At 44.5% G+C, this 72,089-nt stretch overlaps 2 protein-coding genes across 4 annotated transcripts; one reads left to right on the plus strand and one right to left on the minus strand.

Annotated features, from left to right (window-relative positions):
• The first annotated feature begins 19,518 nt into the window (after nucleotides 1-19,518).
• On the plus strand, nucleotides 19,519-20,581 carry LOC136472675 (tricin synthase 1-like). The gene is made up of 2 exons (XM_066470380.1): nucleotides 19,519-19,651; nucleotides 19,758-20,581. The coding sequence occupies exons 1-2, from the start codon at nucleotides 19,592-19,594 to the stop codon at nucleotides 20,406-20,408; spliced, it is 711 nt and encodes a 236-aa protein (XP_066326477.1). The 5' UTR covers nucleotides 19,519-19,591; the 3' UTR covers nucleotides 20,409-20,581.
• A 1,319-nt stretch (nucleotides 20,582-21,900) lies between these two features.
• Nucleotides 21,901-35,683, minus strand: LOC136476758 (protein THALLO-like). Of its 3 annotated transcripts, none has more exons than XM_066474702.1 (17): nucleotides 35,297-35,683; nucleotides 34,849-34,979; nucleotides 34,685-34,726; nucleotides 34,518-34,567; nucleotides 32,853-32,952; nucleotides 32,132-32,385; nucleotides 30,855-30,931; nucleotides 30,453-30,537; nucleotides 29,635-29,808; nucleotides 24,261-24,413; nucleotides 23,937-24,017; nucleotides 23,717-23,856; nucleotides 23,513-23,618; nucleotides 22,647-22,894; nucleotides 22,497-22,563; nucleotides 22,342-22,410; nucleotides 21,901-22,248 (listed from the first exon to the last, which is right to left on the minus strand). In XM_066474702.1, exons 2-17 carry the CDS (start codon nucleotides 34,964-34,966, stop codon nucleotides 22,117-22,119), a joined length of 1,896 nt encoding a protein of 631 aa, XP_066330799.1. In that variant the 5' UTR covers nucleotides 34,967-34,979; nucleotides 35,297-35,683; the 3' UTR covers nucleotides 21,901-22,116. The 3 variants fall into 3 exon arrangements, with proteins under 3 accessions (XP_066330799.1, XP_066330798.1, XP_066330797.1); XM_066474701.1 differs by having other exon boundaries at nucleotides 23,513-23,621; nucleotides 34,849-34,972; nucleotides 35,297-35,682; XM_066474700.1 differs by having other exon boundaries at nucleotides 23,513-23,621; nucleotides 35,297-35,678.
• Nucleotides 35,684-72,089: the final 36,406 nt, after the last annotated feature.

Consider the following 72,089-nt stretch of genomic DNA (forward strand, 5'->3'; position numbering starts at 1 on the left):
CATCATCTTGTACCCACCGGCGTGGGAAGCAAGACTTAGCAGCAAATGTACTCCTTCCCTCTCACTTATAAGGTCGTCCTCTTCATCTATAAAAGGGGATGCGCTCTTTTCTGACAGACAGATTCAAGTTGATTCAGATCGATCAAGTTCACTAGTTCACAACAGCAGAACCACCAGGTTCAAACCACGAGCACATGCTCAAACACTTAGCACATAGCGGAGCTCCCGTCGCTTTTGGTCCCTCTGATCAGAGTTCGACCGGACCTCTGGTACCCCATCTCTCTCCTTCTCGTTTGTAACCCCACTGCAAACTTCGAGCACCTGGGCTCAGGAATAAAGTCACTGACCGACTCAAACTGGACGTTGGGCACATTGCCTGAACTAGTATAAACCCTGTGTCATTGAGTGCTAGGCCACCTCCGATCACAACGTATGATAAAACTACAAATATTTACTTGTTGGTCACTTTCTGCACCGACACCCTGCATTTCACACAAATTAAAGTCAATCCATCCACTGTGCATGCACGCGTATACAGTACTCTCTTGACTACCACAGTCAAGATGTGATGCGATGAATTTTTTAGCAGGGCAAGGACTAATTCAAACGATCGGATGCGACGTACGGGATTGATGGTCGGCTTCCTGTAGACGCAAGGAAGCGAAATTTTTACATAAGATGTTTCCATCGGTTCCAAAATAAAGGAAAATGATGGCGTTCCTACGTGACTCCTGTCCGGACGCGGCTCTCTAGAAGAGGGCCCAAAAAAATCTCCCACTCCCTCATGTTTATCCATCTGTCCGCCCCAACTCCTTCATGCTTATCTGTCAGGCCCCAAAGCAGCATGACCGTTCATTATCTGCACCCCTTCTCCCACCGCGCGCTCGTTTTGCTGCCGCGCCGTGCCCCACCGCCCTGCACCCTATCGCTAGTCGCGACGTGTGCTCATCCATTGCCACGCCGTGCCCCACCGCCCTGCACCCTATCGTCGGCCGTGTCGCGCGCACGTCTCAAACACCTGTGCCGCTCGCTCCCTTGCCGTACGCCCGTCCATCTCCCATCACCATCGCACACACCGCTGACCCCACCATGGCCATTGGGGCACATGTATCGTGGCGTCTTAGGTCTTCCTCGGCTGAGGCAAGGTCACCCACGAGTGCGGGCGGTGCTCGCGCGCCGTGGCTTGCTGCTGGCTCCGACCTTGATGGCTGGAATTGACCAGCCCGGCCTTTCCCTCTCCTATGTTGCATATGTATGTTTCAAGTGTTTTAGGTGTATGTTGCAACTGCTTCATTTTGATGTTGCAAAAGTAGATCGAGAGACGTTGCACATGTTGCATATGTTGCAAGTGTTTTCAGAGGATTGTTACAAGCGTTTGTTCAAAATGTTTTATATATTTTCATACGTATATTGCAATCATTTTTTATCTGGATATTGCATATGTTGCAACAGTATGTTTCCAAATATTTTAGTCTTATGTTGCATTAAGTGATTTAATGTTGCAAGTTGTAAGTGTTTATTTTAGTGTTTCATGTGTTTCACACACATGTTGCAAAAGCATGTTTTCAAATGTTTTATCTGTTCTCAGTGTTATGTTGCAAGTGTTTTATATTTCCAAAAGAATGGAGACAGCAGTACAATGACGACACTGAAAGGATCAAGATGCCCAAGAGGGGGGTGAATTGGGCTAATTCTAAATTTTCTTTCAATAATCAAATCCTACGGATAGCCCAATTAACCCCTTGTGCCTAGAAAAGTGTTTCTATCAAATCAACGCACAAATGACTTGCACCCTATGTTCCAAACTTACTCTAGCATAGCAATTCTATGAATGTAAGACAAGTATTGAATTGTTCAAAGTAAATACTCAAAGTAAGTGCTCGAGGTAAATAGGGAGAGAAAGGAACGCGGTGATGTTTTGCCGAGGTATCGGAGAGTCACCACTCCCCACTACTCCTCGTTGGAGCACCCACGCAAGGGTGTAGCTCCCCCTTGATCCGTGCAAGGATCAAGTGCTCTCTATGGGTTGATTCTTCGACACTCCATCATGGCGAATCACCCAAAGCCGCTCACAACTTGAGTTGGGTCACCCACAAGCTCTGTCGGGTGATCACCAAGCTCCCAATCACCACCAAACCACCTAGGTGATGGCGATCACCAAGAGTAACAAGCACGAACTCTCACTTGACCACACGAAGCCTAATGAGAAGATGGATGCACACTTTGCTACTCATGATTTGCTAGTGAGGCTACTCTCTTGGATTCTCAAATCACAAACACCTCACTAGGACCTTGCCCTTCTTGGCACTCACAAACGTGTTTCTCAGCTGTTGGAATGAGCAAAAGTCACTCCACTCACGAGTGGAGCTTCTATTTATAAGGCAGCCTGAAAAACAAACCGTTATGAGCTTCTGCGGGGTGACCGGACGCTCCGATCGTTTTGACCGGACGCTCCGGTCAGTTCAACCCGCGCAACAGTTTTCACGTGATGACCGGACGCTGTCAGCATCCGGTTAGTACCGACCGGACGCATCCGGTCGCTCTTGGATGCTTACTGTAAACGACCGGACGCTGGATACTCAGGGTCTGGTCACCACTGACCGGACGTGTCCGGTTGCACTTTCTCAAGTCTGGACCCTTACTGGAGTCGATCGGATGCTGGCCCTTAGCGTCCGGTCACACGACCTTCCAGCGTCCGGTCACTCCAGACTTGTTCTCCTCAGTCAAATGAACTGACCGGACCCTACGACCAGCGTTCGGTCGCACCGGAGCCAGCGTCCGGTCAGTATTTGACCCTCCATTCACTCCCAACTTTCGATCATATGTGAATGAAGTTTGCTCCAAAGGATCTTAGGCATTCATAGGAGCTACCTAGAGCTAGTTTTAACAAGTGTGCACCACACCTAACTCACTATACTCAACTAGGTCAAGCTACCCGTTCATACCCCCCTTCATAGTACGGCCAAAGGAGAAACCAAAGTCCTAAACTACTCTAAGTGTCTCTCCAACTTCAATTGACACTTAGAACTAGTTATCCTTAACCTTGTCGTCCATCCTTTGAAAACCGAAACGATTTCCATCGTAGGGGCATGACAACCTCAATTGCCCAATCGATCTCCATTACCATGACCTAACTTAATTGCCTTTGCAAAACACACGTTAGTCATAGTAATCTTGTATTGACATTAATCACCGAAATCCACTTAGGGGCCTAGATGCTTTCAATCTCCCCCTTTTTGGTGATTGATGACAATACCACCTCGAGTATGTTATGGAGTGAGGTTTTTGACGGGCTTGGTTCATATAAGCTTTTGTTGTTAAGAACAAAAGAGTTAGGCAAGCTTATATGACCCAAGCCAACATAGTGTACTCAAAGGATATGAATTAAGCATGAGTACAAGTAACAAAGCTCATTTGCTTCGAAGTATAAACACGGAAGCAAAAGCAAATGAGCATAACACAAGTGATATGACATATAGATAATGCAAAATAGAAATCACACATGTCAAATATCACAATCACGTAGATAGCACTATCACATATATATAATAGTATGCATGAAAGTAAACACACGAATGCATAAGTAATAGTGTATCACACAAATTAAACTCCAAATGTATATAATAAGCTAATACTATATAACTAGCTCCCCCTAAGACTACATACTCGAACACCCTCTCCCCCTTTGGCGTCAAACACCAAAACCTAGGGCGGGGCTGTAGCGGACAAGCCAGGCGCTGAAGAATGTGGGGCAAGCTGGAACTAGGCACCATCATCATCTGACCCTGAGCTCTGAACTGACTGACCCTCTGTGGCAGGAAGTGTCGCTGAAGCGGTCTGGGTCTGAGCTGAGGCTGGTGCTGCCTATGAAGCTGCAAGTATGTCTGTCGTAGGATCGGACGAGGCGACAGATGAGGGGAGCCTCTGAGTAGTCACTGCGACTGGAGCTGCTGTAGATGGACTGGTGGTATGCATATGAGGCGGAGTAGGCATGCCGGTCAACTCGCTAAAGGATGCTCCAAGACTCCTGGAGACTGACGTCTCAGGCACGAATAGCGAGGAAGACTGCTCTGGTGTGAAGCCCGTTTGAAATGGAGTGAACTGCGGGGCTACCACGGGTAAGGCTAACCACTGGGACACCTGTATAGGAGGTGAAGCAAACTGAGCTGGAGGCTATCCCTGACTCTGGAGCCCACTGGGCTGTACTGCTAGAGTCGTCGAAGTGGTAGGAGGCTGTGCAAGCTGGGGCGAAGGCTGTGGCAGTGGGACCCCAATGGCTGTCACTACATGCTGCATGAATCCTATGAGCTGCTGCTGCATAAGTAATTGCTGGTGCTGAAGGAGCTGCTGCTGCCACTGGAACTTGTCCTGACGAGCCTAAAACTGTGCGAAGTTGGCAGCTGTCTCCTGTGCCTGGCGTGTCTGATCCTGCTGCATCCGCTCAAGAATAGCAATGAGAGCGGGGTCTGTCTGTGGAGCAGGTGGAGCAGAACTGGAGCTACCGGCCTCTGCATCGTGTCTGCGTGGAGGCATCTGAGGTATAGGCCGGTAGTCATCATTAGAGCTGTCACTGTACTCGCTCACCTCCTGCTGTGCCTCTAGCTCCTCCTCCTCAGTGGCTGCAATCTCTCTGATGATCTCATCCTACTGAGCTGCGGACTCTGGCACGTCGGGACGATGGCTAGGCTATCTAGGTGCCTGAGGAGTGGTGTGCCTGATCCTCTGTGATAGGTTGTAAGCTGGAAACTCTGTGGTGGCACCTGTATACTCATCCATCATGCCAGGGGGCTTATCAAGCACTACTCTGTGGATGAGGAACGTGATCCAGTGAGCATAGGGAAGCTGCCTATGACCCTTGAATCCCTTAGCTATCGTGTCCTCCATCTCTGAAAGCAGGAGATCCTAGATATCAAACACTGTCTGCTGCATGATGGCATTGAGAAGCCATAGCTGTAAGCGAGTCAGGCCCTCCCTATATCCCAACCTGGGAAGCAGTGTCCTCCTGATGATGGCCTCTAGTACCCTCGCTGTAGGAGTCAAGTCACTAGGGTTCTTGCTCGACCCCTCTCCAAACGGCTCCTTGAAGCAATGTCGCACTAAATCTGTAGGGGGCACCAACCCTCCATGAGGACGCCTGGGAGGCTCCTGCTGTCCATAACAGACCTCATGCATCTTGACAGGCTGCTCCTATAGCCTCAGTATCTCTCTGGCTCTGCCACTCGTCACTCTGTAGTCTTTGCCTTTGAAGGCAAAGTGAATGAATCTGTGATGTGGATCGATGTAGAGCGAAGCATAAAACTGACGGACCCAAGATGGTACATATATCCTCGTCCGTCCAATCAGATCTGACAGTCCTAGCAAATATGACAAGTATGGCCGAATGCTCTCTCCAGCTGCTGCCACAATAGACTCTATCTGACAGACTCTCTGAGATCTGAACACTGGCCCACTGTTGAGATAAGCATTGTAGAAATCCTCCTGTAGTGGCGTGTAGAAACCCTCAGCTGCTCTCTCATCCCTCCTCGGAGGAAACCAAACCTCAAACTCAACAAATCGCAGCTACTGAACCTATCTAGTGGTGGCGGCCCTCAAGTCGAGGTGAACCACTGGAGGCGGACCCTGAGGTCTGGGCGGAGGACGTGAACCTCTGCGCTGTGTAACTGGCCTCGGTGGAACTGTAGCACTAGTATGACTCGAGCGGCGTAGCTGAGGTGCTGGCTTAGTCTCCTGACCCTCCTGAGTCTCCTGGGCTGGCTGAGGCTCTGCTGGTGGTGGCTGCTGCTGAGCTGATGGACCCTCCTCAATGGCAACCCGTCGTCCTGCAAACATGGCAGTCCCAGCTGGACTCCCGTGACAATGCTCAACATCCTCAATTGCAGCTCTCAGTGCTAGTGAAACCGGCTGATCTGCAATGACAACTTCGCTGCGGGCACCACCTCTCTCGGCACGCTCTGCGGCCTCTGCAACAGCTGCTGCTCTCGCTGTCTCTGCATCGGGGTACTTTCGCTTCTTGGATGTCACCTGCTTAGTTGACTTGCCCTTAGATCCGGCTGGCTGGCGAGGTGGGGGCCTCCGATCATCATCACCTAGGCCACCACCAACGTTCTTGGTGCAAGCCATCTAAGCTGACAAGATGGTGAACTGCCGCTGATGAAGATCAACTGTCAAACTGCCGCTTTTGAGGCTTGGCCTCGATCCTTACTCGCGAGCTTGGCTCTGAGTTGACTGCCAACTGCCACAAGAACCACAACAGAACTGACTCGCTGCACGATAGAATAGATGGATATACAAATAAACATCATATTGCTAATAGATGTGAAACCCTAATAGAGAAAGCAATGTAGATGCGAAATTGAATCGAATGGCTTTCTACCTGACGATCAGCGATCCGAGAAGAGATAAGATGTCACGCGGGGGATCCTCGGAACCAAGCTAGGGTTAGGGTAAAAGTCCTGAATGTAATGGGGAATCAGAGACTGCAATTCGATCTAGGTCATTGAGAGGATCAAGATTGAAAAGTCTGGTCTTACCAACGATGGAGGAGGTAGGACTAGGGCAAGACGATTCTTGATGACCCTGGAAGACCAGAGGCACAGTGGCGCGCGGGGAGTCATGGCGGCGCTGCAAGTTGTGATGGCGCGATGACACTGGTGCGGGTGAGCAGTGGCGGCAATGGAGGCTTGGTGGCTGCGACGAGCAGGCACGGGGTTGTGCTGGAAAGCTCGGGCGAGGCTGGCTAGATGGTGGCGCGGCGAGCTTGGGCGCAAGGTGGCCGGCGCGGTGCTATAGAGGCGTGGTGAGGCAGTAGCTCAGCGGCGCGGCAGGCTTGGGCGCGAGGATGCGGCGGCGCTGGCTAGGGCTCGGTCACAGGGATTAGGCGGCGCAGGTTAGGTCAAGGAAAGGGAACACAGAGGCGCGGTTATATGAGGATCCAAAGCAAAACAAAGAAGGAAACGGAAAAGAGTCCTGAAAACGCGCGAGTTCCACTGACCGGACGCTCCGGTGGTAGCAACCGGACGCTACCACCCAGCGTCCGGTCAATTCCAGAGAGGTCCAAATCCTCTGGAATCGGGACCGGACGTGTCCGGTGGTCCATGACCGGACGTAGGCAGGGTCCGGTCAGTACAACTTGTGCACTCTTCGATCGACCGGACGCAGAACCCTTCCTGACCGGACGCACAGACGCAGCGTCCGGTCACTCCTTTGGCAGCAGTTCACCTCCTGTGAACTGACCGGACGCTGGACAGCAGCGTCTGGTGCACCTTTTCCAGCAAATCTTCAAACTTCCTTCGCGCTGCCTGTTCCCAATCAAGTCCCAACTTGAATAAGATCCAAATAAACACCAATTGGGACTGATGTGAGTGACCTCTCTCAAACCCTCATATTTTTCAAAATATTTTGCCTTAGGCTATAATTCTTTTTAAGAAAATAGGCAACAAGAGGGCAAATGGTACAAAACGATAAAGACAACATTCATGCATATGTGATGCTTGTAAGTAAATCTAGTTGCTTGTCAAGTTTGATCCAATGTTAAGCTTCTTCACACGCTTTTCAGCGGTTATCTTAACCATGTTAGACAAGCCCTATGTGTATTGCCACAAATTAAACATGTTGTATATTACAATGAATGCAAGGGACAACACAAGCTCGATTTTAAGTGAAGTTACCAAAATCAAGTACATTGAGCTCATTCCGCAATCTACAAAATGTAGCCTCATCTAGCGGTTTTGTGAAGATATCAGCTAATTGATCTTCGGATCTTACACCTTCTAGTGATATATCATTTTTAGCCACATGATCTCTTAGAAAGTGATGGCGGATATCTATATGCTTGGTGCGAGAGTGTTGAACCGGGTTATTTGCAAGTTTTACCGCACTCTCATTGTCGCACAAAAGAGGTACTTTCTCTAGAACTACTCCATAGTCTAGCAAAGTTTGTTTCATGTATAATATTTGTGCACAACAAGCACCCGCGGCAATGTATTCCGCTTCGGCGGTGGACAAAGCCACACTATTTTGTTTCTTGTAGGACCAAGACACAAGTGATCTACCAAGCAAATGGCACCCTCTGGATGTGCTCTTTCTATCAACTTTGCATCCGGCGTAATCCGAATCGGAATAGCCAATTAATTCAAATAAGGCTCCTTTGGGATACCAAAGACCAATGCTTGGTGTGTGCTTAAGATACCTAAGGATTCTTTTTACAGCAGTTAAATGTGTTTCCTTAGGACTAGCTTGAAATCTAGCACACATACACACACTAAACATGATGTCGGGCCTAGATGCGGTTAAATATAACAAGCTACCAATCATAGAACGGTAGAGAGTTTGACCAACTGGGTTACCTCCCTCATCTAGGTTGAGATGTCCATTTGTAGGCATTGGTGTCTTGATTGGCTTACATTCATCCATCTTGAATCTTTTGAGAAGATCTTTTGTGTATTTCTCTTGAGAGATGAAGATGCCTTCTTTCATTTGCTTGACTTGAAAACCAAGAAAGAATGTAAGCTCACCAATCATTGACATCTCGAACTCCTTCGACATCAATTCACCAAATTCTTTGCATGAGTCTTCATTTGATGATCCAAAGATGATATCATCAACATATACTTGACAAATGAAGATATGCTCATCAAGCTTCTTGGTGAATAGTGTGGTGTCGACCTTCCCAATGGTGAAGCCCTTCTCAATGAGGAAGTCCCGAAGGCACTCATACCAAGCTCTTGGGGCTTGCTTAAGCCCATATAGTGCCTTGGACAACCTATAAACATGATTAGGATATCTAGGGTCTTCAAACCCAGGAGGTTGATCAACATAGACTAGTTCATTTATAAAGCCATTTAAAAATGCATTTTTCACATCCATTTGATATAGTTTCATTTCATGATGTGATGCATATGCAAGAAGGATATGGATGTCTTCTAATCTTGCAACCGGTGCAAAGGTCTCTCCAAAATCCAAACCTTCAACTTGAGAGAACCCCTTTGCAACTAGTCTTGTCTTGTTCCTCACAACAACACCTTGATCATCTTGCTTGTTGCGGAACACCCACTTCGTTCCAATGACTCTTGCACCTTTTGGTCGCTCTTCAAGATTCCAAACTTCATTGCGAGTGAAGTTGTTCAACTCTTCATGCATGGCATTGATCCAATCCGGATCTTTAAGAGCTTCTTCTACCTTGGTAGGCTCATAGCAAGAGACAAAAGAGTGATGAGCAATAAACGAAGTAAGTTTTTGAGATCGAGTCATCACACCCTTTGATGGACTCCCTATGATGAGATCTTGCGGATGATCTTGTAGGAGAGGTGTGTTTCTTCTATTGACCACTTGAGGAGGAGGTTGTGGAGCATTAACATCTTGTGCTTGTACCACCATTTGCTCATGAGAGATATGAGTATCTACATTTTCTACTCTCCCATCTTTTTCACCATCTTGTGGTACATTTGATGAAGAAGGTTGGTTAATGACTTGTACATCATCTTCATCATCTTTTGGCTTGATGTCTCCCACCGGAATGTTCTTCATAGCCTCCCTCAATGGTTCATCACCTACATCATCAAGATTCTCATGTGCTCCTTGGGAGTCGTTAGATTCATCAAATTCCACATCATATGTTTCTTCAACCAAGCCGGTGGCATGATTAAATACTCTATATGCTTTAGACTTCAATGAGTAACCAACAAGAAAACCTATATCACAATGTCTTTGAAACTTCCCTAGGTGTTGCCGCTTCTTGTAGATGTAGCACTTGCAACCAAACACCCTAAAGAAGGAGACGTCCGGCTTCTTCCCATTGAGCAACTCATACGGTGTCTTGACAAGGAACTTTTGAAGAAATAGGCGGTAGGATGCATAACATGCGGTGTTGATTGCTTCTGCCCATAAAGCTTCAGGGGTGTTGTACTCATCTAGCATTGTCCTTGCAAGAGTGATCAAAGTCTGGTTCTTCCTCTCAACTACACCATTTTGTTGAGGAGTATAGGTTGCAGAGACTTCATGTTTGATTCCAACTTCATCATAATAAGCTTCTATGTTTGTGTTGTCAAATTCTTTGCCATTGTCACTTCTTATCTTCTTGAGCTTCACTTCAAATTCATTTTGAGCTCTCTTGGCAAACTTCTTGAAATAAGATGCAACTTCGGATTTGTCATGAAGGAAGAACACCCATGTATACCTTGAATAGTCATCTACAATCACAAGACAATAGAGATTTCCTCCCAAACTCTTGTATGTTGTTGGTCCAAATAAATCCATGTGTAGGAGTTCTAGCACTCTTGTGGTTGACATGAAAGCTTTGGTTGGATGAGTGTTTGCAACTTGCTTGCCGGCTTGACATGCACTACAAAGCTTGTCCTTCTCAAACTTCACATCCTTCAACCCTCTCACCAAATCATTCTTCATAAGCTTCTTGAGTGAGCTCATCCCAACATGAGCAAGTCTTCTATGCCATAGCCACCCAAGTGTTGTTTTGGTGAATAGGCAAGTCTTCAAGTTTGCATCTTCGGAGGTGAAGTCAACTAGATATAAATTGTTGTATCTAAATCCATTGAATATCACTTGTTTGTTATCTACTTTGAATACAACAACCTCCTTCTCGGTGAATAAGCATTGGAAGCCAAGATCACACAATTGCCCAATGGATAGCAAGTTGAAACTCAATGAGGCAACATAGAGCACATTGGAGATGGAATGATCATTTGATATTGCCACTTTGCCTAATCCTTTAACCTTGCCCTTTGAATTATCCCCAAATGTTATTTTCTCTTGTCCATCTACCTCTTCATCTAGTGAGGTGAACATACGAGGATCACCGGTCATATGTTGAGTGCAACCACTATCAATAACCCAATGACTTCCACCGGTCTTATAGTTCACCTACACACAAGAGATTCAAGCTTTAGGGATCCAAACTTGTTGAGGGCCCTTCACCTTCTCAACAAGTGACTTAGCCACCCAAATCTTCTTAGGCCTACTCTTGTTGGGGGGTCCTAAGAACATAACTTTCATCTTTCTACTAGAATCTTTTCTAAGCATATAGTGAGCATTGAAAGCAAAGGGTCTAGCATGCTTGGGCAAGGGTTGTGGTGGTGGAGTTTGACACTCATGAGCAAAGTGGCCTTCTTGTCCACACTCAAAACATCTCTTTGACTTTAGCTTTGGCTTTGATTGTTGGTGTTGAGCTTGAGCCTTCTTCTTCTCTACACTTGCCATATAACCAATGCCACTTCTATCCATCTTCATGATGGTATTCATGAGTAGCTCACTTTGGAGATGCTTGCCTCTAGCAAACTTGCTCAATCCCACCTTGAGATGCTCTTTCTCCATCTTGAGCTTCTTGTTCTCTTCCTTGAGAATATCATTGTTCTTCTCTTCCTTGAGTTTCTTGTTTTCTTCTTTGAGCTTCTCATTCTCAAGGATCAACTCTTTGTCATGATCAAGAGTTTCTAGCACAATGGTGTTGTGACTTTTCATCTCTTCAAGATCTTTCATGAGCTTTTCATGGTCACTCTTGAGCTTGACATACTCATCATAGTCATTGCACTCAACCACTTGCTTGCCTTTGCTACTAGATCCATGCTCAATGCTCTCATCAATTAAATCATCACATGAGGTAGCTATATCAATCTTAACAACATGGTTAGTAGCAACATGTGGCTCATTTGGTAAGAATTCTTGTGCAATAACAAGGGTATCATAATTGATCTTTAGAGTTGTATATTCATCTTTTAGCTTGTTGTGACTAATGATAAGCTCATTGTGCACCCACTCAAGTTTATCATGTTTATCTTTAAGCTCTTTCTTAGAAGATTTGAGCTCCTTGAGTTTGGATGATATAGAATCATTTGTTTCTTTGAGCTCATCATTAGCCTTTTCTAATGTATCACACTTAGCTAAGAGTGAATCATTTTTAGCATCAAGTTTTTCATTTGTAGCTCTACTCTTTCTAATGATCTTAGTGTATTTTCTTAATATTTTGACAAGATCATCATATGTGGGTGAATCATCATCGCTATCACTATCATCATCACTAGCTTGCTCATCATCACTACTATCATCACTCTTAGTTACCTTGCGTTCACCCTTGGCCATAAGGCATAGGTGTGTAGAGGATGATGGCGATGGTGACGGTGAGGATGCAAGATCAATAGTAATGGCGGCCACCTTCTCATTGTCACTCTCATCATCGGATGATCCACTTGATGAATCAATGTCCGTGAGCCAATCACCGACAATATAGGCCTTGCCACTCTTCTTCTTCTTGTAGAAGTCTCTCTTTTTGTCATCTCTCTTCTTATATGGCTTGTTCTTTTTCTTTTCATCTTCATCACTTGAATCATCTTTTTTGCCCTTGTTCTTGAACTTGTCTTTCTTGGGCTTTGTGCATTGATGAGCTAGGTGGCCAAGTTCGCCACAATTATAGCAATCCATCTCGGAGATTGGCTTTCTTCTTGAGCTAGTGAAGAACTTCTTCTTCTTGCCGTCAAACTTGATGCCACTCTTGTTTAGCTTCTTTAGCATCTTGGCGGTCTTTTTCACCATGAGAGCAAGACTTTCTTCATCATCTTCATCACTTGAGCTCTCATACTCAAGTCTTGCCTTGCCCTTATCTTGGCTAGCTTTGAATGCTAAGTCCTTCTCTTTCTTCTTTGTAGAGGATGAGCCATCTTATGGTGTGATGTGCATGTACATCTCATGAGCATTGATCTTTCCCAAGATTTGTGTCGGTGTAGCGGCGGAAAGATCACCTTGATGTAGCACGGTCACAATGTGTCCATATTTGTCAATGGGGAGGACACTCAAGATCTTTCTCATAACGTCGGATGGTGACATTTGAGTAAGTCCAAGCCCATTGACTTCCTCTACAAGAACATTCAAACGAGAATACATTTCATTAGCACTTTCTTTGGGAAGCAACTCAAAAGAATTTAGCTTTTTAATCACAAGATGATAGCGTTCCTCACGCTCACTCTTGGTTCCCTCATGGAGCGCACAAACGTCCGACCATAGTGCATGGGCATCTTTGTGGTTCCTTACACGATTGAACACATCTTTGCAAAGGCCTCTAAAGATGGTGTTGCGAGCCTTTGCATTCCATTTTTCATAGTTTACTTCATCGCCTTGAAGTTGTGCGGCATTCTTAGGTGTTGGGAATCCTTGAGAGGCGGCTCTAAGAATTCCAACATCTAGAGCTTCTAGGTAAGCCTCCATGCGAATTTTCCAATATGGAAAATCATCCCCCTCGAAGATAGGAGGAGGTCCATCCCTGTGAGACATCTTGCTCTAAGCGGTTAGGCTTAAAAACATGAGCACGAGGCTCTGATACCAATTGAAAGGATCAAGATGCCCAAGAGGGAGGGTGAATTGGGCTAATTCTAAATTTTCTTTCAATAATCAAATCCTATGGATAGCCCAATTAACCCCTTATGCCTAGAAAAGTGTTTCTATCAAATCAACGCACAAATGACTTGCACCCTATGTTCCAAACTTACTCTAGCATAGCAATTCTATGAATGTAAGACAAGTATTGAATTGCTCAAAGTAAATACTCAAAGTAAGTGCTCAAGGTAAATAGGGAGAGAAAGGAACACGGCGATGTTTTGCCGAGGTATCGGAGAGTCGCCACTCCCCACTAGTCCTCATTGGAGCACCCGCACAAGGGTGTAGCTCCCCCCTTGATCCGTGCAAGGATCAAGTGCTCTCTACGGGTTGATTCTTCGACACTCCGTCGCGGCGAATCACCCAAAGCCGCTCACAACTTGAGTTGGGTCACCCACAAGCTCCGCCGGGTGATCACCAAGCTCCCAATCACCACCAAGCCATCTAGGTGATGGCGATCACCAAGAGTAACAAGCACAAACTCTCACTTGACCACGCGAAGCCTAATGAGAAGATGGATGCATACTTTGCTACTCTTGATTTGCTAGTGAGGCTACTCTCTTGGATTCTCAAATCACAAACACCTCACTAGGACCTTGCTCTTCTTGGCACTCACAAACGTGTTTCTCAGCTGTTGGAATGAGCAAAAGTCACTCCACTCACTAGTGGAGCTTCTATTTATAAGGCAGCCTGAAAAACGAACCGTTATGAGCTTCTACGGGGTGACCGGACGCTCCGATCGTTTTGACCGGACGCTCCGGTCAGTTCAACCCGCGCAACAGTTTTCACGTGATGACCGGACGCTGTCAGCGTCCGGTTAATACCGACCGGACGCGTCCGGTCGCTCTTGGATGCTTACTGTAAACGACCGAACGCTGGATACTCAGGGTCCGGTCACCACTGACCGGATGCGTCCGGTCGTACTTTCTCAAGTCTGGACCCTTACTGGAGTCAACCGGACGCTGGCCCTCAGCGTCCGGTCACACGACCTTCCAGCATCCGGTCACTCCAGACTTGTTCTCCTCAGTCAAATAAACTGACCGGACCCTGCGGCCAGCGTCCGGTCGCACCAGAGCCAGCGTCCGGTCAGTATTTGACCCTCCATTCACTCCCAACTTTCGATCATATGTGAATGAAGTTTGCTCCAAAGGATCTTAGGCATTCATAGGAGCTACCTAGAGCTAGTTTTAACAAGTGTGCACCACACCTAACTCACTAGACTCAACTAGGTCAAGCTACCCGTTCATACCCCCCTTCATAGTACGGCCAAAGGAGAAACCAAAGTCATAAACTACTCTAAGTGTCTCTCCAACTTCAATTGACACTTAGAACTAGTTATCCTTAACCTTGTCGTCCATCCTTTGAAAACCGAAACGATTTCCATCGTAGGGGCATGACAACCTCAATTGCCCAATCGATCTCCATTACTATGACCTAACTTAATTGCCTCTGCAAAACACACGTTAGTCATAGTAATCTTGTATTGACATTAATCACCGAAATCCACTTAGGGACCTAGATGCTTTCAGACACCATAGTGGAGATCGCCCCTACCCATCACCGTGGCAACCTTCACGGACAACAACAAGCCGAGACAGACCCACGACGACCCTACTGAAGGAAAGTGACTGTTGGCTAGGGCTCAACATGGATAACAAAATGTAGCCCATGTACTACCAACACGGGTCCTAAGCCTGGGAGCAGCTGGCAAGTGGCAATAGTGCCGCCGTCGAGGCCACACAGAGCCGTCCGCGCCTTGATCACCGAGAGTGGTCCGCTGAATAGCCTGAAGTAGCTAGCTTAGCAGCAGGTCATCTGCCGAGCTTCCTTCCTCCTGCATGATGCCGAGCTTCTTCATAAGCACCTGACGAGCTTTTTCCTGCGCGTCTCCTCGGGGCCACAAATTTGCTTCTTGATCACTTTTTCCCTGTCGACATAAGTATATCCTAGAAAAACTATGCCATGGTGAAGAACTGTTCGGCAGCTTTTTTTGCAGCTGTTGGTGCTGCAGCTCCAGCTTCTGCCTCTCACGAAACACTGTGCTAACAGCCAGCAGTTGGACGTATATATCGGCCTCATTGAAAAACAAATCGAAATATTCATCCGGCTAATTTGTTGTGAGAAAAAAACTCAGTAAAGACGGGTCTCGATGAAGAAGGCAATCCAGACACTGCATGCCACAGCGGGTCGCAGCAAAATCGATCCTGTTCCTGTCCTTGGATCATTGGTCTTCCTTTCCACAAGAGAGTAAGATCCTGTTCCTGTCCTTGGATCATTGGTCGATCCTGTTCCACGTTTGTGAGTGCCAAGAAGAGCAAGATCCTAGTGAGGTGATTGAGATTTGAGAATCCAAGAGAGTAGACTCATTAGTGAATCAAGAGTAGCAAAGTGTGCATCCACCGTTCTCATTAGGCTTCGTATGGTCAAGTGAGAGTTCATACTTGTTACTCTTGGTGATCACCATCACCTAGATGGCTTGGTGGTGATTGGAAGCTTGGTGATCACCCGACGGAGCTTGTGGGTGACCCAACTCAAGTTGTGAGCGGTTGTGGGTGATTCACCACGATGGAGTGTCAAAGAATCAACCCGTAGAGAGCACTTGATCCTTGCGCGGATCAAGGGTGAGCTACACCCTTGCGCGGGTGCTCCAACGAGGACTAGTGAGGAGTGACGACTCTCCGATACCTCGGCAAAACATCGTCGCGTTCCTCTCTCTATTTACTTTGAGCAATTCAATACTTGTTTTTACATTCATAGAATTGACATGCTAGAGTAAGTTTGGAACATAGGTTGCAAGTTCTTTGTGCGTTAAATTAATAGAAACATTTTTCTAGGCAAAGGGGTTAATTGGGCTAACCGCAGGATTTAATTATTGCAAGAAAATTTAGAATTAGCCCAATTCACCTTCCTCTTAGGCATCTTGATCCTTTCACCCCCTACTACGAACCTTTTTTGGTACTAAAAACATAAGCAGCAGCAGACTCGACGTAGGGACATTCTGCCCGAAACAGTATAAACCTTGTATTCTTTAGCACACCATCCAGGCCTAACGCGCAACACATATAAATTTACTAGTTGGTGTTTACTCAAAACACCGACACCATTGTAGGGGCAGCTCTAATACCAGCTGCATCTAAAAATTTTTGTTGCTATAAACTATTTTTCACGTAGCGTCCTCGGGCCCACAAATTTGCTTCTTGATCACTTTTTCCCTGTCGACATAAGTATACGCTAGAAAAACTATGCCATGGTGAAGAACTGTTCGGTAGCTTTTTTTTTGCAGCTGTTGGTGCTGCAGCTCCAGCTTCTGCCTCTCACGAAACACTGTGCTAACAGCCAGCAGTTGGACGTATATATCGGCCTCGTTCCTTTCATTGAAAAACAAATCGAAATATGGTCTCGATGAAGAAGGCAATCCAGACACTGCATGCCACAGCGGGTCGCAGCAAAATCGATCCTGTTCCTGTCCTTGGATCATTGGTCTTCCTTTCCACAAGGGCTTTCCCTCTCAATCTCTGCTGCATCATCTCTTGACACCCGCACCGACCAACCATGAGGGCTAATCTTGTATTGTCATTAATCACCGAAACCCAACAAGAGGCCTAAATCTCACTCTTTTACATACTCGAGGTGGTATTGTCATCAATCACCAAAAAGGGGAGATTGAAAGCATTTAGGCCCCTTGTTGGGTTTCGGTGATTAATGACAATACAAGATTACTATGACTAACGTGTGTTTTGCAGAGGCAATTAAGTTAGGTCATGGTAATGGAGATCAATTGGGCAATCAAGGTGGCCATGCCCCTATGATAGAAATCGTTTCGGTTTTTAAAGGATGAACGACTAGGTTAAGGATAACTAGTCCTAAGTGTTGATTGGAGTTGGAGAGACACTTAGAGTAGTTTATGACTTTGTTTTTCCTTTGACTGTACTATTAAGGGGGGTATGAACGGGTAGCTTGACCTAGATGAGTCTGGTGAGTTAGGTGTGGTGCACACTTGTCAAAACTAGCGCTAGGTAGCTCCTACATATGCCTAAGATTCGTTGGAGCAAAACTTTATTCACATATGTTCGAGAGTTGGAAGTGAATGGAGGGTCAAATGCTGACCGGACGATGGCTCCGGTCGGACCGGACGCTGGCTGCAGGGTCCGGTCAGTTCATTTGATCAAGGAGATTGCATCTAGCGCGACCGGACCCTGAGTGGTCGAGTGACCGGACGCTGAGGGCCAGCGTCCGGTCGACTCCAGTAAGGTTCCAGAAGAGTAAATCTACGACCGGACGCATCCGGTCAGTACTGACCGGACCTTGGAGGTTTAGCGTCCGATCGAGTACAGTAAGGTTTCAATGAGTGTTAAATGCGACCGGACACGTCCGGTCAGTGATGATCGGACGCTGCGAGCGTACGGTCAACACTTAAACACTGGTGTGCGGGTTGAACTGACCAGAGCGTCCGGTCAACATGACTGGAGTGTCTGATCACCCCGCAAAGGCACATAACGGTTCGTTTTTCAGCCCTTGTTATAAATAGAAGCTCTACTCGTGTGTGGAGTCACTTTTGCTCATTCCAACAGCTGAGAAACACGTTTGTGAGTGCCAAGAAGAGCAAGATCCTAGTGAGGTGATTGAGATTTGAGAATCCAAGAGAGTAGACTCATTAGTGAATCAAGAGTAGCAAAGTGTGCATCCACCGTTCTCATTAGGCTTCGTATGGTCAAGTGAGAGTTCATACTTGTTACTCTTGGTGATCGCCATCACCTAGATGGCTTGGTGGTGATTGGAAGCTTGGTGATCACCCGACGGAGCTTGTGGGTGACCCAACTCAAGTTGTGAGCGGTTGTGGGTGATTCACCACGACGGAGTGTCAAAGAATCAACCCGTAGAGAGCACTTGATCCTTGCGCGGATCAAGGGTGAGCTACACCCTTGCGCGGGTGCTCCAACGAGGACTAGTGGGGAGTGACGACTCTCCGATACCTCGGCAAAACATCGTCGCGTTCCTCTCTCTATTTACTTTGAGCAATTCAATACTTGTTTTTACATTCATAGAATTGACATGCTAGAGTAAGTTTGGAACATAGGTTGCAAGTCCTTTGTGCGTTAAATTAATAGAAACATTTTTCTAGGCAAAGGGGTTAATTGGGCTAACCGCAGGATTTAATTATTGCAAGAAAATTTAGAATTAGCCCAATTCACCTCCCTCTTAGGCATCTTGATCCTTTCACCCCCTACTACGAACCTTTTTCGGTACTAAAAACATAAGCAGCAGCAGACTCGACGTAGGGACATTCTGCCCGAAATAGTATAAACCTTGTATTCTTTAGCACACCATCCAGGCCTAACGCGCAACACATATAAATTTACTAGTTGGTGTTTACTCAAAACACCGACACCATTGTAGGGGCAGCTCTAATACCAGCTGCATCTAAAAAATTTTGTTGCTATAAACTATTTTTCACGTAGCGTCCTCGGGCCCACAAATTTGCTTCTTGATCACTTTTTCCCTGTCGACATAAGTATACGCTAGAAAAACTATGCCATGGTGAAGAACTGTTCGGCAGCTTTTTTTTTTTTGCAGCTGTTGGTGCTGCAGCTCCAGCTTCTGCCTCTCACGAAACACTGTGCTAACAGCCAGCAGTTGGACGTATATATCGGCCTCGTTCCTTTCATTGAAAAACAAATCGAAATATGGTCTCGATGAAGAAGGCAATCCAGACACTGCATGCCACAGCGGGTCGCAGCAAAATCGATCCTCTTCCTGTCCTTGGATCATTGGTCTTCCTTTCCACGAGGGCTTTCCCTCTCAATCTCTCCTGCATCATCTTTTGACACCCGCACCAACCAACCAGGAGAGCAAGCCGCCACGACCACGACCGGCCGGCCACCATGCATTTGTCGTCAGTGATTTCACTCTCAAAATCCGCCACACAAAGTCAGTCGATCCACTGTGCCTGCTCGTATACTCTCTTGACTACCACATTCATGGCTGACGCGATGCGACGAATTCTTGAGCAGGGCAAGGACTAATCTAAACCATTCAACGCGGCGGATTGACGGTGGGCTTCTTGCAAACCAAGAAACGGAATCTTCTCTGCCAGCTACGTACTATAAATTAAAACGTGGTTTGCAAGGCCGGTTCGAGCTGGGGGTCACCTGTGACTCAGTGACTGTGAGCTGCTAGCTACGTATCACCACCTGCAAGCGAACGAACCAGAGAGATGGCGGCGGCCAGCAGCGAAACCAGCAAGACGATTCTCAAGAGCGAGGCGCTGTACAAGGTAACATGCATACAGCCTGAGCCTGCTAAAATAGAATAACCAGCTACAGCTAGCTACTCGTTGTGGATCGCCTTAACTAATCACTATGCACTGCACGCGTATGCAGTACGTCATCGACACGTCGGTGCTACCGCGCGAGCCGGACTGCATGCGTGACCTGCGCCTCGTCACCGACAAGCACGAGCAGTTTTTCATGCAGTCCTCCCCGGACGAGGCGCGGCTGCTGCAGATGCTCATCAAGCTCACCGGCGCACGCCGCACCCTCGAAGTCGGCGTGTTCACGGGCTACTCCCTGCTGGCCACGGCGCTGGCTCTCCCCGACGACGGGAAGGTGATCGCCGTCGACGTGAGCCGCGAGTACTACGACATCGGCCGCCCCTTCATCGAGAAGGCCGGGATGGCGCACAAGATCGACTTCCGCGAGGGCCCCGCGCTGGAGCACCTGGACGCGCTGCTCGCCGACGAGGCCAACCACGGCGCCTTCGACTTCGCCTTCGTCGACGCCGACAAGCCCAACTACGTGCGGTACCACGAGCAGCTGCTCCGCCTGGTGCGGGTCGGCGGCGTCATCGTGTACGACGACACGCTGTGGGCGGGCATGGTGGCGCTGCCGCCCGACGCGCCCCTGTCGGAATTTGACCGCCGCACCTCGGCTGTTATGCGAGACCTCAACGCCATGCTCGCCGCTGACGAGCGCGTGGACGTGTGCCAGCTCACCATCGACGATGGCGTCACCATCTGCCGCCGCCTCGTGTGATCACCGACCGGACCAGCCATCACGCGTACTCGCGCAGTGCCTGTTCTACTAGCTCCTTGCATGTTCCGGTCCACTACTTGTTACTTGATGATGTCATGCTACTAGCTCCTGTGTGCATCACTTATCTCACAATAAGGACCTTTATCTAAAAAAAATTGCCTCTACTAGTACTATATGGGTGTGTTTGGTTTTCCGGTCAATTTCTAGCCTGGCTACAATCCTAGCCTGGCCAGCCTTAGCCTGCTCCCACTAAACCAATTCCTAGTTGTTTGATTATCTGTACCATCTAAGCCTGGCTATCCCTAGGTTTTGTTTGGTTGTCTGAATTGTTTCAATACAGTCACCTCTTCTCCAAATTGGTAACCTCAAACACCAGTGGCTCCTTGGCATGAGACAACAGACTTCGCCGTGGTCCAAACTGCAATTTTGAACAAAAAAAAACAAAAGCAGAAGAGTAATCGTAAGTCAGCTGTATAAGTATAAACCATCAGAATTGTGCAAAAGTTCTAGAAGTACAGTACTAATGTCTGAATTAGGACGTCTATCAAGCCTCGAATCATCTGAACTCCTGAAGAATGTGGAGAAAAAAATTTCAGGAGTGAAGCTTCTAACCTCTTCTCCGCCAAGTGCGAGTGTCACCGGATTGCTCTCACCGCTGAACTGGTCCACCGTGCTGAGTTGCAGTAGACAGGGAAAACATGGTGAGACCACTAGATAATTGGACTCGATCTAACTGAAACCGCAACAGGTTTTCAGTGTATGTACTGAACAACACGGGCGTTAGAATTCCATGGTTAACTGAATTTACTGAACAACACGGAGCTTCCTTGGCCACCTGCGCCTCGTTCTGGCTGTCGTTGCCGGTCCCAATCCCCACGGCATAGTACACCGCCTGCGCGTGCTCCTCCGTCTCTGTCGTCGGGAGCAGTAGCCGTGGCTCGCCCTGGTACTTGTACCGCTACCGGCGGCCAACAGCAGGGCGAGCACGGTGGCACCACAGCAGGGCGGGGTCGCGGGTGGGGAAGGTGCTCGCAGGCTGCATCGTCGTCCTAGACCTGCGTCGTCCTCGAATCTCCGTCGCGGGTGGGGTCGCGGGTGGGGAAGGGCCCTGCGTCGTCGTCCTGCCGTGCTCGCCCTGCGTCGTCGTCCTGCCGTGCTCTCCCTGCGGATGGAGATGGCGGAGCTGCGACCCTGCCGGACGGGGACGGAGATGGTGCCGCGGACAGAGAATCAGAGATGAAGCAGCGGAGAACTGGAGAAGTCACCGGGTACACGCCTAGGCGGAGAGGGAACGACCACACGAGCTGGCCCAAGCAAGGCTCCACAAGAACGGCCGAATCCGGGGTTCAACCCGAGCCAGGCTTTAGGCGGGCTGGCCAGCCCCAGCCCTATTGCAGGCAACCAAACAGGCCAAAATTGGCTCCAGGGAGCCAGGCTAGGGGCTGGCCACCCATCCAAACACACTGTATATGGTTCGAAATAACAATACGAATTTCCTTGATAATTATACTTGGTTTCAACATAAGCACGCTTTCACACAGACATAAGGGCAATGGGATAATTGTATTTTTTTGCAGGCAGAATTTTACTCATCTAATACAGTAAGACAAATATTAAGGAGTTAATACATTTTAATAATATGCAAATAAAATGTCAAGATACGACCAGAAACAACCCTTTCATGTCCAACATGAATATACTACTGGCATCAACTCTTGAACCGAACACTGCGGCTGACATTCGGGTTGATACCAGACATTTCACCTCCATATGGACCAGAGGGCTTCTTGATATCACGCACTTGGCCTTTCCGCTTGACAAGCTTGTTTTTATGCTTATCCTGAAAAGAGTAATTTTTTTGAGCTAATGTGGTGTCGCCCTAGCAGTTTAGATGAGTCACAAGTCATATATACTATAATGTTATGTTGCTTACCCTGTAGTTCTTTCGTGGATTCTTCTTTTTCTTGTTCCTGGAACGTGTCAACCCCCTGTTCTTCAAGATCTGCAAGGGTTTGGATTTAGTTAGACGCACATAACAGGAAATCAAAATCTATAATATGATACATGATGCACCAGGTGAAGATTAACCTGATACGAAATCGTCCTCTTGCCATCGCCTACAGTTTCTTCCTCCAGAGGTTCAACGACCGGAGTTCTGTCATACAGGAAAAAGTAAGCAGCAGTACATCATTCACCAGAAATCCCTTATTTATTACCTGGTATATCAGTGAAACTAACCTCGAGTACAGAGCATTCTTGATTGATAGTTTTTCAGTCCTCTGTCTTTTAACATCCTCATAGAAGCCATCTTCCGAAGCATCACCACCTTCTGGCAACTCCTGGTCATCTTCAGAAGCGTCACCATCTGGCAAGTCATGATCTTCCACTGAGTTAGCTCCTACTCTTGATAGAACACGAAGCTCGTGTTTCCTCCGTCTTTCTCCAATATTATCTCTCTTCGGAAGGTCATCATCACCAGAAACAAACTTGAAGATACAAAACAGGGGGTTAGACACAGTCAGACAACCGAAAGCTTGTAACTCCGAATAAAGCTTAAGACACATCATAGCTTATACTGAGCATATATGCAGCTCATTCAAATTCCTTTTTCTTCTTTTCAAAATATACAACATACTAAGAGCATGTTTCCAGAGGGGAGGGGGCCAAAACCTAGATGTATCCCAAAAGTAAACCATCACATGAAAACACACCCTTTTTCGTGTACTTTTTTTAGGTGAGATGCATAAAACTGAAACAAACTTACAAGAACCTGAAATCAGAATGTAAAATTCGCCACTAGACAAATTACTGAACAGTGTAGCATACCATAATGTTCAAGATATCCTGGATACTACAAATTACTGACAAATTACTTTATCACTTTCAAACTCACTAGACAAATTACTTTGGAACTACAAATATCCTGGATACTATAATGTTCAAGTAGCCACATGAAATTATTTCCAACCTAAGATGACTAAGACCATTGATGCATGAGGAATTTACATATTATCCCATTACAAAAACCTAGGACCACAGGAAACAATAAGATATAAACTAATACAACAAAAACAAACAGCCTGTAACTGAACAGTGTAGCATACCATGCTTTTATTTGATTTAGCAGCAGCTGCAACAAGCTTGCTAGGTTTCATCATTTGATTATTCTTCAGCACTTCATCATCGAAGTCATCCAATGTCTGCAGGCCTCTTCTACACATCAAAGATAAATATTACTAAAACCACAAAGAAACAAAAACATTATTATGTAACAGAACTACAGAAGAAATACATAACTAATAACTCACTTATTACTAGTTGTCCTGGTTTTTGACAACTTCTCTGGCTTCGACTTTGTCAAATTATAGAGCCCTTTTTTCTTTAATCTTTCCTCAAGGTTTGCTCTTACCTTTAACATTTCCAGGCTATGCAAGCCCATATGTTCATCCTGTCATTTGTAGATTTCAGGCAAATACACTCTTATTTAACAGGAAAACAATGAACACTACATGTTCATATCAGATTAACCTTGTTCTTCTGTTCGTTGACTTCGTGCTGATCTTCATTATTAGAAGGCTCGCTCTTCCTTGATTCAGAGACTTCAGCACCCTAAATTATCAATCATGTGTTATTTGGAGCACTTGAAAGCTTAGGATATACCTAGAGATCTATGTTTGAATAGGAGTACTTGGAAAGCAGCTATTGAAGTGCCTGAACCATGACTTGGGGCTCTTGGTGGATTTCAACTCTAGCCTACCCCAACTTGCTTGGGACTGAAAGGCTATGTTGTTGTTGTGTTATTTGGAGCACTTAGGTGATAAAGTAATAGGCACAACAGAGCAGAAACAGTACCTGGATCACTTTATCCAGTGCTAGTACATTGCTAAATTTGCCCTCCTGTTTGTCCAATGTGAAAATATTATCTGTTTGGATGGTGCTGCTATGCATACTATGGTCATCAGTGCTCCCTTTTTGCCTTGCTGGATTCATGGTAACTTGCTTAATCTGCAAAAGAGAAGACATCGAATCTTTCACATATCGCACAGTCCAAATAACTTTCCAATCGACTCATAAAGAGAAATTATCTAACAAGCCCTAAAATAATGATATTCAATAACAGAACTGTAGAAGGTAGAGAATCACCACACACCCAATGTGGGTGGGGAGCCTTTCATATATATAGCCAATAGGCATACATGGAAGTTACATATATGGGAAGCTATTTCCTGTACAAGGAAACTATCCTAGGCTATACATGGCAGCTAGCCTATCTAGGGAAACACCAATCAATCGCTAATTGATCTAGATATATACATATCCTAATACCCGCCCGCAGTCGTAGCGGAAGCATCACGGACGCATAGACTGGTCCGAAAATCAGTGAAGAGCTGGACGGGCAGACCCTTGGTCATGATATCTGCGAACTGATGCGCAGATGGGACATGGAGAACACGGAACTGTCCCAGAGCGACCTTTTCGCGAACGAAGTGGATGTCGATCTCGATGTGCTTCGTGCGGCGGTGGTGGACGGGGTTGGCAGCCATGTAGACGGCGCTCACATTGTCACAGTAGACAACCGTCGCAAGCGGGATGGAGATGTGGAGCTCCTGTAAAAGCTGACGCAGCCAGCAGCACTCAGCAACAACATGGGCCACTGCTCGGTACTCTGCTTCGGCACTAGAGCGAGACACGGTCGTCTGACGCTTGGAAGACCAGGACACCAGGTTGTCACCGAGGTAGACGCAGAAGCCAGAGGTAGAACGGCGCGTGTCTGGGCAGCCAGCCCAGTCGGCGTCGGAGTAGGCCGTGAGCTTGTCAACGGCACCGGAGCCCAAGTGCAGACCGGCGGACAGAGACCCCTTGACGTATCGCAGGATGCGCTTGATCAGCGCAAGGTGCGGCTCGCGGGGGTCGTGCATGAAGAGGCAGACCTGCTGGACAGCATAAGCCAGGTCCGGCCTTGTCAGAGTGAGGTACTGGAGCGCACCAGCAAGGCTCCTGTACTCCGAGGGATTGGCAACTGGGGCACCCTCTGAGGCGAACAGCTTGGTCCGGGCATCCACAGGAGTAGCTGTTGGATGGCACTCAGACATGCCAGCACGCTGGAGGAGATCAGCAGCGTACTGCCGCTGGGAGAGGAACAGCCCGCTGCTGTCCCGCGTCACCGAGATGCCGAGGAAGTGGTGTAGGTCGCCGAGGTCCGTCATGGCGAACTCCGAGTGAAGGCGTGAAGTGACATGCTGGAGAAGTGCCGGTGACGACGCGGTGACGATGATATCATCAACGTAGAGGAGGAGGTAGGCCATGTTGTCGCCAGCCTTGTAGACGAACAGGGAGGCATCCGACTTGGAGGTGGTGAAGCCGATGCTGCAGATGAAGTTGGAGAAGCGTTGGTTCCAAGCACGCGGCGCCTGCTTAAGTCCATACAAGGACTTCTGCAGCAAACAGACAGAGTTAGGAGCAGCGGGGTCGACGAAGCCTTTCGGCTGCTCGCAGTAGACAGTCTCCTCGAGGTTGCCGTGGAGGAAGGCATTCTTCACGTCGAGCTGGCGTATGGGCCAATCTCGCGACGCAGAGATGCCGAGGACGGTGCGGATCGTGGCCGGCTTGAAGACGGGGCTGAATGTCTCGTCGTAGTCAACACCGGCCTCCTGGGAGAACCCGCGGACGACCCAGCGTGCCTTGTGCCGGGCGAGGGAGCCGTCGGAGTGGAGCTTGTGCTTGAACAGCCACTTGCCAGTGACGATGTTCGTACCAGGTGGCCGAGGTACGAGGCGCCAAGTGCCGTTGTTGATCAGCGCCTTGTACTCTTCTGCCATCGCAGCACGCCAATTGGGATCGGCGAGTGCACTGCGATAGTTCACCGGGACCGGCGAGGCGACGGAGGCGGAGAAGCCGTAGCGCTGGATGGAGCGGAGGCTGCCGGTCTGTGAATGTGTCACAGGCCGGGCCACTGGTACCGCGGGGAGCGCGGCTGGTGGCGCTGCCGGTGCTGCAGCCGCTGGTGGCACAGCAGCAGGGGCCACGGAGGCAGTCGCAGGAGCCACCGGCTCGGTGGTCGGCGCTGCAGGAGTCCGGGCACGGCGAGTGTAGACGACACCGAAGCGCTGGCCTCCCAGCTGTGGCCCGCCCGCGGGAGGAGCAGCTAGAGTGTGCCCACCCGCAGGCGTAGCCAGGGGGCCCAGCTGGAGTACAGCCGGGTCCAGGAGCGCCGGGAACGGATCCTCGCTGGTGGCAGCAAGTGGCGGAGTAGTGCTCGCTGGTGTCGGCGAGGAGGAGAGTCCCTGCATCAGAAATTCAAGTGAAGATGGCATGGAAGCCGTCGATGGTGCTGCTGAGAATGGAAACACGGACTCGTCGAAAATGACATGGCGAGAGATGATAATGCGACGAGTAGACATGTCGAGGCAGCGGTAGCCCTTGTGAGAGGATGGATATCCTAGGAAAACACAAGGTGCGGAGCGAGGGGCGAGTTTGTGTGGGGAGGTGGCAGTGAGGTTTGGATAGCAGAGGCACCCGAAAACACGAAGTGAGGAGTAATCTGGGATGGTGCCGTGGAGGAGTTGGTGAGGTATTCTGTTGTGGATGGAGGAGGAGGGACGCCTATTGAGGAGGAAGGTGGTTGTGGTGAGAGCCTCAGCCCAGTAGGGAGGTGGCATGGACGCATGGAGGAGCATGGTGCGGATGGTGTTGGTGGTGGTGCGGAGCATGCGTTCAGCCTTGCCGTTTTGTGGGGAGGTATAGGGGCAGGAGAGGCGGAGCATAATGCCATGGCTGGTGAGGAAAGAGGTGGTGGCGTGGTTAACAAACTCGGTCCCATTATCTGCTTGAAAGGATTTAGGTGTGGTGCCAAACTGTGTCTGAGCTAGGCAATGAAATCGACAATGTGGCGCTGCACCTCGGATTTTTGGCGAAGTGGAAAGGATCGGCAGTAATGAGAAAAATCATCTACTAAAACAAGATAATATTTGAATCCGGAGTTGCTAAGCATGGGAGATGTCCACACATCACAATGAACTAAATCAAACGGAGCATTGGTTACAGAGGTGGAGTGACTGAATGGGAGTCGCACGTGCTTGCCAAGTTGACAGGCATGGCATAGGCATGGCGAGCTCTTATTGTAGGAGATGACCGACATGCTCCGGAGAGTGGCGAGGCTAGTTGGACCGGGGTGGCCGAGGCGGTGGTGCCACAGAGACGATGTGGTGGCGAGGCTGCAGGAGTGAGCTGGTGTGGAGGGGAAGGTGTAGAGGTCGCCACCACTATTGCAGCGAAGAGTCACGCGCCCCGTCTGTTGGTCCTTGACAGAAAAACCACAAGCGTCAAATTCAATTGAGCAAGCATTGTCACGAGTGAATTGACGGATGGAAAGAAGGTTGCGCACTAAATCAGGAGCAACCAGAACATTGTTAAGGTGAAAAACAGAATTAGGAAAAGACAGTGTGGATGTGCCACGGCAGGTGATAGGGATTGTAGTGCCGTTGCCAACCGTGGTGCCGGAAGAGGGTGGAGGAAGACGGGACAGGAGTATACCATCCGAGGACGACATGTGGGCAGTGGCACCGGTGTCGAGGACCCAGGGGGAAGACCCCTGGAGGGACATCTGGTTCAGGGCGGCAATGAGGCCGACCTGATCCCAGCCGCCATGCTGCTGTGGGGGTGGAGGAGAGGCATCGGAGAACTGGGCGGGGGCGAACGCCGTGTGCGCCTGGGCTGAAGGAAAGGCGCCGAGGACCCCAGGGCCACGCCAGGCTGGGTTAGGCGTTGGCGGACGCCAGGACTGCTGCTGCGCCCCGCCCGTCCAGGGAGCGTAGCAGTACCAAGGACCCGCTGGCGGAGCAGAGGACTTCTGCCCGCCCCCAGAATTGGAGCCGCCCCTGCCCTTCTTCTTCCAGCCCCTGCCCTTCTTCTTCCAGCGACAGCCGCCGCTGCCCTGGCCGCCGCCGCCGTAGCCACTGCCAGAGCCGCTGCTGTGGCTGCCCTGGCGACCGGCGGTGTAGCCACTGCCCGTGTTGCCGGAGGTGATGCGGCAGCCTGTGCCGCACGAGGCATGGAACGCCGTCTGGGCAGCGACGGAGCCCTCATTGGCGAGGCGGAGCTCCTTCAACACGAGCTTCTCACGGGTGGTGGCGAAGTCCGGCAGCGGGTGGGAATCGGCGATGTTGTCGGCGGTGCTAGCAAAGCGGGGATTGAGGCCACGGAGGAAGTTGAGGACGAGCTCCGAGTCGGTGATGGTGCGGCCGACATCGCGCAGAGCATCGGCTGTGGCCTTCATCCGCTGGGCGTAGTCGTTGATGGAGGAATCGCCCTGGGTCATGGAGTGGAACTCGTGACCCAGGAAGATGGCGCGCGGAGCCTTGTTGGCCTCGAAGAGGCGCCTGATGGCAACCCAGAGCTCGCGCGCAGTCTGATTCGGTGCCGCAGCAAGGCCGATGACGTCCGCCCCGACAGAGCCGAGGAGCCAGCTGCGGACGCAGGCGTCGGCAATGGCCCAAGCAGGGTCAGTGGGGCTGGCCGCCGCCGTGCCGTCGACGTGCGGAAGGAGACTGAATTTCCCGCAGAGAGGTGAAAAACGGCTCCCACTGGTTGAAGTTGGGCTTCGTCAGTTCCAGGGTCACCGGGATGTGGTTCTTGACATTGATCGTCGCGTAGGGGGCGACGAAGACGGCTGGGGCAGGGATGGAGCCCATAGCAGCCGAGGTGCTGGAGGATGTGGTGGAGCTGGTGGCAGAGGAGGTCGACATGGGCGACCTAGGAGGGAGAGAAGCGCAGCAGGGGGGGGGGGGGGGCTGTGCGGGGGGAGGGAGAAGGAGGATCTAAAGGCCTGATACCATGTAGAAGGTAGAGAATCACCACACACCCAATGTGGGTGGGGAGCCTTTCATATATATAGCCAATAGGCATACATGGAAGTTACATATATGGGAAGCTATTTCCTGTACAAGGAAACTATCCTAGGCTATACATGGCAGCTAGCCTATCTAGGGAAACACCAATCAATCGCTAATTGATCTAGATATATACATATCCTAATAAGAACAAATTCTTCCATGCTACCGATTCTACTAAACTTTTTTTGGTCTAGTAAAACTGATTCGAATACCAACCCAATAACCATCAACAAAAAGATAAGAAAGGGGGAAAATGTCATCTGGCAGATAAAGGGCAGCATGGGCATGCCTTCTGAATTCAGTACATATAGGAATAAGGTTTACTAAAAACAAACCTTCTCTACCATATTCTTGGTCTCTATCAAGCGAGAAATTACAGGATGATCCTGTACGGACAACCCCTCAGATTTCATAAGGAGATAGAAGGTAATAGCTTGACAATGAGCAAGCAAACAAGCTTTCTTCACTTCAAAAGGTTGCATTTTATCTTTGCCTAGACAAGACGAGACCTGCAAAAATATTCATCAATTATCAAAGGCAGCAAGATATGGAGAAGGGAGACTAAACAGGCTATAGGCACTAAGATCACGAACCACAAAATTTAGCAGTGAATCACAGTAGTGAAACAAGCCAACTCAACTAATGTGATAAAACATAAGCCACAAAATTCCATGAATCACCAACATGAACCAGGAACGAATGGTAATCACAAACCAAACCAAACTAGAGCAAGCTCAAGCTTGTGTCTGGCAGTCACTAAGCAAGAAAGCATCATAGTGGCATGGAGAATAGTGCCAAAGATGGCGTAGTTGATGAAAAACAAATCGAAAGTATGAGTACTTTCACCCTTTAGGCTATTCGCAACACTCTTGAGCTTTATTGTAGGGACAAGATATGGTCCTGTTTGAATCACCATATTTGAACTTTTGTTCAATAGCACATACATCTAAGCTTCATGAATAGTATGCAATAAAGTGTTACTCTGAAGGCAAACAAGCAAAGACTGGTAAGCTAACAAATACTGATGTTTCAAGTTTCATAGTTCTTCCACACATGCAAGTTTAAAGTCTTCAGGTTACACAATTATTCAGAGAATACCATTAAAGTAAGAAACAAGAATATTGTTTCAATTGTGAGTGCAGCAGTAATTTACCTCACTGGTAAGCTGTCCTATAGCCCTAAGTTCTTCATGGGCATCCTTCAACTCAGACAACAAGCTAACGAGTTCAGGGGCAGAACTGATGAGTTCAGAAGCAGAAGTGCACCAAATTAATATATAGATGTCACCGTCCATTGCAATTAAACACATAATGACAATGTCACTTCAAGTAGTACACAATTTAGATGCTATAATTATAAGCATTACAAATCTCAAAATTTCATTAATGGACATGCCTATTTAAGCTTGACTTGAGTGGAACTAACCATTACAATGATCATTTTCAAAGGTAAAAAAAAATTCTTCATGAACTGGTGAACGGTAGATACATTATGTCATGAGGATAGACTTTGTGAAGGAACTAGACATATATAGTACAGAAGTCAAATAACAGACCTGTATACCACATCCATTTTGTCATCGCCTGATAAGACAGCAAAGTCTTCTTTCATTTTGGTTTCATGGTTGGATACCTGATAGTCAATGGGTAAATAATTGCAGAAGGGTATTATCTGATGTATGCATCAACAAACATATATACTCAGGGCGTACCCAGTACAGAGAGCTCCCGCTCTGTGCGGGGTTTGGGGAAGGGTGTCAGTGGCAAGCCTTACCCTCGCCTGTGCAATGCGAGGGGACCACGACTCGAACAAACATATATACTCAGATAAAGTATTAGCCAAATGAGCAGGAGGAAGCCAATGGAAATTAGAATCCTCATCGCTGAACAAGGCAAAGATAGTGAATAAAATAAAGGAAAACTTCTACTCCCTCCGTCCCTTTTTAACTGTCGTTCTCACTTCCCGAGAAGCCAATGGTACTCAACTTTGACCAAATATATATAAAAAAATATTAATATAGTTGGATAGATCGTTGAATCTATTTTCGTATAAACTTATTTGGAGATACAAATGTTGCTAATATTTTCTACAAACCTAGTCAAACTTAAAAAATAATTGACCGGCATGCACCCAATAACAACACTTAAATAGGGACAGAGGGAGTACTAAATCACACCCTCCCCCCCCCCACCCCCCCCCACCCCAAAAAAAATGCCATTAGTCTACTTCACCTAGAAAACCAAGTATTTTACCCCTTAAAGTACTGAAACCCGCCTAAATAACTCCTTATGATGGTTTTGAAGACAGTTTTTCTGGCATAGCATATTACGTGAATGATGAAATGGATGTGAGTAAGCAAACAATAGTAAAAGGTCTACATAACCTCCCAACATAAATGACCCTTGGGATTGTATTGCAGGCCTGTTTTGCCACCATGGCCCGACATGCTACCCTGATTGTCTTGCATATGCAGGTTGGCAATACCCCATAATGCAAGTGAGAATAATTCCAGAACTATTCAAAAAATATTTACCAATTTTAGAAATCAAAAACTATTTTGACCTTAGGTCACTTTGCACATCAACACCACATCACCTAAAATCAAATTTCAATAGTTGAGGATTGAAAAGAGAAAAGTCTCAGAGTTTAGGGTTGGAAACATGGACCGTTTCCTAAAATAGATTAAAATTGTATAGTTGTATAATGGAGAATAACTTATTATGTGATAAGAAGATGTCCTGAGGTAAGTTTAGATGATTCTCAAAGCCATCCCATGGTTGAAGCAAATAAGACAGTAACAAGGGGAAAAAAACAGAAAAAAAAGACAATCACCTTTGTGACATTATTCTCTTCATCACTTTCACCATCTTCTAATCCAAAATCTTTCATAGACAGCTTTTTTTCCTTATTTTTTTGGATCCTTTGTGCCTCCTCGTAATCCACCTCATCATCACCAGACTGTTCACCAGCAGCATAGTATGCATTTTTACCTCTGCCCCAAACATTTTCTTTTGTTTCATCCTCTTGCTCATCCATGCTATCATCACCTCCAGCAATTTGTTTGACAGCCCTCTGTGCTCTTTTTACTGCTCAAACACACTAAGTTATGTATATGCAAACACCACATATCAGAAGAAACAGGAACAGCTAAATAAGAGGTTCAAGTAATTTTCTTATTTAGTTCATTAACAGTAATGCAAATCGTAACAATTGAGCCAAAGTTTGCATTGAAGCACTACATAAATTCTGAAAGTATAAGAAATCAGCACTAGCATTTTATGTACCAACGGATTTATTCAACACTGAAGAGGAAAGACAGTATTATTTATCACCCATACCCTTTACAGTTGCATAGCATCGTATATTATTTATATAATTTCTGCAATTATACTTAAAAATAGCATCACCTTTGTTGGCAGCTAATTATATATTTGTAACAGTTCACCTATATCAATATGTGGACCTAATTATTTAAGCCACAGAAACAAAGAAATACACTAACAGGATAGTACTATGACCATAGATATTGTGTAAGAGATATTCACAAACTTACATTTTGAAATATACCCTTTGTCCCATTCTTCATAATCAGCTTCAGCCATGTCACCAGACTCTTCTCCTTTGCTGTCATCACTTTCACTATCAGAAACACCCTAAATAATTAAGATCATAGAATAAGTCAAACAGATAGAAGATAAAAATAACATCAACTAGTACAGAAGTACATGTTATTACCAAGGTTCCAAAAGGTGCTAGGCAGTGGCCACAGCCTAGTACCTAGAGCGCCTAAGTGTAGATTAAACATGAAAGTGTTTCTGCTTTTTTATAACTTATTAGATTATTTGCTGCTGGGAGCAAGATCAGGAGGCACCAGCACAGATGAAGAAAAAACAGAGTATTAACAAAAACAATTTCAGGGCAAACAAGGCACAAAACAGCACAAACAAGGCACATTTATCAGGTTATTAGCATTTGAGAACAGAGTATCAGAAGAAAATTACGACAACAGGGAAGTAATGAGTTTTGCAAATAGAAGCAAGTTCAAGAGAAAACAGTAGAAATGTATCTCACAGAGACAGCTCGAGTGTTGCAGTTCATGCACGACACACAAACACACTGCAAAGACGTGCTCCATCCACCAGTTTCCACACGAGGGGGCACATGAACTGCGAACACTGACTCCCTGACTCCCCAAGGCTCAACAGCCCCACCACGCTTAGCTGACTCACATGCGCACCGGTACACAGTCGATGGGAAGCTGAGAACTAACAGGATGAGGGAGAAGGGAACTGGGACGAGGCTACGTTGGTGGCAACACAAAGTGGTGAGGAGCTCTCGCAGCTCAGCAGCTGGCAGTAATGCGAGGAGCAATGGCACTTTGCTTCTCTTGTAAGTTGTAACATAGCCGCTAGGCACTTATCTGCCCATCCACACACACCCTCCATTCCACACTCCTGCCCTCTCTGTAGTGCCATGCCCGTCCACGCTCTTTTTTTCTGCCTGCCCGACCGCACTAGTGCAAGATCGCCTCGCCACCGCTTTTCCTGTGTCTGCACTCACTCGTAGGCGAAGAGCCTAGCGCGTCCAGAGCTTATTGGCCACACAGAGCCTAATCGACCCAGTAGGGCTCCAATTACCAGCTAATTGCGTCTAGGCGCACGTTTAATACCTTTTTTGGAACACTGATTTTTAATCATTTGGCATTTAACATATCAGGTTCATTTACATTAGATAGGATGCCAACAGTACAGCACAATGTAAAAGCCAGTAATGTGCTGTAGTCGTATTATCATATCACATTCCATTCACATTAGCAACACAATGATGAGAAATTAAGCAAATATCGTGTTCAATACTAGCCATTTGACCCACAGTACCCCTTACAAGGGAGAAGGCAGCACTCTATATAGTGTATACCAATGTCAACCCAGAACCCAGAAATACGGTGGCAACATATTACCCCCAAAATAAACTATCATCAAATAAAAATGGAAAAAACACATCAGCAACAGATCATATAATCCAGCAGCACTAGTCTAGGCTAAATGAGCAAAATAAATGACTGAAAACAAGGTAATGCAGTTGTGCTATCCAGCCAAACATCAATACTTGCATTTAATCATCAAAAACCCTTGAAAGTTACCACCTATATAATTTGTAGCTTTCTACGTACAATGTGAACTCACGGAGAACTGATTCAGTAAGGGGTAAAAATTACCTCGAGGTCAAACACAGGCTGCTCCACGTCGTCATCCTCCGACTCCCTTACTGAAACACAGCAAAAAAAAAAGCAAAAAGAAAGAGAATGGAAACATCTTAGTAATCTGCACGCAGATGGACGAAGCAAATCGAAATTCCCAATAGCACCAAAACTAGAGCACTAACCATCATCAGCGTCGAAAGGGATCATGTCCCGCTGCTTGTGGACTGCGAAACGGAAATCAGAGACAAAACAACGACAAAGCACGCATGAGCCAACAGGAACAACCAAATGCATGCTCTTCAGAAACGAAGGGAGGGGGGCCTCACAGCTCCTCCATCCATCTTACAGGCATCGATTTCGTCGTTGTCAGAATCAGACATTGCCGCTAGCTCATCGATCCGCTTGGACTTTGGAAGGCCCCGTGACGGCGCACGCCCTGGAGTCTTCCTCTGCCTCTTCCCCATGCTAGGCTATTTCCTAATAAAAGAACAGGTTCAATGCAAATGTCCAAAATATAGTTCATAGTGGTATTTTGCTGATTATTACTGACACAAATTGTTCAACTCTGAGATTGACATGAAACAAACGAATTAGGGAAATTACAAAATAACTACATTTTGTTTTAAATTCACAAATAAACTGTTTTGTTCTACATTTTTGCAAAACCAAAAGAAATCTTTGGGAAAAATATATGCACGCTACCAACTAAAAATCAATAGCAAATAGCAATAATAATGCTATGAATCAGACATCACGTCACACAAATTCACGTTCCTGAATCAGTGAAGCCTCACCTTTGCTGTGCTGGCTGCAGTCCGCTGCCCCTGCCCGCTGGCCGCCCGATGTCCTGGCTGCTGGCTGCCGCCGCCCCTCGGCCACTCCAGCCTCCACCAGTCTGGCGACCTGGCCGCCGCCGGACGACTGCCCTCGCCCCTCGGGCTTCAGCCCCAGACGGATAACCACCTGCGCCTAGGAGCTCGTCTAGTACTCCCGAGCCGCCCAGGAGCCCTGCCGCCCGACCGCCGGTCGGATGCCAGGAGCCTCACCGGTCGCAACCGGGTAGTAGGGTTTAGGGACGGATGGGGTTTGGGGGGCGTGAGCGCGTGGCGGCGTGCGGTGCCTTGGATGCACGCTGGGTAAGGGAAAAGGAAATGGGCTGGAGTGGAGTGGGTTAGGGTTCAGGGTGGGCCGTGGGCGTTCGGTCCAGGCCGAGATTTCGGGTCGGGTATTTCGGTTTTTAAAAAGATCGGTCTTTGAAACATGGAAACTGAAATTATGCTAGAAAAATCAGGGACCGATGATTCGGTCTTGGGACCAGGAAGAGCAGATCGAGGGAAAGGGTGAGATTGAGGTAGGGGAAATCTGAAGGAAGTGGAGGCTTGACCGCGTGAGATCGAGGAAGGGGTAGACCGGTAGAGAATGTTATAACACACGTTGTAACACCTTAAAATTTGTCTCTTTTAAAAATAGATATAAAATAATTTATTTTTGAATTTTGTGCTCATAAAATATAGGAAAATAAAAAATTTCATTAAATTAAAATTCACCATAAGGTTTAGCAATATGTTTATGCATACATACCGGTGCATTTGTTTCTTTAAGTGGTGTGGATTTTATTTAAATTGAAAATATGCTAAAATATTTTTGAAGTTGGCTTTGAAGTAAAAGAAAAGAAAATTAGGAAATTAAAGCATTTCAAAAGTTGTATAATTTATTTTTGGAAAACTTACCAAAATTCCCTATTTTTATTAGAATTAAAAAGTGTATTTTAAATCATATACGAGTTTGGTTTGGTTTGCATTTGGATTTGAATTTGAAAACAAAATGGAAATTGAAAATGAAAAAAAAACATTTTCTCCTTCACATTTGGCCGAACGGCCCACCTCTCTCTAACTGCGCGGCCCGCTTCCTGCCTTGTTTCCCAGCTCGGCCGTTTCCTCTCCGCACGGCCCAGCTCCCTCCTTTCCCCGCGTCGGCCCAGCTGCCGAGCTGGCCCATCTCCGCTCCCTCTTTGCCGGTTCGGCCACACACCGGCCCAGGGCGAAGCTGCGCGAGCGCCCTCTCTCCCTCACTGATCGCTCGGGCCCGCCCATCAGGTCCGCCTCCCACCTCCAGCTCGCACCGAAGCCGGACTCTGCTCCACCAACGGAGTCCGTACTCGCCCCGCCCTACGTCGTTGTCGTGCACGCCAAGCATCCCAGGCTCATAAATAGCCGGCTGAGCCATGCCGCCTCCCTACTCCTCCCCTAGCGCCGCAGCCACCCTCGCCGAGCCGCCGCAGCCGCGCTACAGCCTAGCGCCGCCCTTCCGATTCCGTCGAGAAGAAGAAGACGTCGCCGAGCCAATTAATCGTCCCTCCATCACGGTAAGCACATCATAGAGCTTCTAGCCGAGCTCTCTAACCTGTACCACCCTATTTCCCCCTCTCTCTCGTGCTGTCTTGATCTTCCCGCGCCGTAGCTGCTTCGCCACCGCCATAGGTCGTCGCCCGCCGTCTCCGTTCGCCAAAAGCTGCAATTGATCGTCTAGTCGCATTCGCCTTAGCCCTATATAGGTCCCGGGCCAAAATCCAAGTCCAATTTGGTCGTATCAGTCTTCCCCTACATCTCCGGCGAGGAAAGTCACCGCCGGCCATGTCTTCCGCTGCACCGGTCACTGTAGCCGGCCGACAGCTTCCTCTTTCTTCCCCTCTATTCTAATCTGAGCTATCCATCTCGGATTCAATGACTTAGATTAGCCCGTACCTTTTCGGCTGGTACATTTGCGAAAGAGCCCCTGCGTATTTTAATATCGAACCCGCGGTCCAAAGCGTAGTTGCAGATTCCGTTTTCTTCTTTGAAAAGCGTAGTTTCTTCGATTTAGATCCAAAATACGCTTTCACTTATTTACAGAATTGCCACTGATTTTGTTTTAGCCATAACTTCTTCGTTTTAACTCCGATTTGACCCGTTCAACTTGCGTTAGATTCATAATTTTATAATCTACATATTTATACTACTGTTAGATATGTTTTCAACTTTTGAAATTCAAGGTTAGATTTAATCTATTATTTCATTAAAGGAAATCTTGTTTAAATCATATCTTCTATGTTTTAGATCCGTTTTAGTTCATTCAAGTTGCGTTAGATTCATAACAACGAGATCTAAGCGTCAGTAATAGTGTTTATCATGTCGCTAATAATGGAATTTCATTGTTTGAATCATATCTTAAATAACAATTATGCAACTAGATTTATAAATAAAATATGACTTGTTTTATTTTAGTTTTATAAATCAAATCTGAATTTGACTTAATTTATATTATCTATAAAATATCTTATATATGTTTTTATACCATTAAAACACATGAAGCTAATGGTTTTCTTTCATGAGTAGATTTCTCGGTAGTTGTATCTTTTCAACCGTAGCTCCGATTAGCGTGCTTCTCGTGTCTTTGTGTTCGTAGCGAGACGTAGATTCGTTTCACAAACTTTTTATCTTGATTTTATATTTGATGTACTGTTCTAATTTAGATCTATTGTTTGCTTCGTGTATGATTGTATGGATGCTTGTGTGGTGATATATGGTTCAGTCAATCGGTGAGTTATACGTGGTGAATCAAGAAACAAATCTTTGAAGTTTTGGACTTGAAGAGTGGAGCGGTGTTTAAGGCAAGTATAGCATAGGATCTTACTTGTTATCCTATACACCTTTAATTATTTAATTCATACTGTATATGTCTACCTTGACTACTACTAAGGATTCCCTAGTACTTTGTACCTTGTGCCTTGAAACTTTTGGGTTACTGCATTGGGTAGTATGATGCTAGTGCTCAATTAAAGACCATGATCTTGTAACTTGACTAATAGTATATACAATAAACACTAAAAGATGCTTTTTAGCAACATGTAACAAGGGGGCTAGAGCATTGGGCTGTTTTTATAGTGCTCTAGATTCATCTCTCTAATGACTTATCTGTAAGTGATCATCCGGGACTTATAGTATATCTGTGAGGGCTATATGGCTCTGGCTTTAGCTCAGTATGAGGACCTTTTCTAGCTTGTTAGTGGTTACCTTTATTGGCGTAAGAATGGCTTGACGAATCGGGTATAGTACGGCCTCTGTCCCCTTGGCTGATCACCTCCGGCGAAAGGGTAAATCATGACTCATAGTGAAAGTGTACAACCTCTATAGAGTGTAAAACTGGTATATCAGCCGTGCTCATGGTCACGAGCGGCCTTAGAACATTTATGGAATAGATGATTAACACTAATGATATGGATGATGAAGATGCTCACTAATGGTTAATTGTTTATGCTATTCATTATTCGTGTTTACCTGATCATGTGTTTATGGGCTTGTGGATAAACTTTATTGCTACTCAATTGCTAAAATCATGACTCATTAAAAGCTAATTGCAGTTAAACCAGTGTCAGCCTTTTGAGCCTCATGAAGCCCATGTTACATTTGTTGAGTACGACATGTACTTACGCTTGCTTTATTTTCAATTATTTGAATAAAAATCCTAGATGGGTACCAAATTGCTAGAGTTTGGAGGAATTAGGCTTGTGATCAACTAGTTAGTTGTCCCTATAGAAGTGGAGTCTTTGCCTGAAGATCGAAGTTGTTTTTCCGCGGTCTATACTCTGAGGTTATATTCTTTATACTAATATATTATGTATTTAAGCATTGTCTTATAATATTATCCTTATTTGTAGCTATATGTGAGATTTGACTTCCTAGGCTCACATATGGTGTGTATCTGGTTTTGTTCTTAAAACCGGGTATGACACACATGATCAGTGGTGAGGACTTTTTCCTCTCTGTCTCTCATGGTCAATTTCCTACAACTAAAAAGAACAAAGCGTGGATACTTTTTGGTATGATATTTTAACATGGGCCCATCGTCTTGCCTACTGCGATCCCGCACCCCTTGCTACTACGCCCCTCCCTTGCGTCAAAATAAGGAAAGAAACCTCGCTCCTCCCTCCTCCGCACCCGACATGCTCCGTCAATGACGCACCCAACCCGCGCTCCTTCCTTCTCCCATGGTAGATCATGCGATCCTCCCTCCCCCGCGCGGTACGAGTTCCGTGTGGGAATCGCTCGCCTGGCTTCGCTCACTCCCGCCCGCGCGTGGTGGACATGGCGCCAATCACTCCCCTCCCCCTCATGCATGATCCCGCATCAGCCTCCTCTCCCACGCCTACCCTCGTGTCTTTGCTCCATCCCCGCGCTCACCGCGCCAACACCTCCTCTCTCTCCCTACCCTCACGTCGCCGCACCATCATCCTCCACGCCTGCATTGGCACCGGCATGCGTCATCGACCTCGCCGTTCGTGCCTGCGCCGTCGACCTCGCCATCATCCTCACTCTGTTTCGCCCACGCCGCGCATGTTCTCCCTCCTTGTCGCGAAGCCACGCCGTCGCCGCAAGGCCGTGCCAAGAAGGAGAAGGCCTACCGAGTAGGCGTGCTGCCTTCTCCCGCTGCAACGTCGTGCTGCCGCCTTGCCCATCCTAGATTCATGGCTTTTACTCATCCAAGCACACGACTGGGCGACCACGCTGCTTTGCCTGTCCATAGATTCATTGGAGACAAGCAACCAACAGGTATGCCTACCAACTTAGATGCTTTTGCGTTAATAACAGCAGTACATGTGTAAACCCATGTTCTTTACCTTTATTGGTCCCCCGCTCCAAAGAGAATGAAACTTTGTATAATATATTTTTAGCGACTTTTTTAAATGAATGTATAGGATTTTTGTTGTTGTTCTTTCATATGTCTACCATGTTCTTTATTGGGTCAGTCCCCATTGCTGTTTTCAAATGATCGATTCCTATGAGAATTATTTTTTTTCAAATCATTTTAGTGTTTGTATATAAGTAAATTCTCAATGAGCTTTTGCCAAGCGCTTAATACCTAAAGACCTGTAATTCTTATGAAGCAGGGAAACATGACTCGACTCTTTTTACCTTTAACATTCTGAAGATCTGAGGTACGAGGGAACCTTGAATGTACCTCATGTCTATTCTGTGACTGTCCTCTGTTTCAACACGAAATTCGTGCAAGTCTTGGAGCTTTGTTAGACCTGCAATGCTACGAATTAATTAGAGCAATTTTATCTGCATCTGCATGTAACTATCGCTGGCTAATAAATGTGTTCATGTGTCTTGGTTACTCTTTGAATCTACAGCTTCGCAAGCCAAGAACCTATAGATTGCACAAGGTAGTATCATTAGATTTGGGAAGTCCACATAGAAGGCAATCTCAGTGAACTTTTTATTGATTATTAGTAGACTGAATCATCCCCTACTTACTTAAATCATCTCTTTCATTCAGAAACTAATCTAGTTCAATTAATATGTGAATTCCTAAACTTCATATTTATCTGCTTTATGAAATCTATCAGTTATTCAGTTACTCCACAATCTCTCCAGTTACCTAATATGAAATGTCACTGTCATCATTACCTAGATTTCTAACTTTTGAAATTTGGGTTTCACAGTGATGATGTTTTCACTACCTCTCTTGTACCATCACAAATAGTCCATGTATATTATGAACGCGATAGATCTAACCCATGCATGGCTTGCAATTTTGTTTTAATTGTTAACCATAGTTTAATACACCTCTGATAGGCACATCAACGTACCATCAAGGTGTTTGTTGCAGTCCTACAGATATTGACACTCCATTTGTAGGTAAATTATGTGACTGGTGGATAATTGGCATGATTCTTTTTTACTTTTGAGTTTCTGATATGTGCCTAATGATTTACTGGTTTTGATCTTGTTTGTATAAAAAATACATGGAAGCCCAATGATAATAAACACCGAGACTTTGTGTAGATTTGTATTTGTGGTTTTGGTCGTGATTATTTTTACCTATGGGTTTATGTGGTTACACTGTAGGTTCCTTCAGGGTTTGTGTAGTGCAGGGTCTAATGGAAGTTCAGATTGGTTACTTCCTAGTTCTGGAAAAATAAAAGTTAGAAAATCTATTGGTTTATTCACTTATGTGAATTTAGATTGTTGTAGCTGGATATGAGAGGAGTTCTCGGAGATTTTTAATTCCTATGGTCGTATAGATTGGATACTTCCCAGCATTTTAGAAAATAGAAGCGAAAATCTATTAGTTTCACTAATGCGAATTTAGATTGTTGTAGTTGGATATGAGAGAAATTCCTGGAGACTTAATTCCTATGGTCATAAAAGACGATCTTAAATGCATCATCTAGAGAACGTGGTAGGATAGAGAGCACAGTGAACATGATTATTATAGTCTGAAGTTGGTTGCTTTGATTATTATTACTCAAGGTGATGATTGTGTGCAAACAACCTATTGTGAAGAACAAATCAAAACATTTTTTTGTCAAGGTACTACACACTGCAAACTTGGATTACCTTAGTCTTTTTATTCCCATGCACATGCAACTCAATTTGGTTTTAGGCTGAAAGTTTGCCTTATTAAGTTTCATGTAGTTTCATATAGCTGTTCAGATATGCAGCCGGTGTGCCTCTTGCCCTAGTTATGTATCCCACGCTCAAGATGTTGTAGATCTAAAATATGAAGAAGGGCGGCCTTGGTATACCAGTCTATATGAAGCAAACTGACAATTCAAAGAGATGGTTAGTTCTAAAAGGTTGAGGAATGAATTAATCTTGTTATGGTGACATGAACTTTTTATGTGCATATGCACAAATGTACAATAATATAAATGCATACCTTGAAGATTGCGAACCATCAATGATAATTTTAGCTATGCACAAAATTCAATTTGTAATATTAACATTCCGAACATCATGCTCTTATTATCGTTTTTTGTAACGGTATAACATGTTCATGCACAAATTATCAGGGCATCATTTGTTTCCATTGCAACGCATGAAAAGGTCTATACAGTAGAGTTGGTGAACCTACGACGCCGCGCTCTCTGTGACTGTTAATTTCATAAACTTTGCTTTTTGGATTAAATGTCATTTTAACATTGGTATTTAATTTCATAATATTGTTATCTTATCTTGCGATCCGTGTGTTTTTATTACAAAAGCTTTGTTGTCCCGTAGCAACTAGCAACATACGGGCATGCTACCTAGTATAGTAGATGAAAATAGAAGAACAAATAGACACAAGATAGAGAGACTATTCCTTATTTCTCTCAATATTGATAATTACAACATAGAGCTCTCACATATATATAGTCATGTCAAGACCTAAAAGTTTGATAAGAGCTCACATACAAATGGACTAGGATTAGGATTTCACCTTCTTCTTTCCTTCTAGGAAAGAGTCCGGATGTTTTACAACACTACCCTTTGGGCGATTACCACAATATGCACATGTCTCATTAAAAACTCTATCCAAAAATTCAGTAGGAAAAACAGTTCTTGAAGAAAAGAGTACATCGGATTCGTTAATTGCATTACATATGTTGTCTCATTAAAAACCTTGTGTAAAAAACCTTCAAGTAAAAACTCACATAAAAAAGTACAACATTTAACCTTCTTGGTCATTATTCTTTATGATATTCTATTATTCATGAATAGATATTGATCTTCATGATCTATGCATAAACTTTAATGTTTTAGTAAATATGATCTACTTGATCTTTACAATTCTAGTGGTTTAAATTACCTTCAATGCATATTCAATCAAATTGCTCTCCCTTATAAAGCCATCTTTTGAACATTATTGTTCAAACCACACTTTTCATAAATGTGTGCTTAATAATGGTATGCAGTACCACAATATTATATCTTTTAAAATATTGGCTCGCATTTCTTCTATGAATTATAATATGAGTAAACAAGAGCAATATGCTTCATGCATAAATGACCACTAATTAGTTGTGCATAGCAAATAAAATTTATCCTTCAGGATAATAAATCCTTTCAGAGGATTATGAGGGGTAAATAGTTTATAATATTCAATATCGTTTAGATAGTGCATCAAACTTATACTAGAGTTTAAATACTTATAATTCTTCCTTAGTGGATTTTCAAACTATATGTTCTATAAATCTTTAGGATTTTTATTGTACCACTAAATAATAAATACAGTCTTGCATTTGACATTTAGGGGATAATTCAATTGTCAAAACCACCATTATTCTTATACCTTCTATGATATTTAGATAATACAATTTACCACTTTATTGCTAGCTTTTCAATATATACACTTTCTGAGTGTTTGTATGACACCTTCATGGTGTTTAGAATTCCTTATTTTTTTCTATCGGGTCTACATTTACTTCAGGGATTATCGGTGTTTATTCAAGAATCAACTGGTAAATCCTTCATGGATTAATTCATTCAAGGATATTCTCTTTTTTTAATAACATTTCTCTTCTATGAGATATATTCTCTACTTCATAAGAGATTGTTATGTGATATACACAATGAGATAGTATTATTCACTACAAAGTCATTTAATGACTCTTTCTTTTAGGACATGCTCTTCTTAAGACTTAAATACTTAAATATTTATATAGAAATGTATTCTACCTTAGACTTCTTTAATACTTAGTATGAGATTTAATTTCCTTGTGTTGCGAATTCTATTCTTCAATAATTATATGGATTTTCAGAATCCACTTATTAACTGCATATTTTATATTTAATCATTTTATTTGCCAGAGATATAGCAGAATATCTTTTTTCTTTTTAGTTAGAGATTCAACCTCAATTGCTTTCTTCATTAACAAGATATAATCGCTACATGCGACTTTACCATGAATTTTATTTTTTGGACCCAGGTTCTCATAAAAGAAACATTTGCAATTATAGAGGTAGCACTGTCGACAACTATTATTTTCTCCCAATATTCTCACAATGTGATATTATTCTATCTCTTTGTCATTTTTCAAACAAGAGATGATTTATTTTTATTGTTCTACATACCCAACACTCATAATGTGCGCACCTAGTGTGTTGGATTTAATCTTCATGATAATCCTCTTCATGAGGTGCTTAACCTTCTTTATGAGGTGTTATATTCATAAGAATGTAAGAGTTTGTTCTTATTTCATTTAACAAGTATACACTAAACTAGAATCCATAGATGTCCCTATTGATTTTAGCTTGATAGTATACAACATTTAGTTTACTACTAGTAAACATAATTTCTGGTTTATAACTTTAAGTTATTCCTCTCATTTTTCTAAAATATCTGCCGTATGCTCCGCTTCATGCTTCATAAGAGCACTTCATGCTTCATAAGAGCATTAATCAAACTATTATTTGATTTAGTGCGTGATATTATTCCTGCTTCAAGTTTGAAGGAATATTTTACTCCAAAGATAATTTTTCTTCCACGGAAATAATATTTGGCATTCAAAATATTCTCTCTCTCTCTCCCTAATGCTAATATTAGATCTTTAATAGTATACTTCAAAAGTTATCCCTTATCATAGGCTTAAAATGATTTAAATTCATGTATCTCCAACTACAAGTGGAGGTCCATTCATGTATGATATGAGAAATTTTATGGAAAATATTCATGCACATATTTAAACATAGAGGTTATTATTTATTAAATGCAGCGAGCTAGAATACATAAAGTGTACTTAAGAATGTTCAGCATTCCTACAAACTCAGAGATGTTCTCCTCCTGATTTGCACATATCATATGCCCTATTCATTTGTCTTATAATTCGTACTTTTCATCTTGTTTTTCAATCGAAACAGTATTTTCTCTCACAACAAATCAGCCGAAACAGTGTTCCAGCTTGTTTTTTCAGCGAAGCGAACGGAGCCATAGTTTAGAAAACTATTTCATTGTCTAACTTATTTATTATTTAGCCTAAAAATTGATCTGGTACTCATACTTAAAAAAATAATAGACCATATACTTCAAATGTATAAAATACGCAACATTCAAAATCACATGGAATTTCTTCTAGAAATTTCTAATTACTATTAATGCAAAATTCCCGAAATGCCTTCTCTTCATAAATCCCAAATCATCATAAGTGTTTTATCTATCAACTCAATGTCCACTACAATCCATCCTATTCAATTGGGTCACTTCTGCATTTAGCCAATTTTAATTTAAGCAACTCTCTATGATCTTAGGCTACTTGGCCCTAGACCAATTTATTGCTTATCATGCGATCCATTGAAAACAAGATATTTCTTAGTTCAACGAGAACCATAGGCATAGCGTATTAGCTAGCCAATCTAATTATAGGGGAAATGCAAGGTAGCTACTAGCTACAAATATAACTTCTATGATAATATTCATGCAGGAGTGGTAATAGTTGTAGCTCGATGAGAGAACAATATAGTGATACACATTCAAGTATAATGTGAAATGTTGGTATTCAATCCAACGTAATAGATAACAACAAAATGCAAAGCTACAAGCTTGCTTGCAATTAGTGCAATGCAAAAAAAGTCAACTCGGTTGGAAGGGACGCGACTGAGACTTCAAGTCCTGTACATGCACTTAAAGATAAATTTAAGAAGACTATGCCTATTAAATATATATTACCCACATTTTCTTATGTCTTTACCCCAAAATTCCTCCCTCTCATGCCATAGTTATTTCAAGTATTAATATGCTTCATGCATCATCTACGAATAATCATTTCTAATGTTCTATATAATCCAATCATACTTCTAGTATTCATTGGTTCTGGCATAAAAAACACATATCAAGTGTACTATTCAGTCTACAACAACACATTAAGGGTAGGACATAAACTTCTAGTTTTGGGGCTAAAGTATTAAATACTTAGTTTCAAGATTATACCGTTTCTTGGCTAAATTGATCCTTCTAAGATCAATTAATATGCCAGTATAGTCCAATTATTTATGTGCTTCTAGAAAATTCAGTATCTCTTCTACATACATGGTAGTAGTGCACAAAGAACTATAACCTTCATGGTTAATTGAGGCTTCTTTGTGGTTAAGTCATTGCAAAAAATGATAGATAGGCAAAATAGGCAATTATTTATATGTGAAACATATAAATTTATAATTCATTCTATGCAAGATTAACACATATTACTACAAGTAAAAATTACAACTAAGAATATTAAATGCTTTATATTAGTCTTCAAGCTAATAAAGTAACCATTAACTCTTCTACGAGTTTACATAATCTACTTAATTAAACGGGAATTAAAACTTAAAGCACCGCCCTCGCTAATACTTCAGAATAGTAATTCCAAAAACAAAACAGGTCTGTAAGCATATGATTTAAGTTCTTCTTCAAGAAAATCTTAAATATTCTAATTCTTATATATTATTACATGTCTTAGCTTCTATGCTTGACATTTAGTAGCTTCATGCATGCTCTACTTCATAGTTGTGATGTGTAATCATGATCCTTCTAGGAGTACAAATATATGCAAGTCATATATCCTGATTCATAATGTTGTCCAAAAATTCTAACTCAATTTCTACTTGATATTGAGTAATTATGGATGATAAATTTGAATACTTCTAGTACTTTAATGCTCTCGGTCTTTCTATTTCAGTAAATATTTCTTCTAGAATTAGGCAAAGTCTTATTTACCATCTCATCTTCTATGACTTTTAATCACAAAGCTTCATGCTTATTGTATTTGGTTATAGAGCAGCATTATATCCCATATGATCATATAGCTTGAAAATTCAATTTTTAATATTTCTGGCATTATGCAATCATAATGTAGGATATCTTCTAGAATTTCTCATTCAGTAAGTCCCATAAGACCTTCGGGATTTAGCTTGGTCACGTACTCACTCTTTAAAAGTAATATAAGGAACTATAATGTTTAAGGTCCACTCCACTTCAGTGGTAGTAGAATATCCTACTAGGATTTAATAAATGACCATGCTATATAATTCTGTCATTAAGGACAAATCCAAGGATATTCCTTCTTCACGAAGGTATGCATATATTATTATTAGCGGAATCATCATGTGCGTATGAGTTTACTGCATGTAAACAAGTGGCAAAGTGCAAAAAGATAGCGGATGGTTATACAAAATACTCTTAGAAGCATCCTAACATTTTTCAGGATTATGATATATGCAAATTTTCAGAATTAATATCAACCATTCATTCATCCCAAAAATTTATTATGTTAGGAAAAACAAATATGAGCCTCTCAAAGATGATAAGTCTAAGGTTTGCAGGATTTATAGAAAGCTCATATACCTGATACCATGTTTAGTGTAATCATTCAAGATTTATTCTTACGAGTACATGATATATGATTTATGACGTGTGATATATAAATAAATGCATTCAAAAGAGCATAAAAAAATATAACATGTGGTACATATACATGAACATAAATTAAATACTATAAAATATTTTTCTTCCAGATTCAGGTAACTCAAGCTCGCTGGTTAGCCACGTTGATGAGCTACATGCTAGCATCAGATCTTAACAATTCGTCATGCATGTTGAAACTGCAGGTTACAAGATTTTCAAGGCCAGATAAAGACAAGAATATATAGTAGATTAGCGTGCTGGAAACTACATGTTTCTAAATTAATCTAGTATTTGCTTGATCTAACAGATGGATGATCGTCAGAATCAATCTATTAGATAGTACTAGATAATATTTAGTACAGGTTCATGCATTTTTGCTTTCTTTCATACAAAATCCTTCAGGGCTATTATGTATAATTGCTGATCCGCTGCAAGGGGAGGAGCAAGCCATGTATGGGCAAACGAGTAAACGGCATTCAGGCCAGATTGTATATGAGCCACGACTGACTCCATGGCATGCAGGCAACGGAGGACACGGCGGCAGCAGCTTCGTACCCATGCTGTCCGAGACTCCAAGCGAGAGAGCAACAGCGTGCAAGCTGCTGTCACGTGGTGGTGTGCGGACCACACGCGGTACGTAGCCCGTATCGTTGCTGGTTCGTTTATATAAGAGAGAAATACTGCTGGCTGGTTTATGTGAATAGTGTGCATGTGAGGGGGCTGGCCAGCCCAGCCCCAGCCGAACAAGCGGATGCATGAAGTGGCTAGACCACCGACGCAGACAACGGTAGAACGCGTTGTGCGGGTTCCGTTCGCTTGGACGAATTTTAGAAGAATCTGGAAAAATCTGAATAAATCTGGAAGAATTTGTGAGAGAAAAATACTATTCCGGATGAAAAAAACGGATTAAATCGGATTTAAGGGCATACAAACGGGCCCGATATTGGCTTCTTGCCTGTTTCTACTACTGGGGATGACAATTGGGTGGAGATCAATTCGAATTCAACTCGATTCAAATTTTTTCATGGTCGAAATCTTGGCCAGAGAGCAAGATGCAGCCTTAGGCTCTATTCGGCTTACCCTATATTCAGTTTGTTCGGCTTATTTTTTAGTAGGAACATTGTTTTTCTCTCATAACAATTTAGCCAGAACAATATTTTTCAACCAGTTTCAGCCAAGTTCTAGACCCATGAATGGGGCCTTAATCGATGATAGATTGCGTAAAACCAAATATGCAATTAATGCCAGATCCAATGACTACCGCCCTGTTTGCTTAGCTTATAAGCCATACTTTTTTAGTCAACGAATAATATTTTTCGCTCACAACAAATCAGCCAACAATACCTTCAGCCATACGAACAGAGCATTCATGTCAAAGACAAAAGTCACAAAATCGACGCAAAAGATGGTGCCGATTGCAGATCGTGTAGCCTCAGCTTTGTTATGCGGTGGGTGGGTTCCTGGTAGTTCGGAACGATTTTGAGCTTGCACTACGAGTTCGGTGGCATGTAAGCCCCAGAACATGTACGTATATATTGATTCAAGTACAGATAATGTGCATGTACATATTAGATGCGTATGTATTTTCATGTACATATTAGCCCCGTTCAATAATGGGGACAAAAGTAATCTGCGGGATGCAATTCTTTCATACCTGATATTAGGATGTCAATTTGATTTACCTCACATATCACGTAGGGCAGTAGTTAGCAGATACATACCGCGTAGAACATTTGGTATTGTCATAGAATCACCTGCTTGATGGCGACGGTACATGTCAATGCAATGTATATCAGTAGCAGGTAGAGGTAGCAGATTCGTTCCGCTAACAATGTCGAGATATCAACGTCGTCGAAGTAGCCGCGGCTAGACATCGATGGTACAAGCGTCGGCATCGAAGATTAGTGACGGCTCAACGGCGATGTCGACAAAAAGCTTGTCGTGCTGATAACGTGTTATAAAACATATCACCAATGGTTAGGACCTTTCTCTCTCCATATCTCATGATCAACATAATAGATGAAAGTAGAAGACCAAATAGACATAAGATAGAGAGACTATTCTTTAAAACTCTGAATATTAATAATTATAATATAAAACTCTCGTATATTTACCATAACGTTATAGTAAACCAATTAGTAAGGAGTTACTATAATCTCGTAAATTAACATAATAATTATCGTAACTCAAAGTACCTACAGAATAAGCTATTTTACAGCCAGCTACAGGTTAGTAGTTATATATATATATATATATATATATATATATATATATATATATATATAGAGTCATCTCAAAGCTTAAAAATTTAGTAGGAGCTCATATACAAAGGATTTCTCTGCTCGTAGGAAAGAGTCCGGATGTTTACAACATAGAAATCGGGACGGATGTCCTCGAGACCTCGACGCCGTGCTGCAGGCTACCTTGGGGACGGGCGGACGGCATCTCGCAGCGCTTGCTACTGCTGCGAACGTCTCTCGCGGCAGGGGAAGATGGAGACGGACAGCACGGCTCTCCCGAGGCTGGCCCAGGAGCGGCCCATCCGTACGGCAGTGGTCATCGAGCTTGCTTTCTGGCCGCGGAGGAATTGAAAATAGAAAATAGAAAACGCACGGAAGTAGTCTAGTAGATAACTGTAAGCACTACCGAACCTAGCTGACTTGATTTTTTTTATTTTAACACTTTTTTAAACTATTTTCAAATTTGACACTATATTTTTTTTTCAAATCTAACACTTTTAGCCGTGCCACTGCCATGGAGCAGGCCAAACAACACTACCGCACCATGCATGGTGACACGGCAACGCTGCTGACGTGGCAGTGACCGGGCCGTTGACTGGTGACGTGGCGGGCCTCTGTTGTGCCGTAGATCTAGGCGCGACAGTGCCGCGCCATCGCGCACGGCGCGACAGGGCTGAATAAAGGCTCGCGGTCAGGCCTCCCTCCCCTCACTCTCTCTCACTCTAGTTGAATCGAATCAGATCGAGGGGGAGACACGCCCGCCGCCGCTGTACTACTGCCCGCGTCCAACCGCCGCCGCGCCTCCCCCCGTGAGCACCTGCCCCCGCGCCTCCCTCTCTCTCTGTCTCAGTGTCTCCCCACCGCTCCAGGGAACAGTGCCCGTCGTCGGCGCAGCGGCCTCTTCCCCACCGCCGGCCAGCCTCTCTCCCCCATCGTCTCCTTCACTGCGCCCCCTTTCCCTCCCCTGGCCGGCCGGTGGTGTGCCGCACCCCTCTCCCTCTCTCTCTCTTGCTCCCAGAAGAAGCCCGCCGTCGGCGGCCACCTCGTCGCCATTAGTGGATTTGGTTAAGCCCCAATCTCCCTCTCGTTGTCAAGGTACTCCTGTTGTCTATTTGTTGATTGAATCAAAACTATTGTTACTTAGGGTTAAGTTGCAAAATTAGTTTTAATGAGAAATTATTTCTATAATTAGTTGGGGTCCCAATCAGATGAGATTATTTAGGTTGTCCAACAGGTTTTAGTAGTATAGGTAGTATAGTAGGTTAGTATAGGTAATAAAGTTAGTTAGTTTAGTTAGTATAGCTAGTTAGTTATTTTAGTTAGTGTAGTTAGTATAAATAGTTATTGTAGTTAGTTTGTATAGGTGTTAATATTGGATTAGTCAGTATAGTTATAGTTAGTATAGGTATTGATATTACTATAGATAGTACGTACGACGATTTTGACGACTTGATGAAGTTTCCTCAAATGCTTTTGTAGATGGATTGTTGTGTCCGAGTTTTTTATGGAGGAAGTGTTAGGAAAGAAGATATATTTGAGGACATGGAAGAAGAATTGAAATGATTTGATGATCCTCCTAGCTTCAACGACCTTTGTATCCGTTTGAATGCAAAGTTTGACGGTGATTTCACACTGAAGTGGAGGTTTGATAGTAGAAAGACTAGGGCACTGTTGACGGTATTTAACAACCATTATAAACCATCAATAAAACATACATAAGGGCACAATTGAGATCACCAACAAAAGTTTAGGGGTTTAAACTAATAAATTCTACGAGTTTTGGCGAATCTATGATTTTTGCAGGGTTTATTCAGAAAACTATAAAGGTGGACCTACATGTCAGATTTAATTGCGCTTATCCACCACGAAACGGATACCAGAAGACTCTAGAAGACTAGAGAGGACTCCATGCCGAGGCAGAGAGCGAGGGGCTGCCCACCTGCAGCTGCCCACCTGTAGCCGCCCGACCCCTAGGCCCACATGTCAGCCTTCGCATTGCAATGTCGGTTCTCCACCACCTCCTAGGTTGCATCTACGCCATTCTTTAAGTCGGTTTGATCAAGGGCTCACGTTAGACGCTATATATATTAGCCCCTGCCCCCCTAAAGGCATCAAGTCATTTGAGAAGACAGAAATCATAATCATCCTTAGAGCTCTGCCATATTCTAGGACATAGCTAGTTAGGCTAGGTCTAGAGGAAGGCAAGCAGGCTTTGCTTGAATTCTCGATCGTGTCAAGAGCATGGTGTCGACATCTATCGCAACGCTGGAGGAGGAGGTGTCTGATTCGGCAATCAAGCTAGAGGACGACTTGGATCTGTTCGGCGATGCTGAACCTCAACCATGATGACATGTAACAAATTTATCTCGGTTATGCCGAACAACTATGTATGAAACATTATGTTTAAGATGTACGAAATGTTAGTATTTAATATTAACAATGCATTGTTAGTCCTTTATCTTGTCATCTGCCTCGACTATTCCACACCCCATGATGTTAAGAGCTTAGCTCCTATGCGCGCTTAGAAATATAGGTATTGCCGAGGAGCCACTGTCGACTGCCCATGACGTAGAGTACTATTGCCCTTGCACGTTTAGGTGCTAGATCAAGTATAGGACTTCTTCTGGATAACGTGAAGGAGAACGTGACTGGTCGGCGAATCAAAGAGTGATAGTATATGTCATCTTAAAGATATTTAGTATGGAGAAATAAGTAACTTGAGAAAAATTATGGAAAACAAATGGAGAAAACATCATAGATATAATTATTATTGAAATACGTAAAAAATGTACATATCTTTAGTAGAACGTATCAAGGATAGAAACGCCTAAGGTGTTCAATGCGCCATGAATTAGGGGTGTTAATGCCGTCTTGATCGCATAGCCTATATGACACTAGTCGGGTCATATCTTTTATATGCGTGGACCTTCTTAGAATCAGCAGTGCAAGCTTCCATTCTAGCTAAGAGGTCCATCGCTTCGGTGATGGCGAGTCCTTCTCTTTCGCATTCGTAGGCGGTGGAGACATTGGCACACAGAGTGAGGACGCCCTGCTCCGTTGGAACCTTCAACACCAGATAGACATAATGGGCACGACCATGAACTTGGCGAGAGCTAGTCGGCCAAGGATGGCATGGTAGGCGGTGTCGAAGTCTGCCACAAAGAAATTCACGTACTCAGTATAGAAGTGGTCAGCGCTGCCAAACTGGACTAGCAAGGTGATCTGCCCTAAAGGTTGGGACGCTCTACCAAGTACAATACCCCAAAATGGACAATCAACATGGATGAGATCGTCCTTTGTGAGGCCTAACTCAGTTAGGGCTCCGGCAAAGAGGATATTGAGGGCACTCCCATCGTCGATGAGGACCTTCTTGAACCACACGTTGCGGATGGTTGGATCCAGCATGAGTGGGAAACACCTAGGGTATGGGATATCTGCCCACTGGTCGGCCCTACTAAATGTGATAGGATGCTCTGACTAGTCCAGATATTTTGGATCGGCGACCGTGTCGTACTTGGTGATTGACATGACCTGCTGAGCGGTGAGCTTCTACTGGCGTTTGCTCTCAGAGGCAGCGCATCCTCCAAAGATTGTGGCAACCGTCTTGTTGGCATCTTAGAAAGTAAGTCGTGCATCCTTAGGACACTCCTCCTCCTTGCCATCATCAAATTTGTTGTCCTTACATGTCTGTCGTTTCTGCTGTTCATCGCAGAAAGCTTTGGCCATGCCATAGCATTATCACATGGTGTGCTTACTGTTCTTGTGAATTGGGCATGGACCGTTAAGGAGCTTTTTGTAGACAACATTAAAATTACGCTTAGCGCGTGGCTACTATATGTTATTGATGAAGTTTTCTGGTCAGCGGCGACGTGGCTATGCAGTCCTCGATCCCTCTGGCCGATCATTATGACGACGTTCACAATCATCGTAATGCTTGTCGTGATCTTCATAACGCCATTCTTCATGGTGATCATCATCACGACGTGGGTGGCGATGCAAGTGGGAAGCACGAGCAACGTCGTCCTTGAACTACCGATCAGCTTCTTTGAAATCTACGTATGAGTTTGCAACCTTGAGGAGTTCATCGATGGTTTGGGGCCTCTTGCGGTAAAGTTTGGAGCGCAGCTCCTGATGGTGATGGAGTCCTCTTGTGAGAGCAGAGATGGCCTCATTGTCCCCGTTGTTGGGGATGGTGTTCCTTGTTTCGAAGAAGTGCCTAATGTTGCTTTGTAGAGGTTCCTTAGAAGTCTGATAGAGTTTCTCTAGATCATATTTTATGTCAGGCTACTGGCACATTGCCATGTAATTCTCGACGAAGACTTTCTTTAGACCATCCCAAGATTCGATGGAATCCTCCCTTAGGCCCATAAGCCAATTGTTGGCCATCTGGGAGAGCATGACATGCAAATAATTTACCATTACAGTCGCTATTTCCCCCGGCAGCACATACGGTGATCTCATAGAGCTGCATCCACTGCTTGGGATTAGCCTTGCCGTCGTAGGGATTGACCCTGAAGATCTTGAAGCCTATGGGCCACTGTATAGCTCGTAGCCTTGCTGTGAAGGGGTAGGGTCCCATCGGCTTGATAGCAGGGAGTGGTCAGAGGCCGACGGGGTCGCCATGTTGGTCATCGTACTCCTATTAGCATTGGAGTTCTGCCTGATGTCGCTGGGCATGACTGTTCTCGATGCGATTGCAGGCATCGAGATTGGTGTTGATGCGGTCACGGGCATCACCGTGCACGGGTTGATTAACCTCTTGGTTGGTGTTATGAGCTGGTCACTTATGTCGTGGTCCTTGCGATCTAGGATTGATGGCAACATTGCCCATAGAGCCCGCTTGGACGATCTGGCCGCTATGGTAATGACTCCCCCCATCACGACAAAAACTACAGGGGTTATGACTATGTGCGATCACTATCGAATAAGACAAAGCTAGGTTTCAGATGCTGTTGTCTTGGACCTGAGCTGCTTTAAGCAGCGCTTGAATCTTGAGTACCTCTGACATTGGTGGGAATCGAGCCAACTCATGGGTGGCCACAGCCAGATTCGTACTCAGCGTCTGCTCCACTTGCTGGTTGTCCACCATGAGGAACTCCTGTTGGAGATTACGAGCGAGAGGCGGTGGGTTGGCTCTAGTAGCTTGGATGACATCTTCTTCATTACAACGCCATTGGCAATCGGTGTTCCTGGTTTCACGTTCACAGCGCTGGACACTGGTATCTCCATCGATGGCAACGCTATCGTGGTTAACCATGAAGAGCTCTCTCCCAAAGCTTGGAGGAAAAGGTGGGCAGGTGCTGGTAGAGCCCTTAGAGTATGCCTCGAGGCTTTCCTCCAGGATTGTATGGAGCGTGTCATCTAGAAGATCTGTTCGAATTTGCACCATGTTTATCATTGACGTAGGCTGGTTGGCCTCAAGGAAGTCGATCCGATAGAGGTCATTGACATGGCTACGCTCGGTGTGGTTGGTGGAAAGTTGGTGCACGGTATCCTAGCAGATTGGATCTACACCCACTAGCCCAAAAGGATAGGGCCTTAGCATGCTCTCCGTTGGGGTGGGGAGTGGTCGGTGTTGAACAGTACGCCCTTCTGGAGTTGTCGTGATCACTAAATCTTCATCTTGCCACCTCGGATAGCGTGTGTAATAGAACCGACCAATTATACGAGATTAAGTAAGAAAATCTTCCGCCGAAGCAGATAATTTAGCGAACTTAAGCCCGTATAACCCGGTAGTCCATGAAACCACGAAGGATTTCAAACCAATCGACATACAAACCAAGATCGTACAAGTTTAGCAAGGACCGTCACACGTTACATAAAGTTCACAACGATAGTAGATACATCAGAGTGTAGAATACAAAGTTATTACAAACCAAGTTCAACAGAAATAGCGGAAGTAAATAGTTTTAAAGCCACACACACTTTTAGTTCAGATACCGTGCCAGTAGGTAGTCATCTCCAACAAAAGCATCAGATAAGAGATACAGAGTGACCAATTGCCCTTGGTCGTAGTTGTCACCCATCACCGGATACAGACAGTTAATGCAATAGCCATAGTACATTTGACCATCTGCAACAACAATGGGAACAATGCCCTGAGTACGAGAAGGTACTCAGCTAGACTTACCCGTCTTAAACCAAAATAAAGCGACACCAAGAATTATGCAAGGCTTTCTTTAGTGGACTAGCTGACTTGTTTGCGAAAAGCATAAGCTATCCTAAAAACATCATTTTAGATACTTTGCATCATCTTTATTATAACCTATTCATCTAGGTAAGCACCTGTACTATAGCAATCACATGATTAACCGTTAACATCCAGTTACCAATTTAGCTTTAGCATGTCCATACCATCCAGATAACCATCATTGTTCCATAATAATTACTACGATGCCGTAGCTCGAGTCAAGTGCTCACTATCTAGGAGCGATGGCGATTCGAATCGATTCCTAACCAGCTAGTGATTTATTCCTCAAACAAACCACACCCACCGATCAAGTGAGCTACAGATCACCAATGACACTTTTCAGGTAGCCGTGGGACAATCTGGAGCCGTAGTACCCAGGGACCGCCCGACTGCCAGGAATCAGGTCACACCTGCCCTTGGACTCACTCTTCGCGCCCCTATCATACCCCCATCAGCACCAATACACGCACTCGTGTAGATCCTGGCCTGAAACGTGCCACTAGCTTCGCGGTCGAAAGGTACTTTATTCGGCCAGCTAAATGTGAGGCATGCATTCAACATGACAAGAGGGACGAGCAACGATTGGTCCTTAATCGACATAGACGGAAACTAACAGCACTCCAGAACCCTGTCTGGTTGCCTCCAACTTTTCTGTCCGGTCTCTAGTTTTCCATCACATATGGTTATAATCTAGGATATCATTCTTTCCATAGCCAATTTCTTCCAGTAACCACCTATAATGTAGGTGATCGAGTATCACTAATCGCTACCGGTCTAAGCAAGGCTAAGCAGTTATTCGATCCTGACCTAACAGGGAAAAGGTAATAAGGTAGGCAAGGATAGTAATAAATGCATCAATGGTTTCAATCAACTCCTACAACTTAATGTAATAATATATATATATATATATATATATATATATATATATATATATATATATATATATATATATAAAGAATTGCTTTTTATAAAGTAGGAGACTTATAATGCTCCGGGGCTTGCCTCGTTCGAACGAACTAGGTTGGTGATCCACGCACTCTGGCAAGTCCTCTCCTTGCTCCTCTTCCTCTGGCACCTCCGGTGCCTGGACTTCTTGTGGATCGGTCCCAGTCTGCTCTTCCTGAACTGCCACTAACAACTCCTCCTGCGATCCTGTATGATGTAGATGTATAAGTGCTAATGCAGAGGTGCATCGGAGAGATGACATGTAATGATTATGATGCATGAAATGTATAGGTCGTAGCAAAGCTCTTCTACAAGGTAGTCAACATCATCCAAGAACATGTACTACTATCTACTACGACAACCACGGTACTAGCATACCGAATCACCATAGCAAACTAAGATGCTTCAAAGATACACCAAAGCGAACATTATTAGCTAAACTCGCATTAAAGAAGATTGTTTTATTTCATGTTAAATCAGGGCTACCACAACAATCTATATTTCTGGTGCTTATAAAAATCTGAGAAAATTACAGTAGCATAGTACTACTCTAAGTAGACTACCATCAAATTTTCATGTCATTTAGATAAGTAAAATAGCTTACACAAAAATGACAAGCTATGGCACAAATATGAGCATGAAAATACTTTGCACTATGAAAAGTGTCAAACAACAGGTTTAGTATTTTTCCTATGATCTTCATAGCATACAATCACTGTACAAAAATTATCACATGCATGTTTTATGCAACTTTGGCTCTCTAGTAAAATAATAAAAATCAGCCATTAAAGGTACTTGAACTACACCTCAAAATTTTCCTACAGGACATGCATGACTTCTATTTTTACTGCAAAGTACATCACTCAAGAAGACTAACAAAATTAGAACCATATTTTTCTGAGGTATACTTTATTTACTAGACATTTTCTAAGAAATCAGCATTTAATCAATTTAATTAAAGCTACACAGAAAAGTATCACGAATTGGACATGCAATATTTCTAACCGATAGATCTGGTGATAAGAAACATGACCAAAATTTGTTTCATTAGATTTGGACCAAAATGACCAAGATATGGTCTTTTTCCAAGCTTTAAACTAAATATGAAAAATCCTTTTTCTTATAAACGAAAATTGGTTGGATCCTAAACTGCTATGAGCACCCAGATCTGCACCCAAGACTACACCAGAGAGACAGACAGCCAGCGGGTCAACCGGCCCCACTGGTTAGCCGACCGGAGGCAGGGGAGATCGGTTGACCGGCCACCACTCGACGACGGCGAGCAGTCCGGCAAAGGGGGTGGCACCAACGTGCACAGCACGCTGCCCCGCACCGATGGAAGTATAAAACGGATCCCCTAGCTATAGCGAAGGAGGTCGCCAGCGGCAATGGCGGTCGCGGCGGCGCTGCGCGAGGTACGCCGACCAACTCCGACCATGGCGGCCCGATCCGAGCTTGGCGTGAGCATCGAGGTGACGCAGGGAAACTAAGGGAAGGGAGAGGAAGGAGGGATAGAGCTCCGATGGTGGTCGGCCACGGCGAGCATAGCCCTCACTTCGGCGGTAATGGCGATCCGCGGCGGAGAAGAAGAAGAAATGGCGCCTACCTTGACTCTACGGCTCGGTGGCGAGGTGGAAGAGCTCCAGACAACAACAATGGAGTCGTGGACTAGCTGGAGTGAGAAGCGAGGCAATGGCGAGGGTGCACGGGCTTAGCGGAGCAATGGCACGGCGGCGGCTTTTCTCGGTGGCTCCAGCGCGCGCGAGAGAAAGAAATAGAGGGCGAGGACGAGTGGGATGGCAAGCGGGCGCGGCCTTCAAGCGTTTGCCAGCGAGCAACAGCGTCAGGCCGGCCATGGCGCATGGCGACCACGCGGCGGCCAGGAGCTGTCACCGGTCGGCACTGTGCCGAGTTCAAAATTTCAGCATTCAGTTGAAACAACGAGTTGACTGACAGCGTTACTTGATGGCGCTAGATCTCTCAAATCGTGGTGAATCAGTGCAAATCGTATACATGAAAGTTGTAAAGCTATGTTAGGGCTACAACAATGCTTTAGACTTTATCAGCTAATTCTCAAAGAATAACGAGTTGTATCAAGCCAAAGTCGAGTAGATGAAACTGGACTTTGATTTCTGACTTAGAAAATTCTAGGTGTTGAGTCAGCACCACAACCCGACTTGTGGGCCCAAATTGAACATGTTGTGCTCATTTTCATGAGTTGGTCATAAAACAACTTTTGTTCCTTATAAAATTTGCTACAACTTTGCTTTAGGTTGCTCAGACATGCAAATATTCTAAGCTGTACTTTTTAAACAGTCAAACCAAAAAGTCCTAGGGTCAAAACAAGTCAAACCATGATTTGGAACCTTAATTAGGCAAAATGATCAACATGAACATTGTTCCTAATGACTTTCTAAGCATAGCTAAGATGTTTAACAATATATTTAGCCATACCACACATTGGTCATACAAGAATCAAGCACTGAATGTACTGAAACGATGAAAAACAATTGAAATGATACTTTTGTTTCATAGTCATGTTTCACATGTTTCAAGTGATATAAGCTCATGAATGGATGAATGATGCTCATGTTCATGGAATGCAAGTGCAATTATGCAAGCATAACACCAGGGGTATTACAGCCCTCCCCACTTATAAGAATCTTGTCCCAAGATTTAGAGTTACGAACCATTTGTTATAAAAATCCTTATAAGCGTTTTGAAGATACTCTCCTATTTCCCACATCGCATCACCATCATCGTGATGACTCCACTGTATCTTATATGTTCTTACCACTTTATTCCGAGTGACTCTGTCCTTAGTGTCCAAAACTCGAACCGGTTGCTCATGGTATTCCAAGTCTGATTTGAGCGGAATGCTCTGAGGTTCTATTCTCTCTTCTGGAATACGCAAGCACTTCTTCAACTGTGATACATGGAAGACTGGAAAGATCGAACCCATCGCTTCTGGTAACTGTAACTTATAAGCCACAGGACCCTTCTTTTCTATGATCTAGTACGGTCCTACAAATCTAGGTGCAAGTTTTCTCCTTACACCAAACCTTTGCACTTTCTTCATTGGAGTGACCTTCAGATAAACGTAGTCACCAACTTGAAATTCTAGAGGTCTCCTTCTCCTATTGGCATAGCTCTTCTAGCATGACTGTGCCGCCTTCATGTTTTGTTGGATAATATGGACCTTTTTCTCAGCATCATCAACAAAATCGACTCCGTAAAACCTTCTTTCTCCCGGCTCGACCCAATTCAATGGTGTCCTACATTTCCTGCCATACAATGCTTCAAATGGAGCCATCTTTATACTCTCTTGGTAGCTGTTGTTGTAAGCGAACTCTACCAAAGGTAACCATGATTCCCATGAACCCTTAGATGACAACACACAAGCTCTAAGCATATCTTCAAGAACAGCATTAACTCGCTCTGTCTGCCCATCTGTCTGTGGGTGGTAAGCTGTACTCCAAATCAAGCTAGTACCCAAACCTTTATGAAGATGCTCCCAAAAATGAGCGGTAAATGGTGACCCATGGTCAGACATGATAGTCTTTGGTATACCATGTAATCGGACAATCTCTGCAATATACTTCTCAGCATACTGAGGTGGTCGAAATGTTGTTTTGACTGGTAAAAAGTGAGCTAATTTGGTAAGGCAATCTACAATTACCCAAATCGAATCATTTCCCTTTGGTGTGGTAGGGAATCCGGTGATAAAATCCATACTTATATCGTCCCATTTCCAATCTGGTATTGACAAAGGTTGCAACATTCCTGCGGGTCTCATGTGAAGAGCCTTCACTCTACAACACATGTCACAACGAGCAACATAAGCTGCAATCTCCTTCTTCATCTTCGTCCACCAATAATGAGGTCTCAATTCTTGGTACATCTTGTTACTTCCAGGATGGATAGATAACTTAGAGTGATGAGCTTCATCCATCAATTTGTTCTTGAGCTCTCGTTCCTTCGGTACAACCAAACGATCCTTAAACCATAACACTCCTTGTTCATCCACTCTAAAGTGCTTGGTTGGTTCTTTCTGTATTTTCTCCTTGATATAGAATATTCCCTTATCTGTTTTCTGACCCTCAATGATCTTGCTCTCCAAGGTACAGCTAACCTGGATATTATGCAACATAGCAGGATGTAACAAATTGAACCCATCTTCAAACAATGGTTGCACAGTAAGAGAATGTGACTTCCTACTTAAGGCATCTGCTACTACATTTGCCTTTCTCGGATGATAGTGCACATTCAGATTATAATCCTTTATCAATTCTAACCATCTTCTTTGTCGCATATTCAATTCAGACTGAGTAAATATGTACTTGAGACTCTTATGATCTGTAAAGATATTGCACACATTTCCAAGCAAGTAGTGTCTCCAAATCTTTAGAGCATGCACAACAGCCGCAAGCTCCAAATCGTGTGTAGGATAGTTAACCTCATGCTTCCTCAACTGACGTGAGGCATAAGCAATAACTCTCCCATCTTGCATCAGGACACATCCTAAACCATTCTTGGATGCATCACAAAACACGTCAAATGGCTTCTCTATATCTGGTTGGGCCAGAACAGGAGCAGTGGTTAGCAATTTCCGCAAGGTGCAGAAAGCTGCCTCACACTCCTCTGTCCAAGCGAACTTATGATCCTTTTGTAATAAACTTGCCATCGGCTTGGCAATCTTTGAGAAGTCTGGGATAAAACGGCGATAGTAACCGGCTAATCCAAGAAAACTTCGAACCTCATGAACTGTGTTGGGTGCCTTCTAGTCCATAACCTCTTGTATTTTACTAGGGTCCACCGAGATTCCATTCTCAGATAACACATGACCAAGAAAAGGAACTGTCTTCAGCCAGAACTCACATTTACTAAACTTAGCATACAACTGGTGGTCTCTGATTCTAGTCAAGACAACCCTCAGGTGCTCGGCATGATCCTATTCGTTCTCAGAGTATATCAGAATGTCATCAATGAACACAATCACGAACTGATCCAATTCTGGCATAAAGACCGAATTCATCAGATACATAAAGTATGCAGGAGCATTTGTCAAACCAAATGATATGACAAGATACTTGTACAAACCATATCTGGTGGAGAACGCAGTTTTGGGTATATCTTGTGGTCTAATCTTGATCTGATGGTACCCTGATCTCAAATCTATCTTGGAGAATACTTTGGCTTTTGATAATTGATCAAACAAGATATCAATTCGAGGTAAAGGATACTTGTTTTTAATTGTCACCGCATTCAGTGGTCGGTAGTCCACGCACATCCGTAAGGAGTTATCCTTCTTCTTCTTCACGAATAGTGTGGGACATCCCCATTCCGAGGAACTAGGACGAATCAAACCCTTAGCCAACAGATCATTGAGTTGCTTCTTCAACTCGACTAATTCATTTGGAGGCATCCGATACGGCCTTCTTGAGATTGGTGGTGTTCCAGGGATTAACTCAATGGCGAACTCAACATCTCGGTCCGGTGGAAGACCAGGTAACTCATCTGGAAACACGTCCGGAAACTCGCACACTACTGGAATCTTAGCTATAAGTGTAGTTTGGACTGCACAAGTTGTATTGGCCAGCTCTATTCTCCGAGGTAAAGTTACTTGAAATGTACCTTCTCCAACAGGTTCTTTGAGAGAAATGTTCCTTCCTCCAACATCAATTACTACTCCCATCTTATTCATCTAGTTCATTCCCAGGATTATATCCAGAACTAACCCTGGCATAACTATCAAGTTAAGCTTATACTACCTGTTTGCTACACATAGGGTTACTCCTCGGATTATCTGATTAGTTAACAGATCAGCCCCAGCTGAACTGATCCGATAAGCATATTCCATTTCAACTATCTTTTGCTCATACTTCCTTGCAAATGCTTGACTTATGAATGAATGAGACGATCTAGAATCAAACAAAACGACTGCAGGATGATTGTTGATAGAAAACATACCGGCTGTCATGGGTTCTCCTTCTGGGATGTCATCAATGGTGGTGTGGTGCACACGAGCTTGGTACTGATTCTGCTGCTTCTTGGGATATGGGCAAAACTTCGCAAAGTGCCCAGATTGATTGCAGTTGAAACACGGGCCTCTTACTTGAGTAGCAGCTCCTATTGAACTGCCTTGTCCAGTCTTGGCTTGTGGCACCGCCATCTTGAATGGCTTGTGATTCCTCTGAGGTTGCTGGGCATTCTGATTCCTACGTTGGGGTGGCCTGAACCTCACACCAGGGGCAGGCGAACGATACGCAAAATGGTTTGCCATCGGGGCCCTTGGCTGGGGCGGACCCGACTCAAAAGCTCTTTTGCGAGTCTTGGAAGTAGCATACACATCATTGTTCTTCTCTTGCTTTAAGCAGCCACTAACAAAGTCATTGAAACCCGTCCTTGTGTTAGTACCCACGTGCTTCATCATCTTGGGATTCAGACCTCTTTTGAAACTAGCAATCTTTTTAGCATCGGTATTCACCATGTCAGTGGCATAGCGACTCAGGTTGTTGAATGCATGTAGGTACTAGGTCACAGTCTTGGTACCTTGAGTCAGTGCGAGAAACTCTCCAAACTTCATTTCTGTCAAACCAGAGGGAATGTATGTTCCACGAAAAGCTTCAGTGAATTCCCTCCAAGTAATGTGGGCATTTGGGGGAAAAGTGGTGCGGTGGTGTTTCCACCACATTCCCACAGGGCCTTGCAGCTGATGAGCTGCATACTCAGTTTTCAATACCTCGGTCATCCTGAGAACACGAAACTTATCTTCCATGGTGTTTATCCACTCTTCTGCATCCAACGGCTCTGTAGCTTCTTTGAAAATTGGTGGTCTGGTATCCATAAAGTCCTTGAAACTGCTATGCTGATTTGCTTCATGTCCACCTGGGTTTAACCCATGGCGGGTGTTGTCAGCAATATGGCACAATGCAGCTTCCATGTTCTGCTGCATGCCCTCCATGTTGCATTGACTTCCAAGGAACTGTGCGAAGAACTATTCCGCAGTGTATGGTGGAGGAGGAGGTGGTGGTGGTTCACGGTTCTCATTTCCAGCAGCACTACCACCTGCCTTAGTAGCGTCGTACACGGTGCGGCGAGTGTTCGGCATCTGCATATTTCAGCAACAGTAATCATTAGGCGATGTTGTAGAAATTGCAGGTGAATGGAAAGAAATCATGCCGTACTGAATTCACTGGAGAGAATAAATTCATACAATAAAACAGGGGCACAATAATTCATTCCAATTACACAACATCACTAATTAGATTACTTAAGCACACACATTGCGTCCATTACAACCGGGTTGCCAGCATACATACACTAGACTTTTTATGCGTTCAGATATCGCAGTACTAGCCAAGTTCCAACACATGCCAATTTTCATAAGTTCGAAATAAGATACATCATGTTACAAGCGACAAAAGAAAGGTCACCGCGACAGGACCTACACACTAGCGCAAGGCCACTAGACTACTCCTCGGGGCCGTCGTCGGGGTCGGAGATGTCACCATCGCCCCCAGGTGAAACTACAGGCTCGTCCTCATCGATGTCCATACCAGCGGCGTCTGGAGGAGCATATGGGCCAACCCCATTGTATAGCGCGTGAAACTCCTCATGCAGGTTGACGTTGTACTCCTCAAGCTCATCGACTCTCTGTCGCATAAGGTTCCTTGCGTTCCAGGCTTCATTCCTTTCCTGAACCAGCTGTCCAATCATGCGGTCTGCATTGTTGTTGGCCTGAGTCAACGTATGCACCAGCTGCATAGCTCTGTTACCTCTCTCTGCTGCCTGGTCCCGCTGTAAGCTCATATCAGCCAACTGCTCCTGCAAACTATCTATAGCACGTGCTTGCTGCTTCTTTTGCTTTCTTGCCTTGAGCTTATCATCACCACGCAAACCAGTCAAAGTCCAGTAGGTACACTCAAGACCCTGGTATGCTCTGATAGCGGCAAACATCGCACTCATAGCATGGTTGTCGCTAGCCTATTCCTCAGCTGGACCTCTGACCAAAGCACTTCCATGAGGCTGAACCCAAATAGCATCACGAGGATCATCCCTAGGAAAAGTGCCAGCTAGAGCTACTGCCAGCTCTCTAGGAAATCTGCTCATGATGTCCCTAATGATACGGAAAGCTGCTCCCTCTACACCCTCAACAGGAGTGCGACCCTCAAACTCCAAGTGCCAACCATCCCACTCTGGAGCATCACCAAGAGCAGGAACGGTGATCTCTACCACTACGAGTCCATCCTCTGCTAACTGGCTCTCATTCCAAGAGTACACCGGCTCTTGACCCTCTGGGTACCCCACATCATGGAGCACTCTCCAAAGCAAGGTCGACATGCCAAACTCGCTCAAGAAGGTGTCCGTGGTGCGGTGCTCCCTCAGGGCCAACTGACGTCGAGGTGCTCTTCCTCCGGTGGACTTATGGGCAGTCTGCTTCGTGCGGGCCATCTGTAACAAATTTTGTTTTTATTACCCACGTGAGAACAAGGTTAAGTTGTCATTTTTATCAAAATGAGATAATCAACTTATAAGGGGAGGAACAATGTCATGAATGATATGTAACAACATGATGTATGCATATTCCGTACGTCATCACAACTTAGGAAAATTAACAATCGCTAGCGGCATAGACGGTGGCATACAACGGTCTCTCATAAACGCAGCTAATACGTACTACACGATAGCGCTGTTATGTACCTACAAAAGATCCACTTCAGCCCAACCCTGACATTATGAAAATTATGCATGAAAGCAGTAAAGTAATCTACTCGCTCTACACGCATCCCCAGATACGCGTACAACGGTAGCAACTACCCGAACCATCGTCCTATCGACGGCATCGTCACCTTAGGATGGAATTTTCCCCACACATTAGATACCTTCATACAAACACGCGTATGGCATGTAAATAATCCGGCATCATATAAGCACTTCCCTAGATCGGCAGTGTGTCCAACCATGCTCTCACAACTCTCACTTACCGAGGCGTAGAGGCAACGGATCCATACATTACCACTCAAGTGAATGGCACTCATACAATAGCACGCCGTATGAGCGATGAAATAGAAATATGATGCAAAGACCCCCGAGTTAGTACTTAAATAAGCCACCTAAAGTCCTTAACTGGGCATATAGGATATGACCACTGGCACACTCTTAAGTTTTAAATTAAAGGTTGAAACACCTATATACTATAAGTTCGTAATTAGTTTTGTAACACAAAACCCTTTTGTTTTAAATACATGCATGAACAGTAACCTGCTAAACCTTGCTCTGATGCTAGCTGTAACAGAACCGACCAATTATACGAGATTAAGTAAGAAAATCTTCCGCCAAAGCAGATAATTTAGCGAACTTAAGCCCGTATAACCCGGTAGTCTATGAAACCACGAAGGATTTCAAACCAATCGACATACAAACCAAGATCGTACAAGTTTAGCAAGGACCGTCACACATTACATAAAGTTCACAATGATAGTAGATACATCAGAGTGTAGAATACAAAGTTATTACAAACCAAGTTCAACAGAAATAGCGGAAGTAAATAGTTTTAAAGCCACACACACACTTTTAGTTCAGATACCATGCCAGTAGGTAGTCATCTCCAACAAAAGCATCAGATAAGAGATACAGAGTGACCAATTGCCCTTGGTCCTAGTTGTCACCCATCGCCGGATACAGACAGTTAATGCAATAGCCGTAGTACATTTGACCATCTGCAACAACAATGGGAACAATGCTCTGAGTACGAGAATGTACTCAGCTAGACTTACCCGTCTTAAACCAAAATAAAGCGACACCAAGAATTATGCAAGGCTTTCTTTAGTGGACTAGCTGACTTGTTTGCGAAAAGCATAAGCTATCCTGAAAACATCATTTTAGATACTTTGCATCATCTTTATTATAACCTATTCATCTAGGTAAGCACCTGTACTATAGCAATCACATGATTAACCGTTAACATCCAGTTACCAATTTAGCTTTAGCATGTCCATACCATCCAGATAACCATCATTGTTCCATAATAATTACTACGATGCCATAGCTCGAGTCAAGTGCTCACTATCCAGGAGCGATGGCGATTCGAATCGATTCCTAACCAGCTGGTGATTTATTCCTCACACAAACCACACCCACTGATCAAGTGAGCTACAGATCACCAATGACACTTTTCAGGTAGCCGCGAGACAATCTGGAGCCGCAGTACCTAGGGACCGCCCGACTGCCAGGAATCAGGTCACACCTGCCCTTGGACTCACTCTTCGTGCCCCTATCATACCCCCATCAGCACCAATACGCACACTCGTGTAGATCCCGGCCCAAAATGTGCCACTAGCTTCACGGTCGAAAGGTACTTTATTCGGCCAGCTAAATGTGAGGCATGCATTCAACATGACAAGAGGGACGAGCAACGATCGGTCCTTAATCGACACAGACGAAAACTAACAGCACTCCAGAACCCTGTCTGGTTGCCTCCAACTTTTCCGTCCGGTCTCCAGTTTTCCATCACATATGGTTATAATCTAGGATATCATTATTTCCATAGCCAATTTCTTCCAGTAACCACCTATAATGTAGGTGATCGAGTATCACCGATCGCTACCGGTCTAAGCAAGGCTAAGCAGTTATTCGATCCTGACCTAACAGGGAAAAGGTAATAAGGTAGGCAAGGATAGTAATAAATGCATCAACGGTTTCAATCAACTCCTACAACTTAATGCAATAATATATAACTCATATATATATATATAAAGAATTGCTTTTATAAAGTAAGAGACTTATAATGCTCCAGGGCTTGCCTCGTTCGAACAAACTAGGTTGGTGATCCACGCACTCCGGCAAGTCCTCTCCTTGCTCCTCTTCCTCTGGCACCTCCGGTGCCTAGACTTCTTATGGATCAGTCCCGGTCTGCTCTTCCTGAACTGCCACTAGCAACTCCTCCTGCGATCCTGTATGATGCAGATGTATAAGTGCTAATGCAAAGGTGCATCGGAGAGATGACATGTAATGATTATGATGCATGAAATGTATAGGTCGTAGCAAAGCTCTTCTATAAGGTAGTCAACATCATCCAAGAACATGTACTACTATCTACTACGACAACCACGGTACTAGCATACCGAATCACCACAGCAAACTAAGATGCTTCAAAGATACACCAAAGCGAACATTATTAGCGAAACTCGCATTAAAGAAGATTGTTTTATTTCATGTTAAATTAGGGCTACCACAGCAATCTATATTTCTGGTGCTTATAAAAATCTGAGAAAATTACAGTAGCATAGTACTACTCTAAGTAGACTACCATCAAATTTTCATGTCATTTAGATAAGTAAAATAGCTTACACAAAAATGACAAGCTATGGCACAAATATGAGCATGAAAATACTTTGCACTATGAAAAGTGTCAAACAATAGGTTTAGTATTTTTCCTATGATCTTCATAGCATACAATCACTGTACAAAAATTATCACATGCATGTTTTATGCAACTTTGGCTCTCTAGTAAAATAATAAAAATCAGCCATTAAAGGTACTTGAACTACACCTCAAAATTTTCCTACAGGACATGCATGACTTCTATTTTTACTGCAAAGTACATCACTCAAGAAGACTAACAAAATTAGAACCATATTTTTCTGAGGTATACTTTATTTACTAGACATTTTCTAAGAAATCAGCATTTAATCAATTTAATTAAAGCTACACAGAAAAGTATCACGAATTGGACATGCAATATTTCTAACCGATAGATCTGGTGATAAGAAACATGACCAAAATTTGTTTCATTAGATTTGGACCAAAAATGACCAAGATATGGTCTTTTTCCAAGCTTTAAACTAAATATGAAAAATCCTTTTTCTTATAAACGAAAATCGGTTGGATCCTAAACTGCTATGAGCACCCAGATCTGCACCCAAGACTACACTAGAGAGATAGACAGGTGGGTCCCAGCGGGTCAACCGGCCCCACTGGTCAGCCGACCGGAGGCAGGGGAGATCGGTTGACCGGCCATCGCTCGACGACGGCGAGCAGTCCGGCAAAGGGGGTGGCACCAACGTGCACAGCACGCTACCCCGCACCGATGGAAGTATAAAACGGATCCCCTAGCTATAGCGGAGGAGGTCGCCAGCGACAATGGCGGTCGCGGCGGCGCTTCGTGAGGTACGCCGACCAACTCCGGCCATGGCGGCCCGATCTGAGCTTGGCGTGAGCATCGAGGTGACATAGGGAAACTGAGGGAAGGGAGAGGAAGGAGGGATAGAGCTCCGATGGTGGTCGGCCACGGCGAGCATAGCCCTGACTCCGGCGGTAATGGTGATCCGCGGCGGAGAAGAAGAAGAAATGGCGCCTACCTTGACTCTCTGGCTCGGTGGCGAGGTGGAAGAGCTCCAGACGACAACAATGGAGTCGCGGACTAGCTAGAGTGAGAAGCGAGGCAATGGCGAGGGTGCACAGGCTTAGCGGAGCAATGGCACGGCGGCGGCTTTTCTCGGTAGCTCCAGCACGCGCGAGAGAAAGAAATAGAGGGCGAGGACGAGTGGGATGGCAAGCGGGCATGGCCTTCAAGCGTTCACCAGCGAGCAACGGCGTCAGGCCGGCCACGACGCATGGCGGCCACGCGGCGGCCAGGAGCTATCACCGGTCGGCACTGTGCCGAGTTCAAAATTTCAGCATTCAGTTGAAACAACGAGTTGACTGACAGCGTTACTTGATGGCGCTAGATCTCTCAAATCGTGGCGAATCAGTGCAAATCGTATACATGAAAGTTGTAAAGCTATGTTAGGGCTACAACAATGCTTTCGACTTTATCAGCTAATTCTCAAAGAATAACGAGTTGTATCAAGCCAAAGTCGAGTAGATGAAACTGGACTTTGATTTCTGACTTAGAAAATTCTAAGTGTTGAGTCAGCACCACAATCCGACTTGTGGGACCAAATTGAACATGTTGTGCTCATTTTCATGAGTTGGTCATAAAACAACTTTTGTTCCTTATAAAATTTGCTACAACTTTGCTTTAGGTTGCTCAGACATGCAAACATTCTAAGCTGTACTTTTTAAACAGTCAAACCAAAAAGTCCTAGGGTCAAAACAAGTCAAACCATGATTTGGAACCTTAATTAGGCAAAATGATCAACATGAACATTGTTCCTAATGACTTTCTAAGCATAGCTAAGATGTTTAACAATATATTTAGCCATACCACACATTGGTCATACAAGAATCAAGCACTGAATGTACTGAAACGATGAAAAACAATTGAAATGATACTTTTGTTTCATAGTCATGTTTCACATGTTTCAAGTGATATAAGCTCATGAATGGATGAATGATGCTCATGTTCATGGAATGCAAGTGCAATTATGCAAGCATAACACCAGGGGTGTTACAGCGTGCACGAGCGGGGCACTCGGCATTAGTGGCATGGTGACCTTGGAGTGCAGGAGGTTCATCACTCACTCTAGATCGATCTAAGACCGAATCCACGAGGAGCTAACATTCCGCTAAGCGGTCCATGACCCGATCGATAGCTTCGGTCAAATTGTTATTGTTGATGGATCTCCTAACCCAGCGGTGAGGTGTTGGGATCGGAGATATCATTGTAGATGTTGGCACGATTGGCATAGTGTGATCCTGCACCACTTCCATGATCTCCTCATTACCGTCGGGGCCGATGATCCAAGTCATGGATCCAATCTTGAAGATCTAGCCTGGCTCGGGAAAAGCCATGGAGCTCAAGAAAGTAACCATCTGGTTGGCCATGGAATCAGCACGCACATGCCCTACCTAGTGCGCCACTGTCGATGAAATCTAGTCGACAGTCTACCAAGAGGTATACCCACGGTAGTAGATGATCAGTGGAGGTGCACGTAATAGGAACCAGATGGTGACATAAGGCGCAGAGATAGCGATTTAGACAGGTTCAAACCATCTGATCGACGTAATACCCTACGTCATGTGTCTTTATTGGATTGTATTGAATATGAGATGAATTCGAGGGGGTCCCTACCTGCCTTATATAGTCTGGGGGACAGGGTCATAAGTCGGTTAGATCTAGATCTATTTGGGTATATGGTAAGTATTTACAAGGAATACGATATCTATCATATCCAAACAGATCCTTCTCTATCTTCAAGATTCCTTTCTAAAACCATGTGATGCTTGTCGATCAGTGTCTTGCATCACACACCTTCTTATGGCTAGACCACCCCTGGTGCAGTGGCCCATGTCGATTGCCATGGGTATTTGGGGTTGTACCCCCCACATGTGGTTCGGTATAATCTTTGTACCCCCTCTCTCTTTTGTATCTTTATTATTTTTATATGTTTGCTATAATTGTTATGACAATATTAGTATTCATCTTATTCATGTTCTTTGTTATAATGTTCATCGTCTACTTTGATTATATACCTAGTATAGTAGGATTATCATCATATTCATGCATATGTTCGTATAGTGCTCACCCTAAGGATCCATGGGTGGGTGGTCGACATTGTGTGAGCGTGGTGCTTATACGTTGTTTACCTATGGATACACTCTATATTCTAGGTCATATGGTAGATCATGGACATGATACTCCTATTGAGTCCTTTATAGTCCACTCCCCGATGTAGGTAGCACGTAGGATCTAGTTACAAAAAGGGGACAAGCTCTGTTCTTAATCTCCCTTAGTAATATCCCTTCTATGTAGATATGAAGATGATCTGAGCAATGACTATTAGGTATAATTGCACTAATCAATATATGCTTTGACTTGTAATTAATAATGACTTAGGAATTATTCTTCTAATATTCTACCTGACCATGCTAATGCCATAGAAAGGAGTACTCTAAGTGATTTATCATTATTATTGATCAATACTTATCATATATATATATATATCTTATGACTTACCCTTATTTTGAGTAGAATATTAGTTATGGTTTACTTCTCCATCAATAGTATAAGTTATCAATACATGTCCATGCTAGACCTTCCCACTGGTAAAATATAAATAACGATACCTAGGAATACTCTCG

The sequence above is a fragment of the Miscanthus floridulus genome, chromosome 8 (assembly GCF_019320115.1).
Source record: "Miscanthus floridulus cultivar M001 chromosome 8, ASM1932011v1, whole genome shotgun sequence".
Lineage (NCBI taxonomy): Eukaryota > Viridiplantae > Streptophyta > Magnoliopsida > Poales > Poaceae > Miscanthus > Miscanthus floridulus.

Bases quoted from the DNA above. Each gene is read 5' to 3' on its own strand.
- LOC136472675 (XM_066470380.1), top strand. From the start codon at position 19,592: ATGGCGGCGGCCAGCAGCGAAACCAGCAAGACGATTCTCAAGAGCGAG. The intron at 19,652-19,757 runs GTAACATGCATA...ACGCGTATGCAG, and splicing joins AGAGCGAGGCGCTGTACAAG to TACGTCATCGACACGTCGGT.
- LOC136476758 (XM_066474701.1), bottom strand. From the start codon at position 34,966: ATGGGGAAGAGGCAGAGGAAGACTCCAGGGCGTGCGCCGTCACGGGGC. The intron at 34,568-34,684 runs GTTAGTGCTCTA...GCTGTGTTTCAG, and splicing joins CCCTTTCGACGCTGATGATG to TAAGGGAGTCGGAGGATGAC. The intron at 30,932-32,131 runs GTGATTGTCTTT...ATTGACTATCAG, and splicing joins AAGAGAATAATGTCACAAAG to GTATCCAACCATGAAACCAA.